Consider the following 69,299-nt stretch of genomic DNA (forward strand, 5'->3'; position numbering starts at 1 on the left):
TTAGCTTTTGATTAAGCCATTCCTTTTTGAATTTTCCTCGGAGCTCATTTTTTTATGATTTTTCTTTATAATCAGTCCAGAAGCAGCATCGTCCAGATGCCAGTACATAGCAATGGATAATAAGATTTTGAATATCAGACGCTTGTGTCTGGATTTACATTTAGCAGGAACTCTCACACCAAAACCACTGCATTTAACGATAAAGTACATTTGAACTATGAACTATGATATTTATTGTCTATTTTTATAAGTAGAAGTGATGAAAGGTATATATCAATAGAAATTAAAATAACAAAACTAACAAACTCCAAGGATAATTCAAACCGGAATCAAATGACAAAATCAAAAGCTCAAACATATCAAACGAATGGATAATGATTGCCATATACCTAACTTGGTACGGATATTTTCTTTTGTAGAAAATGATGGATGAGCTCATCTATTGTACTGTCCAATATTTTGACAATTCACTTAGAGTCTCAACTTATACAATCACGACAATTACCAAAGATTTAATCCTGGATAATAAAAGGTATGTTCCGTTGAAATTTCCACCAAAGATTAAGAACTGGATCTTTCTTCATGGTATTTGATGCATAAACTACATAAGGATCCTTACAAACAACAGTATATTGCTTGGTCTTCCATGTGCTCCACAAAGCCTCTTTCAAATTATTAACATCTATGTTATCAGCAATCAAAGCCGGGCTTCAAAGTTATCGTGAAACTGCATAATATAGAGGTGGCGTGAATCAAATGTGGATATTAAAAAAATCTAAAGAGTACATACGATCTCAGACTCTTTCATTTTGCAATAGTATTAAAATATTTGACTTTTCTACACTTTAGACAAGTATTTTCCATTCCTAACTAAAAGACAACTTGAAGCATCTTGTCTTAAGGAGTTGCAACCAATTGTTTCCCTCTTCTTGCAGACTTGTTTATTTATTATCATGAGGCTGGATTCTTCAAGAACTTTTTTTTAAGAAAGATAAGAAGTAAGCAATATCCTTTAACTTTACTTTCTCACTAAATAATTGAAAACTTGGTGAACGTATCTATCCCATCGAACTAGAGATCAAGGATACAACAGACGCGCATGTAGAAATTACAGATGAAGGTTGGTTGAAAACAGAACTTTTCCACAAAAGAGATGATTTCAGTACTCAATTGTGAACTTTCCATTTCAATGTAGCAACTTTCCAGTCTGTATACTGAGTAGATATCTTCAAATTGATACGATATACCGGGCTTGTATTTCCTGTCATGATTTCCTTGATAGAGGGTTGCTGCTCATAAGGAAGCTACTAAACCAAATGGTGCAGTTGAAATCATCCCTTCGTAAAATTTACGGACGCCATCACGAGTTGGTTGACCATTATGGAATAACCGTTTTCTTAGAAAATATCGGATATTTTCCTTACGTCGTAACAATAATCCCCTTCACTTTCATGAATGTGACCAACCGAATTAGACTATTTACCGGGTGTGTGAACACATGAGCAACTTGACGGGTGCCACATGTGGAACACATTCTGCTTTCGGAGCACATGAGATTACCCCCAGGTTTTGGTTGGGTTCGTGTCGCTCAGTCTTGTCTTGAGTTTTCTATGTTGTGTCTTGAGTATTTTTATTTGTCTGTTTGTCTTTTTCATTTTTTGGCATGGTGTTGTCAGTTTATTTTTGATCTATGACTTTGATTACAGAAAAGAAAATTTGAAATGCAACAAGCACAAACCTTTTCCTAAACTAAGCCATATTTGCAAGACTGCGAGGATTTTACAAATTCAAAAATAGTTCATACCTCTATTTGATTAAGAACTAACACAAAACCATACTCCAAGATGAATGTTTAATTATCATTGAATAAAACTTGACAAAGCAAAATGCTCGATAGCAACACACAGACAGAATGGAAATGGTATTTTTAAGTTCCTGACACGGTATGGTATTTTACAAAGAACGTGTTGAGTTAAACCTTGTTTAATAACTATTCTAATATGACGTGCTTCTTTCGCTTTGTAAACAACACCGTGATAAAATTCTCGATATATCTATACTTAGCGCAGACTCCAAGATGTACACAAATGGCTGTTTAAATATGCCTCCCACGTAAATCCACATGTATTGTAACCTATGTGTAAACGGTTGTGGATTTCGCTGTGTTAACAATTACAATTTAATAAAACCCTACAGAGCATTTATTCTGATTATGATGCATAACAAAAAGAATTTACGCATTAGAGAACGGAAAAATGGACAAAAACAAAACAAATTAAAATTCCGCGAAATTCCAGTAGTGATTTTTGCGCATTAACGTCATTTCATAACATGACGTCATACGAATGAAAACGTCAAAGCTGAAGGTTTTTCGATTGCGTTTACCTTCTAAACTCGGATACAATTGCATTAAAATAAAGTATTGAGGTAGGTGTTGCTTGTTTTCTGTTCTATTGCAATATTCGCACATTTACTGATTTCAGCAAGTCAACATGGCGGCTCCTTGGTTACAACATGTCAACAGTGAATTTGACGGTAGCTTACGATAAAAAATGCAAATCTAAAATTGCAAATGTTGGGTTTACTGAGAAGTAAAAAAAGTAATCACATTTTTTTCTAGCGCTTAGTTAAGAAATCATTCATGCAGGTTTATTAGATTTGTTTTACATTTACCGAACAGTGGGTAAAATAGAACAGCCACACACACGGTATACCCATCATCGCTTCAGTTTTTTAATGATCGTATTTGTCCTATTAGAATCGAAATAATTCATGGAAGCCATAGATTTGTTGTAAATTTACACATGGCCTGGGCCGTGATATTCGTTAATTTTATCCCTCGCTAACGCTCAGGATAAAATTCGAATATCACGGCCCAGGCCATGTGTAAATTTCCAACAAATATATGGCTTCCATGAATTATTTCTTAAACAAAGTCTGTAAACTTGTAGTATTACAGTTGTTTATAGTTTCATCATATTAACATAATTGGCCGTTTCAGAATCTAAAGCATCATGGGTAATTTCTTTGTTCGTACCCCAAAGTGAAAATAACGTTACGTCATTGGTTGAATTTCCATTGTTTAAAACGTTTTAAACCAATCAAAACGCTTTGGTGTACGCTTTTGAAAATATTACCCAGGATGCATTAGATTCTGAAACGGCGAAATTATTGGTTAACGTGAAAATAAAAAATCTATGTAAACATAGTTCATTGATATACAGTACGACTGATTTAAACAATCCAAATAAACACACATTCTAACAAAGTAGTATGAAAAAGACGTCATAAAAAAAATCCTTGAAGATGATAGTACAATATGATTAAAAAAATTAATTCCAACAAAGTACAAGTAAAGTATAATAAAAATACAAGGATATACATTAACAAAAAAAACAATATCAAACATTTTTTGACCAAATTGCACATGTAGATCAAACCTCCCTTGGAACGCCACAATCCAAAATGTTGATGAAAAATTACAAATAAAGTGAAACTGTCAAGAGTCATGATTGATACACAACTTCACCACCTAAAATATAAACCTCATGACAATATAATTACTCGTGAAGTTGATAACTAATCTTTTAGGTCTAAGTACTTTCTGATGAACTTATTTAGAAAAAGGACAATACGTTCTACGACAAGGCCATACATCAATCACGTCCGATGACATCTAACAAAATCTGATAAATAAGTATGAGTTGAGAATTGTATGTATCAAATGTGAGGAAAGTTGGTACATTGCTGTTACGTAAAGGGAAATTGATTATTTCAAAATCAAAATTGTCCCGTTTGTCATAAACTGTACAGAAACAACCGCTGGGGTCAAAGGCGATGTCAAGAGAGACTTAGGTTGCTGTGTCAGGGTTTCTCTCATAAATGATTAAGGAGAACATATTACTGGCACACAATCAGAAAAATTTGGATCCATAAGGGAGAAAACAAGTGTATGTGAAATTAAATGATCTAGATTTTGTTCGTTTTGTTTTACAAGTGTATAAAGAAATTCCAATTCACATGAAAATAAGAACAGGGCAGACAGAAGAGACACACAGGTGGTTAACATAGAAATGTCAACAACCTGCTGGATAGTCCGACCTCTAAATATGTTGTTCAATGGAACTGTAGATCATTTGTTATTTGGTGTAGCATGTTTTATTATGTGGTCCACCCTTTTTTAAAACAAAATATATCGATTAAAACACTATACATTTGTAACGTTAAGTACATGTTAAACGAAGAAAAGCATTGTGAATCATTTCTTTAGGACGTATATTAAACATTCCGTTTTTTTATGGTGGTGTAAATGATGGAAAAATCGAAAGTTTGGATATAATTCATTTTAGAAAGGCTGAGATCTTTATAATGTCATGTCATTAAAGCTTCACTAGTAAGGGAACGCGTGTTTTCTGTGATCCTTCTTTTACAGCGGATTTTTTGGATATATCTAACAATCAATTTCTTGGTGAACAAACTGTACCATTTATTGTACGGAGTGTCGTGGAAGTTGTGTATACAATGCAAACAGGGTAATTACTCAAATTTGTCGCTCAATGTAATGTTCAACGATGCCATAGAGGACTTATGAGTTGCCCAGATATCATCTTTGCTACAGTTAGGTAAATATGTTGACGCCGCTATACCAACGAACTTGAGACAAACGATACAACATCTACAAGTAAGTATGCTTCTTATATCAACATACGTAAAGATAGAAATTTGTTATGAGAGTCGGTTGAAAACACATCTTTACCACAATAGATTGCAGCATCATAACTGTGAACTTTCCATTTCTATGTAGAAACATTTCAGCAGCTCTCTCATATGGTGAATATATCTCCTATTTGGTATGATAATCTAGGGCTTTATAACTAAGTATGAGTTGAGAATTGTATGTATCAAACGTGAGGAAAGTTGGTATTTTTCCTATAAATTTCTTTTTGATCGAGGAATTCAGATCACATGGTAGCAATTAAACCAAGAATTCTTAGTGGTGAAGATGAAATCATACCGCCGTAAATTTAACGAACACCATAACGCGTAAGTTGATAGCAACGGAATGTTTTTTTTCAGATAATGATGGATATCTTCCCACTGTCGTCCCCTTATTCCCGAATATGAACGAGTTATAACCGATTATACTAACAATAGGTACACGACGCGAACCACATGTGGAGCAGGATCTATTTACTCTTTCTTTTTTTAATGGTATTTTAGTTTTCTATGTTGTATTATTTATACAGTTGTTTGTTCATTTTTTTTTAAATATTTTACCCTGGCGATATTGTTGAGTTTTTACCAACAAGTTTGAGTGTCACTTTTGGTATAACTAGCGTCTATTTCTTTAACAAAAGTAAAAGATATATAATTTTTTAATGATAAATAGCAACTTTTTTACTGTCGTTAAACCGGTAGTAAGACCTTTGTTGTTGTTATTTCTATGACTTTTAAGGTTTAAAAATTATAAATTTAGCGTTTCTCTTATTTGAATCATTTCAAAGTTTCTCAGATTGAAATTACGCATTGAAAGGACACATTTTACTTATTGGAAACTTCCGGGATAACATACAAAATGTAAAAATTCAAAACTTTAAAATCTAAATCAAATCAAATGAACAAATTGATAATTTGAACGAATATCCTCCAACTAGTGTATATATTTTCTTCATTTTGAAATCTCATGCTGGATTTTCTCACACTCCTCAACTTATATTAAATATTACATATACAGATCAAGCAATGTTCTGATAATATTATTTCATTGCGGAGATGAAGTCGTTCAATCATTTATCCCTCTTCTTTTTGCATGTTTAATTATTTATCACAACGGAATTAGTGGATTAAAATGGATTATACAAATATTACAATTTAATGAAAATTAGCGCGATAGGCTTTGTACCAGCTGAGAACTATATAAAAATATTATTTTTGCCCATTAAAATAATTCTAATAACATTTTTGATATCATTGCGGCATTAGTAGTGGGCTGATTCTTAAAGCTTAAATTTTCTTGTAAAAAGTGAGACATTCTCATCATTTTCACATTACTTCTTTGTATATATCTTTGGTAAACGTATATGTCATCATTTTAATGGGAAAATATTATTCGCTGCTTGTTCAATGGTTTAGTAGGAGGATCCAGAGATGTATAAAAGGTTATATGTAGCCAATACTCTTTACACCTGTACTTGCTCAAGATGAACAACTGGGGAACAGATGTTTTGTTTAAATCTGGTATTGTAATAGGTAAGAACTATATTTGCTTTAGTTTTCCTCATTAACCTGACCTTTTCATTATGCTGACTATGAATGTTAATCCTATAGAGGCGAAACTTGTTATTACTGAATGAGTTGGCATGTATTCATCCTTACAGTTTGAATATTTGATAGTGCGGAGGTCTTAAACTGTTTTTTATTTAATTTTTTGTGTTTGATGTGTAAATTGAAAGGATCAAAACTTTATGAAAAAAGGAAGTTTATTTGAACAATCTTTATCATATGGCATATACAGTGTTAAGTATTCATATCATAAAAATACGTTTAATCAGATATAAAGGAAAGCAGCTTTCTTTGTTTTGTTTAGTAAACCAATTTTTACTTGAGTTCAGGAAATCCTAAGTTTTTATTTTAAGCATAAGGTAACAATTCAATTTAATTTTAAGGGTTAAATTTTAGAAAACCTCAATCGATGTCATTTGGGTGAGGACAACACGAAGTCTTATATATTCGATAAGTAATGAATTTTGTGAGTTTGTTTAATATGCATTTTAGGTTCAATCCACTATATTCTACATTTGAAAATGCATGTACCAAGTCAGGAATATGACAGTTGTTGTCCATTCGTTTGATGTGTTTTATCATTTGATTTTGCCGTTTGATTAGGGACTTTCCGTTTTGAATGTTCATTGGAGTTCAGTATTTCTGTGATTTTACTTTTTTGCATCTCGAAAAAATACAAAAGAACATGGCATTTAGGATACTAACAAACTAATAATGTCTGCTTCACATATGAAAGTTTTCTTTGAAATGACATAGATGGATGAAGTTAAATTTAGATCTATGACAAACGTGAATAAAGCAGTTTTAAATCGTCCAAGTATTTGGTACATATCCTTTGTCTCATTTATGACATTTACATTTCGTTATTTTACATATGTGAATAATGTAGTACAGATTTCATTCAAAGATTTTTTTCAAAGGCAAAAACCTAAACTAAAATAAAGAGTAAAGAATACTCATTAGATTTTACGGACACCAATACGATATGTCTGTGTATCCACTATGTTTTCGCGTCGTTAAATCTCATGATATCATATTAGTTTTCTGACCTTGTGCTCATAAAACTTTCTAGCATTATTGCCGTACCCGGAATTAACCAATCAAATTGTTGGATTTGGTTTTATGACCCAGGACCCTGATGTGTAAAATAAATCAAATATGCGACTTTCGAACATTTTTACGACTTGTTCGTTTCTATATTTAAAAAAATATTTACGATAATTGAACATCGATATTACGATATTGCCTCTTATCTAATTTTATATTTTATTCCTGAAGAAACGTGTTTGTATGAGACTTTGTATACGGAAAGTTAAAATGTACAAATACTTAAATCATAAAAATATTGAACTCCGAGGAAAATTCAAAAAAGAAAGTCCGAACTACGTAGCAAATCCTTTTGAGATTATTCAAAGTTTGTTTTGTTTTCGTACACGTTTATCTCAACTTTATGATTTATTCTTTCTTCAAGCAACTTTAGGTTCTAAGTAAAATCAGATGAAAAAATATCGGGAAAACATTATTTAATACAAATTTTTGTCCACAACGATGAGCGCATGGATTGTAATACAAATTATGCACATGATTCAAATTTTACGCGAATACAGAAAAGACAATTAAATTCAAATTTCAGAAAAAATGAAATTGAAAATATTTAAAAGAAAACATTTTATCCTCCGACGTTCACGAAGGATTTGTTTGTACCAATTTTATTATAAATTTCTTGACAGTTATGTTTCGGATGAATTTAAATGTTTAATTTCAATTGTATTAGAATGTGCTTATCACTTCAAAATATTTAACAGACACTGACATACAATAGTTGAAGTACCTTAAAATTCAAAAATTTGCATCGGCATGTAACCTTACAATATTTTTCCAAACAGTATATTTTGAAATATATCGACAAATAAACCTTGTAATATTTAAACATCAGCATACACACTTACAACATTTCTATATCTTTATTTGATCTTAATATTGTATCCAATACTACCTTTCATTTTCATTGTAAACTTATTAATGTTTAAAATCATATGAATTCAGATCCAAACGTTAAATGATGTCACTTACTTTGACCGTTTTTACCTTTAATTTCATGATATAAAAAACAATCAAAAAATCAAACCATGCAGGAATCTTTTCCGGGGAGTTTTTGTTGAATTGTAAAATGTAAATTGAATAAGTTAAACAGATTTTAGGTTTCGAACTCCGACTTACTGTGGAATAATTATTATTCGTGGGATATTATAAGTTATCTACGTTCATATCCGTAGATATGGATATTTTAACACCCTGAAGTACCCCAGTACACCATGAGGCGTAGCCGAAGGGTGTACAGGATACTGAAGGGTGTTAAAATATCCATATCTACGGATATGAACGTAGATAACGAATTTATCCCCGGTCTTAATCCGAATCGGGCGAGTTTTATGGAAATTCGGGTACAAAGTGTAACACGAAAAGAACGTTTTTTTCATTATCTAAAAAAGTTTTATTGACATTTGTAAATTTTACATATTTTTTACGGGGTGTAGGTACTACCTTTTGTAGAACCCTACCGGTAGTCAAATATAAGACGTTTTTAATACGGAGACAGAGAAACTGGATTGAGTCAAATTTGGCGCTCAATGTTGTGAGCGTTACACCATAGATGGTGTGACGTCAACGTGGGTAATTTGCATAGCTAGGTCAGTAGTCCCATTCATTGAAAATGTGTCAGTCAAGTGATGCATTTAATGAAATGAGTGTAAATGATCGGCATAATAGGACAAAATCGTTAATGAATCAAATATTTAATTACAAACATCATGGATAATTTACAGAATTCAATATTTCACAAGGAGCAATCATGGAACTTAAGAAAACTTGCGTGAAGTTCCCCGGGATAATGGTTAGCAACGTCCGGGGATATGGGTAAGCAACACCCAGGGGCTATGGTTTTTGTAACGACGTGCGTTAACCAATCAAAATCCTAGATATATACTAAGCCGGGGATAATATTTTTTGTCGATTTCGTGGATTAAGGTGAACCACGAAATGCCAATGATCATCGAAACACAATTGTTCAATAGGCTTGTATGCAGACTTTTGCAAAACCACGATGTTAATGTCCAGGAAAAAGCAATGTTTACTGAATCCACGAAAAGGGATACCAAAGAAAATAAATAAATCCACAGTAATTATGATTTTTGTTTACAAATTATTGTACATGTGATTGAAATGAAACTTTGCCTAGACATAAAAAAATGTCAAAGATCGTATCAATTCGAATAGGATAATCGATAGCTGCATTTATGTCTACCTATGTCACCTTTATAAAATTGCGCTATGATTGGAAATGTGACAACTATCAACAAGAAATCAAATGACGAAGATAGAGCATTCGCATGACACTATACGGCCTTCAACAGTGACAATAAATTCATAGCGTAGAGTCAGCAAAAAGAGGCTCAGATATGAAAAAGTGTAATTCAAATTAAAAACGTTCGATCTAACATTTGACATTTCAATTCACGAAAAACAAAAATGAACCAACGACAACCATTGAAATACTTTGGACAGGCATATACAAAATATGGCAGGCTAAATAGATTTAGGAAAATGTGATATGAGGGCCAATGAGACAACTGTCTATCCACAAGTCACAATTATAAAAGTAAAACATTATAGTTCAAGGTACGGTCTTCAACACGGGGCCTAGGCTCACACCAAACAGCAAGCTATAAAGAGCCCCAAATAGTACTGGTGTAAAACCAACTTTCTAAAAACATGTGTGCGATCCTTCCACCTTCCCTTGTGGTAGAGTCTGGTGAAAGAGCAACCGAAAAAAACCAACTACAATGATCACTTGCAAATTGATTAACACAATAAAACGGTACAATGTACAACACCACAACTAACATTTAACAAACAGAAGCAATGAACCAATATAAGAGTACACACAACCACAGAAAGCCTGTCAATAGCTAGTTAAAGCTTATAAATTAATCATGTTCTCCAAGACTAGCCTGTCATGCAAATCAAGCCCTTTTGGACATGTAAGGAGTACGGATAGTTCAAAATTTGTTAATTTTTAGATTTCATGAGAAGCTAAGGCTGTTATCTTGAATAATTGACAGCGTAACGTCTCAAATGAATTGAAATACAGACACACCGATTTGTTAAACCAATTTTTAGCCTCTAAATGTCGATTACAGACGTAAACTATCATTTGTTTGGTTTGAAACGCTCATTTGTTTTAATTGACTGATTGGTAAATAATTATAGAAATAAGTGTCTGATCAAACCACCTGGGTTTTGTGGTAGTTTCATCTTACTCAGTCACTAGTTTTATTTAGTTTTGTTTTGTAGACTGTTGTTTGTCTTTTTTCCATGATTATTTTAGTTTCTCTTCAACCTGTAAACTTTGATTCTCGGAGTTCAGTATTTTGTTTGTGATTTGAATTTTACCAAATTTGGACTAAACAGTAAAGGTTAACAATTTACAAAGACGAATAATACATAAAAGAAAATTAAGAAACGTTTTGCGTTTCCGAGTACAAACCACGAATTTTCTTCTCTGACGGTTATTGACGTCTTAACACTAAATTTAATAAATATGGATGTGTAAGGATTGATATATAAGTATGAGCAAATTTGTGTCTTTTTTGTTTTTATTAGAGCTATTGTATGTTTTGTATCGATCTGATAAATTAAGCCCTTTTCAACTGATTTTTATTGTTTGTTCTCATGTTTAGTTGTTACACCACCTGACTTCGTTAGAGTAGGGTTGGTCGCCAGCAAACATGTTTAACTCTGAATGTATGTAAATGTCCTAAATTAGGAGCCTTTAATTAAGTGGTTGTCGTTTGTTGCAGTTAATCATATTTGATTTCGTTTATTATTTAGAATCAGGCCGTTAGCTTCCTCTTTCGATTCATTTTACGTTTGTCATTCTTGTGAGTTTTAAAGCTAAATATACGACAGGGGTTTGTATCGTTGTTGAAAGCCGTACGGTGACATATAGCTTGTTACTTCTATGTCATTGAGTCTCTAGTGGAATGGAGAGTTGTCTCATTGGTAATCATACTATATCTTGTTTTCTATATATATTTAGGATTGTTTTAAAACATATCGACAAACAACTTCATTTTTTCTAATCGCCATGCAACCTTTTACTTTTTTAACAGACATTTCGATACAGTCTTTCAATAAATTCAACCGATATTTGCCTGCACACTTGCACAATTTTGATAGTTATTTGCAAATCACCATGCCGTATCGGAGTAAAAACCGACACAGACCCTTTTTTTTTTTATCAGCAATCGTCTTACAACATTATTTTATTCTAACAAACATTTGCACACAGCCTTCCAGTATTTTATCAGCCACCATAAAATAGATTTTCAATGTAAAATAGAGCTTGAAACGACCTTCATAATTTGTCAACGATTTGTTTTATCCTATATAGCATCAGTGTAAATAAAGCATGTACTTATGGAGCTTTATAAGAATATTATTTCAGACAATTTATTAGGAATAATAAGAGAAAAATATATATCATTACACAGGTTGATACTAGCGTGTCAAATTGCACAATACAATTATTTATACTTATAAAAATAACAGAGTAAAGATCTTTCTAACATATACATACTAATTCTGATTACTTAGCGTCAACTATGTACGTCATAGTCAAATTACATCATATTAAGAAAGGTTGGTGGAATGTAAAGGTATAAACTTTTGAACTCAGTTATATGAGTGAAATATCGGTCATGTGAGTATTAAAATGGTGTAGCTCCAACCTTTCTTTATATTAGCAAATAGATTATAAGTTTTATCATGTTAAATTGACAAGATCATTTTTTTTTATATAAACCAAAGGATTGTTCCTCAAGTCCATACATTTGATTGCTTCATAACATTCTACATTTCTTCAGTAATTGTCGTTTGTTGCTGTATATTAAACTTATTTTCCGTTTTTCTTATAAAATAAGGCCTTTAGTTTTCCCGTTAAAATTGTTTTATTTTTTCATTTCGTTGCCTTTTATTGATTGTCAAGCGATATGTCTTTTGCGAATGGCTGAACACCTATACTTTGATAGCTTCTAGATCTTTTGGTCTCTGGTGGAGAGTTGTCTCACTGACAATAATAACACATCTTTGTAAGCACATTGGATAAACATAATATTTCATTTTCTGGAGTCCAAACACTACTGTTCAAACGATAAACGATATTCTAGTTATTTACTTGGTATCTAGATTAAACATACATTTGGCAATTCTGTAAAATCATTCAATGTTTTAATGTTTATTCGCTGATAATATCTAATAGATTGAGGTCGAATATGCAAAAATTGTAAGCAAAGTATTACTAGAAAACTTTGATATTTTTTTTTTTTTAGAGCAAAACACATTTGAAAATAGTAAAGATACACCATAGCACTATTTTTTTCTTGAAGCTTCCGGTTACAAACCAGACGGATGAGCTACATTATAATTTTAATGGAAGTTATAAAGATGAAACCCCTTGTAAAATGTAGAAACCTCGTTAAAGTTGTATAGGAGGAAGACAGCCAAATGCACATTTCAATATCAAGCTATCTCATTTTTCTATTCAAATTTGGACAAAGCACACTATAACACATACACGATGATGAGTTCAAAAGGAAATTTGAATGTGTTTCATTTTAGCTCACCTGGCCCAAAGGCGTTTCGGCCGTCGTCATCCGTCTTCTCCTCTGAAACAACTGGGCAAAATTTTACCAAACTTGAACACAATCATCATTGGGGTATCTAGTTTAAAAAATGTGTCGGGTGACCCGGCCAACCAACCAAAATGAATGCAATGGCTAAAAATAAAACATTGGGCCAAACTGTAGATTTTGGCTTACTAACTCTGAAATCAAAGCATTTAGAGCAAATCTGACAAGAGGTACAATTGTTTAAGAAGTGAAGATCTATCTGCTCTAAAAATTTCAGATGAATTGGACAACCGGTTGTTGGGTTGCTGTCCCTCAATTGGTAATTTTAAGGAAATTTTGCCGTTTTTGGTTTTTATCTTGAATACTGTTATAGATAGAGATAAACTGTAGACAGCAATAATGTTCAGCAAAGTAAGATCTACAAACAAATCACCATCATCAAAACACAATTTGGTCATGAATCCATCTGTGTCCTGTTTTAATACATGTATGCACATAGACCAAGGTGAGCGACAGAGGCTCTTAAGAGCCTTTAGTTTTCTTTTGGAAATTATCTATTTATTATATATAAAGAGACGATATTGTCTTAAATTACTGTTTGTGTCTTTGTTTGTACAATTTACACCCTAGTTTTTGGTGGGGTTCGTGTTGTTTATTCTTTAGTTTTCTATGTTGTGTCGTGTGTACTATTGTTTTTCTGTTTGTCTTTTTCATTTTAAGCCATGTCGTTGTCAGTTTGTTTTAGATTTATGAGTTTGACTGTCCCTTTGGTATTTTTCGTCCCTCTTCTTTTACATCAAGAGTTTTAAAATAACGAGAGCATGATTATGTTATAAAAACATAGTGAGCAACAAGTTTAAAAAGACAAAATAAAAAAAGTTATTCGTCTGAGAGAAATAAGACTTAAATTAGGTTAGTTAAACAAAGCATACGTTTCATCTCATCAGAGTAATTGCGAGGAAAGTCCTTTACAATATATCCAACTTTAAACTCAGAGGAATTCCAATTACATCTCATCAATATGATCAATTAGATAATTAAAAAAATCAGATTTTTATTTATTTTTAACTTCAATTCATCTCAGACAAATTATCCTGATGTTGGGAATATTTTGTGCTTTTATATTTGTCACGGTGGGCGTGAAATACAGACAGATGAGGGTTTCTTGAGTTGACGTCTTGACGTCAAAAGAAACGGAATCAAATACATATATTCTACAATAAACTGGTTATATTCCGTTTTTTTCTGAAGATGAATTGAAATTAGAAATATATTTTCTTAAAAGATAGATTTAACCGCTATAAGGAATAACGGATTATATGTAAATCATAATTATTCGAAGTTAATTACCTCTTAGTGAACTAATTGGGACTGTAAATATTTCAATGCATCATTTTAATAACTAGAAAAAATTGTCTTATAATACAAATATTTCAAAAGATTAAAACCTCAGCATTTGACACAAAATAGATTGTGGGTGCCGATTACAATTGGCATAACTTGTATTTATGAAGTCAACAGATAATTATAAAAGACATTTCAGTATAATGAACTCGAAAGGAGCAACCCTTGCTTATATTGTTCTGTTGTTTATGATAATTGTCATTTGATTTCTGTTTTGTTCTCATTTTGTTTGCTTTTCGAATATTGTTCGATTCTGTATGACAATGATTGCTGGATTTCTATTCAATCCTCATTAAGTTTGAATTTTGCATAGTGCTATGGTCTTCAAAAAAAGGATGAGTTACTTTCTGATTAAATCTCATATAGTTTGTATTGCCTCTATTATTGTTTAATGGTTAGTTGCCTACTGTTTAATTCTAGTTCAGATTGTGATGCTAATATTTTTTGGACATACCACACTATAAAACAAACACAACGATGAGTTTATAAGGAAATTTAAATTGTGTTTCTTTTTTTATGGAGTGAATTTATTAACTAATTGTATATAATCATAGGTCTGTTCTTTGTTCCTTTGGTATTTCAACCAAAGATGAAGAACTGGATCTTCCATCACTGTATTGGATACCTAAACTACATAAGTGTCCTTACAAACAACGGTATATTGCTAGGTCTTCCAAGTGCTCCACGAAACTTCTTTCTAAATTATTAACATCTATTTTATCAGCAATCAAAGACGGGCTTCAAAGTTATTGTGAAACTGCCTATTCTAGAGGTGGCGTGAATCAGATGTGGATACTTAAAAATTCCAAAGATCTTTTAGAGTACATACAATCTAACTCTCTTTCATCTTGTAACAGTATTAAAACATTTGACTTTTCTACTCTTTACACAAGTATTCCACATTCCAAACTAAAAGACAAATTGAAAGAGTTGGTATTACTTTGCTTCATAAAAAAGAATGGCCAACGTAGATACAAGTATCTTGTCTTAGGAAGGGATAAATCCTACTTTGTAAAGAATCACTCTGATTCAAACAAAAAATTCTCTGAAACCGATATTATCAAGATGCTTCACTTCTTGATTGACAACATATTTGTAACGTTCGGAGGACGTGTTTTTCAACAGACTGTCGGCATCCCAATCGAAACAAACTGTGCCCTCTACTTGCCGACTTATTTCTGTATTATTATGAGGCTGACGTCATGCAGGAACTTCTTAGGAAGAAAGATAAGAAGTTAGCAATATCCTTTAACTCTACTTTCCGCTATAAAGATGACGTTCTTTCACTAAACAATTCAAAATTTGGTGACTATGTGGAACCCATCTATCCCATCGAATTGGAGATAAAGGATACTACAGATACAGTTAAGTCGGCTTCATATCTTGACTTACATCTAGAAATTGACAATGAGGGTCGGTTGAAAACAAATCTTTACGACAAAAGAGATGATTTCAGCTTTCCAATTGTGAACTTTCCATTTCTAAGTAGCAACATTCCAGCAGCACCTGCATACGGGGTATATATCTCCCAATTGATACCATATTCCCGTGCTTGCATTTCCTATCATGATTTTCTTGATAGAGGGTTACTGCTCACAAGGAAGCTACTAAACCAAGAGTTCCAAATGGTGAAGTTGAAATCATCCCTTCGTAAATTTTACGGACGCCACCACGAGTAGGTTGACCGTTATGGAATAACCGTTTCACAAATGATATCGGATATGTTCCTTACGTCGTAACTACAATCCCCTTACCTTTCATGAGTGTGACCTACCGAATTAGACTATTTACCTGATTTGTAATCACATAAGCAACACGACGGGTGCCACATGTGGAGCAGGATCTGCTTACCCTTCCGGAGCACCTGAGATCACCCATAGTTTTTGATGGGGTTCGTGTTGTTTATTCTTTAGTTTTCTATGTTGTGTTATGAGTACTATTGTCTTTCTGTTTGTCTTTTTCATTTTTAGCCATGGCGTTGTCAGTTTGTTTTAGATTTATGAGTTTGACTGTCCCTTTGGTATCTTTCGTCCCTCTTCTTTTAGCAGAAGAATAATTAATCACTATTTATGACTTAGTTTAGGTAAAATTAAACAAAGCTTTCGATGTATCTCGTCAGTGGTATTGCGAGGGGAGTAAATAACAAAATATCCAACACAAAACTCAGAATAATTTCAATTACATCTTATCAATATGATGAATAAGATGCTTAAAAAAAATCCGATTTTTCTGTTCAATTCTTGTTTACTTTTAACCTGTGCATTTGACATGAAATAGCAACTTAGTGCTGATTCCTATTGTCTATGAAAACAACAGGTAATTATAAAAAAAAGGTTTTGCAAAATAGTGCTTAGGTAAATAATCATTCGAAAAAAAAACCTTGATATTTTCGATAATCAAAGTTTTGTAGACAGTTTATTATTAGTAAAGTCGGAATTAAATAATAAATTTCTAAGGTTATGATGGTAACATGGCAATAAAGATTACTTTTCTGATCAATATCAAATTAAAACAACCAATTGCTTTAAAAATTCCCATATTTATTTTAAGAAAAAACACGTTTAGGAAGAAAATCCATTTTAACAATAAAATCGTGTCTTTATACTACATTTGTTTTTGCGTATTTGCGTTACATATGACATTGAATAATACAATTATTTCATATAATGCGTAGACATTTTTTTTTTGGCCTGGTTTTGATCCGAGTGCCACAGTTATGACTTGTGTAGACGAAATACGCGTCTGATGTACAACATTGTTAGCCTGTTATCTAATAGGAATTTTGCATCGGTTGCATCGATGATATAATAAGAGCTATATTTAGCCTCTGAAATTACAGCAATCTGACAATTATGCAGGACTTTCAAATGTATGTCTATGTTTCTGATGACAAGTTGAAAGTCAAACTATTAAGTTGAAACAAATTAACAAATGCCATGGCATAAAAAGGGACAAAAACACGAGCAGCAGCATAAAAAACACAACATTAAAACTTTCCACTGTATAAGCAAAACGTACCGCAACAAAAACTTAAGTTGGTATTAGGTTCTCTTGAAGGTTAATCAGTTTCATTCACGAAGGTGGCACCCGGATGTTGTTCAAGTTTTAAACCGGATATTAAGTATAATTTGGTAGATCGCAGTCGATAAAAAGGGACGGGATTGTGGTTAAGACAACTGGAACATACCTGTCCTTATTTGTTATACAGATATTCAATAAGGGTAAACCAACGCGACATAGCGTAGGTAAAATTTACTTTAAATGAACCGTTTGGTATAACCTGGGAATTTGGTGAAGGAATGTCATTTTTGATGCCACTATGACGTCTTACAAAGTTGAAACTGATATTTTCGACAAAATTGTCTATCTTGCACATAGCTTTTAAACATAATAGATAAAAGCGAAAGTCTTTGTCATGCAAAAACACATTTAAATTGATATATTAATTGTAAGATGCGAAACGTCAAGTGTCAAATTGTTTATGCATCTTAACATCACGATTAACACATTAAATTACGTTAATGTAACAAAATATCTTTGTGAGTAAAGCCTCTCTTTGTTTTCTTAAATGAATGACAATTGTAATATCCAAAAATGAGGATATTTCAAAAGCTTTGAAGTTTAAAAAAATTGAAGACATGATGCAAATGCATTTTTTTTCTCAAAAATATAAATAACAAAATCTGTCTGACTAAACTCTGATTGAAGGTACCAGTTGTGTATAATTGTGCTATTTAAATTCAGATTATTCATGTGACAAAAACAGATCAATAAAATTAAAGATAACACAACAAAACATTTGAAATTATAATATTGAAATATATGTTCTTTTTGTGTTTTTCAGTTGTCCTAATGTTATGTCAAGCTAATAAGAGTCTCCAGTGTTCTTGTCCTGCAGAGTCCTGTATGGCTATAGCGGCATCAAAAGCACGATGCCAGTGTTGTGTTTTTGTAATGCTTGGTAAACGCTCAGGTCCGGAGTTGTCCGATAAATATTCTTCACATTCAACGAGTGCAGCTGGTGCGATTCCAGAAAAAAGAACGGAGTTCAGATCTAAAGATAATTACATCGTTAACAGTATAAGGACATTAAGACAACTCTCAAACTTTTTTCCGACAAAACGTACTGGTGATTTATTACAAATACTAGCCAATCAAGGTCAAACGCAACAAGACATTTCCTATTTGTATGATTTGATGGATTCAAATGAGGATGTATGGTTATAGCTCAACTGAGATATTATTAGCTCTGTAGCTAAATGAATAAAATACATACTTGCATTATGATCTATTTACTCAATATTGAGTAATACATGCCAAGAAGAAAACAAAACAATGGAAAAAAAGCTTGCTCAAATTAAATTCCCGTTGGTTCTAATAAATTGGATATCTGGATTTTGCATTAACATTTTACATCAAGATTGGGAACAAGCTGCAAAATATATGCTCAGTATACAAAAATGAATAAAAACGCATATGAAAAAAAAGACAGAAAAATTATGGATACAAAAGAAATTAAAGAATAAAAACTTCAGGAATATAAACAGAAATATGTGTTATAATTTACAACGAAACAAGTATCCATTAAAATAACAAAATGACTTTCAACAAAGCCTTCTTTGGACTAAATTAGCACAAAAACCTCAAATTGAAAAAGTTAAAATAAATATTTGGTAAACTAAAAAAAAAGACAAACACTCAACAAAACACCAACAAACAAACATTCATCTTTTTTCCTTTAAAAATGCCCTGTACCAAGTCAGGAATATGGTCATTGTTATATTATAGTTCGTTTCTGTGTGTATTACATTATAACGTTGTGTCGTTTGTTTTCTCTTATTTTTGAGTGTAAATTCACATTGCGATAAGACGTGTCACGGTACTTGTCTATCCCAAACTCATGTATTTGGTTTTGATGTTATATATATTATTCTCGTGGGATTTTGTCTATGTGTGTTACATTTTAGTGTTATGTCGTTGTTCTCCTCTTATATTTAATGCGTTTCCCTTGGTTTTAGTTTGTTATCCCGATTTTGTTTTTTGTCCATGGATTTATGAGTTTTGAACAGCGGTATACTACTGTTGCCTTTATTTATATCAACATGCAGGTGGTCCTAGACGACAAATAGGCCTCGATACAACTTATACATAATTTTCTTATCTCATAAAAAAAAAAAGATGCACCAAATGTGAAATCAACATAAAGAGGTATCGCAAAAGTTGGAATTTATTCTGAATTACAGTTATGATATAAACTACAAATCCGGACAATTTAGAACTTTAATATAACAAGAAGAAGATGTGATGGATTGACATAAAAAAACTGTCCGCTAGAAAAAGAAAATAGAAGTTAATAACTAAAATACACTGATCGGCCTACAATCATCAGCGAAACCCATAAAACATAGCAAAGTTTAAAAGGCACATAAATGACTAATGTTAAACAGTTCAAACAAAAACACTTACGGTCTGGTCTATGTACGAAATAATGCAACGAATAACAAAAATGATGTACAGCATATCATATAGATACCCATCTATTGTTATACTTTTATGTTGGTGCTAGATTTTCTCTTGTTTTTTGTTGTTGTTAGGATGCTCTCTCATTGAAGTATTCCCCACCTGTAATATTATTCATAAACATAGGTTTCTTTAAATTGGTTTACTATAACCAAATGACTTCGTTAGTTAAAAATTGTCTTGTATATTAGTCGTATGTTTATATAGCTGATAAGAAATATGTAGTTGAAATAGGTCGAAACTATAATCACTGTAATGCATCAAACCGTAAATAGTCGGTTCAAGTCCTCTGCAGATAAGATTAATGTGGCACCTGTCGTGATGCTTATGTTAGTACAACCTTGGTAATAGGTCTAATTCGGTAGGTCACATTTGTGAAAGGGGAGAGGATTTTAGTTACGACATTAGAAACATATTTGCACCCAATTGTGAAACAGATATTCCATTACGGTAAAAAAAACTCTTGATTGCGTCCGTTAAATTTACGAAGGGATGATTTCAACTTTATTAATTGGAACCCTTGGTTTGAGAGCGTCTTTATGAGCAGAAGCCCTACATCAAGGAAATCGTGTTAGAAAATACTAGCCCTGGAATATCGTATCAGTTGGGAGACATACTCTGTATGCAGGCGCTGGTTGAGTGTTTGTACATAGAACAAGAAAGTTCGCGATTAATAAGCTGAAATCATTCTTCTGTCTTAGAGTTTTGTTTCAACCGACCATCATAGTCAATTTCTAGATGTAAGCCAAGATATGAGGCCGACTTAACAGTATTTAGTAATATTTTGTAAGAGAAAATTATGTATGAAGGCAGCCTCATATAAAAAAGAACAGGTCGACAGGAAGAGAACGTACTTGATTCCCATGGGAATGCCAATGGTTTGTAAAAAACACGGCCTCCAAACGTAGCAATGTGGTGTTTATCAAGAAAACAAGCATCTTGATAAGTTTCAAAGATTGAATCAGAGTGAATTTTTACGATGTTGGATTTATCCCTCCGTACGCCAAGATACTTGAAACAAGCAAAATCAACTCTCTTTTCTTTCTTTATGAGTAAATAACTATTGTGTAAAGTATAGAAAAGTCAAATGTGTTCTTACTTTTATAAGATGAAAGGCTTTACGAATGTTTGTACTCTGAATATTTGATAGTATCTATCTAAATAATTTAGAAAGAGGTTTATGAGAGCACTTGGACACCCAACAATATAACATTATTTGTATGGACAATAATGTTCAAAAAGAAGATGACGTATGATGTAGTTAGGTATCCAAAGCAGTGACGGAAAAGCCAGTTCGCCAATTCCAAAGAAACATATAACAGAACTGTGATTATTTAGAATTTTCTCTTTAATACGTGGCTTGATGGTATATATTGAGGGGGTATATGTTGAGTGTCCAAGTGAATTGTCAAAATCTAATTCATTTATCACGCTGTTCATGTAATGTTATACACACACAACAATGATTTTGTTTTGGCTTCATCTGCGGGGCAGATATCATACTATTAATTTCAGTAAAGATTAGAAGACATTTATTACTCTGTGTTGGAAATAAATACCTCTTAAATTTGTCAGCTCAAATATCATGAATTTCGAATTCTTTCAACACTAGTGCAAAAATGTACCACAATAAATCACATTAAAACATTTTTAAAAAATGACAAAAAGAAAACATGGCTGTCTTATTTTGAAAATGTACTAATTTTACTGATACTGAGTGCACGTGCAACATATTTGTATTGATAAAATTTCTGTATATGACGTAACAATATATGTCCATGTCATTTTCAACCAGATTTTAAGATGTCCAACAGGACAATTTCTTTTCATCTTCAAAGATAGCTCCACTTGTATCATTTAGATCTTTATATTTGAAAATAAAATCCAATAATGAGTATGTTCTATCAGATGAATACAAAATCCTTTTTCTTTACATATATGTAATAAATAACTATATTTTAATATTGAAATCAAAATCTTTTATCGAACTGTTGTCTTTGACTGAGACTTTTTATCTTGGAACAATAGACTCGATGTTTGATGCCATTAACGGGTTGAAAAGAGACAATTAAAAATTGTGCCAAGTTAGAAATATGGCTGTATTTTTCAAATAGTTTTATGTATATGTTAGCGTTTGTTTTTTATTACACTTCAGTGTTCCTGTTGTTCCTTTTTACCCTCTTTTCCCTCGGATTTGTTTTTTTCAATCAATTTATAAATCTTGAACACCAGTATACTAGTGTTAGATTTTTTCAACGGAAGACACCAAAACCTTGGTGATAAATATTCCGGATCAATATCCCAATTAATAGTACTTAAACAACCCATTATTGTATTATTTGGCAATGGAGAATGTTTGTACTCTTGTCTTTTGTAATTGCTAATGGTCTTTATGTGAATGTTTTTTTTCTTTGTTGACATATTTGTTTGTTTTATAAAGATTTATTGTGTGAAGATTATAACGCATTGTTGACTACAGTACCCAAAGGTTTGACATTTTTACCTATTATGTCTGTAAGTTTTGTTCACACATCGTTGTCAATATAATTGAATTGTATACGACTGTCATACAACTGAGAGATTAAACACGCTATAAAACAATTCTCTCAAAAGAAAATACCTGTACCAAATCAGGAATATGACATTCGTTGTCCATTCGTTTGATAATTTTGACCTTTTAAATATAAATCCATGTGAAATTATAAAAGTTCGTTTTATTTACCATACAAACTATACTGCTTTAGCTTCAGAGTTGCAAAAACCATACTCACCGACAATCCATTTTACACAATATTTAGTAATTATACACTCTAAGCCGTTTTATTTTTTTGGGCGGCAATACACTTCATTTGAAAATCACTATTCTGAACAGTAATTCAATGCATTCCAAATGTCTATCTTTATCAAAACTAATTTAGAAATTGATAAAAACAACAAAAATGAGGTATAAACTCTCACAGTTTAGAATCTAAACTCAAATAATTATTTCAAAGAAAACATAGATTTTTATACTATATACAGACAAAAACAACCCTTTTCATTGTTTTGATGTTCTTTTTGGTATTTTTCCCATATCTTTTTCGGTAGTTGACATTCTTTGTAAAATGATGGAATAACAATTCAACAGTTTGAATGCAAATTAATCACACTAAAATGGACTTTTAAAATATCGCTAATTAAACTACCTGTAAATCTTGAGTTTTGTAAGACAATGTTGAGGTTTTACGTAATTTAATCGACATAAAAAACTAGTGGAGCAGTTATTTTTTTGGGGGGGAGGGGGAGGGGTTTGTGTGTGTTGTCGTTTCACATAGGTAGCAATATATAGAGTCTGTAAATTAAAAAAAAATGTTCCCTTCAAACTTTTTACTATCCCCTTTCCCGTGCTGTCTTACAAATTAGGCTTACTGTTTGTGTCATATATGTGCATATTTATGTAAACAGTATTTTCAATAAATTTGACTTCCAGTAGTTAAAATGATGAAATATGATTTTTCATTTATGTATTCATTGTAACAATCTACATTTATTTGATATACAATAGTGAAAAAGGGGCGTTAAATGTAGAATTTAAATCCCTTGGAGTGATATCTTTACTGAAATTGATTACACATGACCATCAAGAGATCAAATTAAAATAATTGCGCATTTCGTAAAATTGCATAAAAAGTTGGTGTAAAGGTGACAATAAGTTCTGGACCTATGGCCGGTCGATATATGGAAATACGGACATGCTTATAGAAAAAAGCACATAAACATCAGTCATAGATGTGTATTGCTACCATGTGACGTATTTTGTTAATTGATTGTATTTTCGTTGACGTAAGGATGAACTTATGTGTGGTCGAGACCATGTTTTATTTTACAATGAAACATCAATTCAATTAGTACTTGCTTTTATTTCTAATTATGTTTTCCATTTTTAGAGTTTTCATAAGAGAAACACTGTTTAAAATCCCACCTGGTAGACAGGCTTTGCTTTCAACAGTAAACAAAGTAATAAATGTATAGTATGTAAATCAGGTTAGGTTGATTATCCGCCTTTGCTGTTATACAAATGCAAATAATGGGTTTATAAATTCTCCTGATGATAATCTAAAAATATGATAATCTGAAATAAGACATCAAAATCATGATAGTTTACAAAAGCGTTCACATTATTCATTATTAAGTCATTAAAAACTTGATGAATACAACTTAAAATAAAAAAACAATATGTTTGACGCTGAAATTTATATATAAATATAGATAAATAAATTTGATACATTCTAGCACATTTTTTGATAATTTTCATAAAGTGAGATAAACAAGCGACCAATATCTCTTGTTCTGGAAATTAGAAAGAAGTTATTTTATTAACTCCCCGTTTCGTAATATACAAATGGAACTTTCAATTGGACAAATTTTACCTTAGTATACAAGTCAACATAAAGAAAAGGTAACCGATAATAAAGCATGTACAATAAGTTCTACTTTATATCTGTACTTAAAGCCATTCCTTGAAGAAGATAGATAAGGGATAGAATTTCACAACAACAAGTGTTATTATCTTTCTTCAAAATGTAGCAATATTTCAACAGAACTGCCATAACGAAACATATTTCAGGGTTGATACAATATCAAAGGGCTGGTATGTTTTCTAAGCTTTATCTTTAGAGGAATGCATATGAATTGTGCTTTCAAGAACCTTTTATATTAAGGGTTATTGCCATACAAGTGGGATGTTTGGCTAGCTATAAAACCAGGTTCAACCCACCATTTTGTTTTATTGAAATGACATGATCAAGTCAGGAATATGGCAGTTGTTATCGACTAGTTCGTTTCTATGTATGTTTGCGTTTGCGTTTGTTGCAATTCAGTGTATCAATATCTGTCGTTCCTTTGTTTTCCTCTTATGGTTGATGTGTTCCCTCGGTTTTGGTTTGTAACCTGGATTTGCAATCTCTCAATCGATCTATGACGACTGAACAGCGGTATTATACTGTTGCTTTGTTTGTAAATGGTTAAATGCGAAGTTATATCATAGGTTTTCGGATGACATTATGAATAGGTATTCCCTTATGGAAAACACACAGATAAATATTTTTTAATCAGCAAAACTCCTTTGATATGAAAACATGACCTTTAAAGGTGTAAATTGAGTTTAAAGAATAAAGAATAACGAATCAAAACGATACAGAAAAAAATAAGCCATAATTTCAGAACAAAGAATGGGGACACTAGAAAATAAAGAATAGAGACAATGGAACAAAACTGCTGAAATTTAACTACAAAAGAGGGACGAAAGATACCAAAGGGACAGTCAAACTCATAAATCTAAAACAAACTGACAACGCCATGGCTAAAAATGAAAAGGACAAACAAACAAGAGCACACACGACACAACATAGAAAACTAAAGAATAAACAACACGAACCCCACCAAAAAACTAGGGGTGATCTCAGGTGCTCCGGAAGGGTAAGCAGATCCTGCTCCACATGTGGCACCCGTCGTGTTGCTTATGTGATAACAAATCCGGTAAATAGTCTAATTCGGTAGGTCACATTCATGAAAGGGAAGGGGATTGTAGTTACGACGTAATGAACATATCCGATATCATTTGTGAACTGCATCAGAATCAAACAAGTGAAATCATACCATCAATTAGCAATGGGTTAAACCAATAACTTACTATTTCCGTACCAAAGTACTCCATCAGAAATTTTCAGGCATCATAGAAAACAATGAAACCAACAATTTAACAAAAAAAGAACCAAATAAAAAACAGTAATAAGACAGTTTTTATTTAGCTTATAAAGAAAATATTAAAGATGCGGTATATACCAAAGAGGCATATAAAACTAACAAGTTCAATAAAAACCGACAACGTCATGGCAATAATAAAAAAAAATAAAATCTACAATAACTGAGCAACAGAAAAACTCATCACAATCCAATAGTTAACACAGGCAAAAGAGAAATTAAAAAATCATATGAAATTCCAGTAATTAGTCCTATTCAGTGATATGGCAATCACGAAAAAGCGAAGGGTATTATGGTTATAACCATTGGAATATATTTCTGTTCATCTATGACACATATACCCATAACGGTCAACAATTTTGTAATGACATTTTCATATGTATTTCTAAACAAAATGCAAATTTTAGTGGTTCTATATAACAAATGAATGTTGGACAAAATTTTGTTAACTTATTTGCAAACTTCGCTATGACTTTTTTCTGAAGCATAGGAGGAGTTTTAATCTGTTTCATGTATACTGTGGATTCGTTTATTTTCGTGGTTACCAATTTTCGTGGATTAAGGAAAATCTACATGCTCGTGGATATTTGATTTTGTGGTTTTGCAGAATTCTGCATACAAACTCTATGGGAAATTTGTCATTCGTTGAACATTGAATTTCTTGGTTTACGTGTACCCACGAAGTCAACGAAAATTGATATCCAACGAATAATAATGAATCCACAATATAACGCTTTGGTTAAACAGAGGCTATTCTCTTATCGTGTTTAGTGAGAAACTTGGCATTAAAAAAAAAAACATAACATAATAACATCATTTTCAATTGAACCATTACCTTTAAAAAACTTGAAATAAATGGGAAAAGAATAATAATTGAAGGGCTATGGGCAAATGGAAGTGTTAGTTAAACTTTGACTCAATTTGATAGATATAAAGTATACAGGGTTTTTTGCCAACTAGAAAGATAAGTAAACCCTTTGTCTTTGTCATTTGGTAAAGGTATTTATGTCACATAGATTCAATGACATTAGACAAAACAGGTGCATGTGAAGTTTAATTACACATGATTCGTATTGGGAATAACAACTTTATATCTTTCACAACAAAAGTTATAAACAAAGGAAGGAAATAGATACTAAAGGGTCATTTAAATCATAAGTCAAAAATAAATGATAACGCTATATCTAAACAAAAAGAAAAACAGACAAAAAAAATCCAACAGTATACAAAACACCACATGGAAAACTAAAAACTGCACAACACGAATTCCACAGAAAATTGGGGTTGATAACAGGTGCTCTGGAAGGGTAAAAAGATCTTGCTTCACATGTGGAACCCATGATATTTTCTGATCGGAGACTTTAATTAACACTAAGTCGGTAATCTTGTTACTTTAATGCGCCTGTCCCAGGTCTAGGATCATCTCTTCATTCCTAGTCTTGTATGGTTTTTTTTTAAATTTTGTTGGTTTGTACGCTTAGGATTTATTTTTAAAATGTCATGAATGAGGCAGGCGTCTTTCGAATAAATTATATAGTCAGCAAGAGGAGAAGCAAATTTGGTTCTCATAGGAGTGATAATAGTGTGTTGAAAAAAATGTCCTTCAAACGTAACACATATGTTATTAATCCAAAAATCAAAAATCTTCAAAGAAGTTTTTGTTTGAATCAGACGATAGGTACGATTTATCTTTTCATAAAAAAATAAGTTATTTTTGGTATTGTATTCCGGATTGGTGGATTCTTTGAGTTAAGTGTAGAAAAGTCTTATGCTTAAATACTATTGCGAGAGGAAAGTTAATGATATTGGAAGTACTCCTAAAAGTTTTTATAATTTTTAGAATCAGCTTCACGCCATCCCTAAAAATCCTATTTTTTCAAAGATAAAATTGAAACTAATTATTAGGTAAAATATTTCATAGTGCACTTTAAAGACCTAAAAATATCACGTTGTTTGTTAGCACACTTATGCTCTTTATGTATCAAATACCATACTCAGCTATTTATCTTCGATTTAGATTTGACGTGTACATAGAATAGACCTATGCTTATTCAGAATTCCTGTTTTTGTAAGTGTTGTGTGGTATATGTTGTGTTTTAAGTGAATACACAATTTCTTTATCAAGCAGTTTATTAAATGGAATTAACTCACAAAAAATGAAATGTTTTAGAGCTTTATCTGCGGGTACTAACAAAGGCAACAGTAGTATACCGCTGTTCAAAACTCATAAATCCATGGACAAAAAACAAAATCGGGGTAACAAACTAAAACTGAGGGAAACGCATTAAATATAAGAGGAGAACAACGACACAACATTAAAATGTAATACACACAGAAACGGACAAAGCATTAGACAAAATCCTATGAGAATAACAAATATATTATCAAAACCAAATACATGAATTTGGGATAGATAAGTAACGTGACACGTCTTATAGTAATGTGAATTCACACTAAAAAATAAGAGAAGACAAACGACACAACGGAAACACAACGTTAAAATGTAACACACACAGAAACGAACTATAATATAACGATGGCCATATTCCTGACTTGGTACAGGACATTTTAAAGGAAAACACGGTGGGTTGCCAAACCTCCCTCTTTTATGGCCATGTGAAACATAACATTAAAATGACAACACAACATTACAAGACTACAATATATTGATAAATAGAAGAACATAATTGACAAAGAAACACACGAATAATAGCTAACAAAGGCAACAAGTTTAAAATTTTAATACGCCAGAAGTGCATTTTGTCCACACAAGACTTACTAGTGACGCTCAGATACAAAAGTTTGAAAGCCGAAACAAGTACAAAGTTGAACAGCATCGAGGACCAAAAGTTCAAAAAAGTTGTGCCAAAAACGGCCAGGGTTTTCTGTTAGGTACCAGAACATCCCTATTATTTAGAATAATTTATTTTTGCAAACTGTAAATTTTATAAAATGACTATACAAAAGATATATGATAAAACTGAAGTATTAGCTAATTACTGGAAACAACCGAAAAACACTACATAACCCAACGAAATGCAGCACATCCGAATAAGTTTAAACCTCAATGCCAAGTGACGTCATATTTGAAATAATAAAAAATGACAAAAAAAACCAACAAATTATTTGTCATGGTTCATGGACAGCTGCTTAGCAATTCAAACATTTGACTTAGGAACTGATAATTTAATATAAGGGAGAGAATGAGGTGATAACCAAATGATTATAGAGTCCTATTATGCTCACTATATCTTATTGAATGTTTGTTAAATCTAAATTAATGTTTAAAAGAGTTTAAGTCTCACAAATATTTGTTACGTTTGTAATATATATACTTAAAGTATTTTACAATGTTTTGTCTTAGTTGGATAGCAGCTTATAAATATTGATTTGGGGTCCCAATATTACTTTTGTGAAATCGGTCAAAAAAACAGAATTGCTTGTGTCAGTTGGACAGCGGCTTTCTTGTATTGCTCGTTGGATTCACAATATTGCGTTTGCTAATTTTTTTAAATTGCAAGCCATTTGCTTCTCAAGTTACAAAAGATCCAATAGATTAATTAAAATCTATATTTTTTCGACTGATATATGAATAAACACATATAAAAGCGCAAAATATCTGTAACTTAAAAAAAAAAATATGTGACATTATACCATATACATGCCATTTTTTTAAGTTCATTCTAAACCATTTAAGACATTAAAATATTAAAGTTGTGAAAGATTAAAGTTTGTTATTCCCATGGCAAATCATATGAAAGTGGAAGTTTTGCCTAACATATTTGTCTCACAGATTGAATGGAAAATATCAAGATTATACATTTAAATGACAGAAAACACCAACCCTATGGATCGTATAAGCAGTTTGCTGACTAACATTATTTCAATAAAGCTGTAATATTTTGTTGTTGAGCTGAATACGTTTGTCATTGGTAATTATTTTGTTTTACTACAACATGGCTTAAACGCCTTTATGTCACTTTCAAACTATGCCAGTCATTTGTTTTTCAAATCATAAAATACATCATAATTATATATTATTCCAAAAGGATGAACATTTGACAGTTATCTACGTTTAATTTTGGTCTTTCAAGTTTTATTTGTGTGAAAAAACAAATCCTTCATAAGCATGTTTTTTAGTTTGTTAGTTATCACGGCTAGATTGCATGGAAACCAGTTTGACATTGTCTACAAGACACAACTTTCAGATTTTGATCAAAATAAAACATTCATGTATAATACGAATCGAGTCGTATAGATACTTTCTTTTTACTTATGCATGTAATTTTGTAAAACTCTTGACAAAGAGATTGAAATTTTATAACGTATCCCCAAAGCATTATCCACTGACCAGGCAAAAGAAATAACAAAAAAAGATGAAATTAATCAGATGCGAATTATGGCTAATTATAATTATTTCTCCTATTCTAAACATAGTTGCATAAGACTAGGATAAGAGGGTGCGTGCAATTGTTTCATTTGCATTATCAGCCCTATTAAAGACATAACTCAAAACCATTTTAATTTGCTCTGCAATGTATCCAAATGAATTAAAGGGTAAACAATACAGTTGAGAAAAACAATAGGTCAAACCATGTAAAACCAACGAAACGACCCGATTTGAGTGCAATTATATACATTTTATGATAGGAAATGCAAAATCTTGAATATCGTATCAAGAAAGTAAAATAACGTTGACAGAAGGCATCAAGCCTTTCGATAGTAAAAACATCGTTTGAATAAATCTATATCATTTTTGGTCGTGTTATTACAGCAAGAACTCATAAGAAGTACATTTTTTTCACTTATAAATTTTATAGAGTGATTGGAAGGATAATATTGTACCAAAAAATAGAAAAAAACTCAGATGTGAAATGCTTCTAATTATAAGTGTTTCTTTTGTTTTAAACATCTTAACCTTAGACCAGGAGAAAAGGGGTGGGCAATGGCCAAATTGCGTTTTTAGTTCTATGTATTCTGCTAATCAATTGTATGTAACCAAAGTACTATATCATAGAGAATGACCATGTCAAGTCAGGTAAAAACTAATGAAACGACAAAAGTTTTAGCTTTCTTAAAAGCTGTGGACTGCTTCGCTCTTTCCTAATTTAATTTAATATGTGTGCATGTGGTATTTGTAGATAGATGATTGATATAAAATGGATTTACTTTAAGAGTGTGCGTTATGAGTGTGCCTCTCTGGAGGTGTGCCTATATTAGAAGAATTTATAAAATACAGATAATGCTTTTTTGAAAGCGTTGTATAGGAACATTGTTTAGCAAAACAAATCGTGCATATTGCAGATTGACAAAGCAAATAAACGTGTATTGATAATTGATATTTCAATATTGAGTTACAGTGTGCAATATGTGTATAATAAAACGAGCATGAATTAATGATAGCTGATCGGAACTGATATACACATAGTTAATTTCCCGGCTTTTAATGACTTATCCCGAACGAGAAAATTCTTTAATTCTTTATCTCATTTAAACCAATTGCTGTTGCTGATTTTTTTAGCCGCATCATAAAGAATTCAATCAGTAATCAGTAAATATTTCAAGATGGCGTGTATGTCTACTGAAACGAATAGCTCCGCACCGTGATGCGAAGCAATAAGTTGAGCGCATATACAGAGATTTTGTATATGTGTTTGGCCTGTTGTGACTTTGGCTAGTTTTGTCGCTAAACATTAAAGAGATTTTCTTCCTTGTTTAACCAAACATTGTTATAAGAATATTACACGATAAACGAATTCCGGAAAGTATTAGTTGTATCTTTATATTTTAAGCTAAATCGAAAATAAAACCAACAAAAGTTTAATTATGTTATTGTTGTACTTTATTAAGTGTGTTGTGTACTCCGTAGAAACTGTCAATATATATAATCTGTATCAAGAATTAAAGTTAATGCAGAGACATTCATATACATGTACATTCCCAAGAATAGAAAATCTTGGTCTAAAATCGTAAAAGCATCAAGGATTATTAGTACTTTAAAAGAGAGAAGGTCATACATAAGTCGTATATAAGATATCTAGGCACGTATTAGTACTTTAAATCCAAGTATTATCTAGTCAAAATACATTAAATATAAATCGTTTGAGAGAAGGTCATACATAAGTCGTACAATGTATATAAGACTTCTAGGCACGTAAGCGATATGTGACGTTTTAAAAATCGTGTACAATGTTTATATTGCTGAAACAAAGTTAGCAGACATCTGTAATCTATGTACTGTACTATTTTCTCTGCATTGTATAAAAGCCTATAGAAATTTGTAATTCGTGGTGCATCTGTACCCACAAAACCCACGAAACTTTGTATCAACAAATGATAATGAATACACAGTATACAGATTATAATAATGAAATGCTTTTGTACTGAAATGTACGGAAGCCGATAAGGGCCATTCAAAAAAAATATATGAAGCATGTCGTAATAACGACATCGCTATGTCGTAATTTTGACATAACATGTCGTTATTACAACATCGCTATGTCGTAATTTTGACATAACATGTCGTTATAATGACATTCCTATGTCGTAATTTCGACATAACTGTTGAAATAACGACATCGCTATATCATTTTAGCAACCTTAATTTAGCCTTGTTACTTTGTGAGCATTGAAACAATATGGGAAACAAAATTTTCATTTTTATTTTAAGAACTACTCATCAGAATTGAATCTAACTTGATATACGTGTGCACTATAAGGTTCTTTTCAAGTTGATTAAAACACATGACCGCCAAGAGACTTCAAAAATGTTCAAAATATTCTTCTCAAGAACACAAAAAGGACTGAGTTTAAACTTAGTATAAATATACATTGTGTACCTAGTATCCGATGTCTTTAAAAAGAGCTGATGCGTTTAACAAGATCCGAAGTTAAATAAGTGTATAAAAAAGTTTGTATCAAAACCCTATTGTAAACATATTGTTATGCGTTTACTTTTCTACATTGGCTATGTATAGGGGGAGGGTTGAAATCTTATAAACATGTTTAACCCCGCCGCAGTTTTGCACCTGTCCCAAGTCAGGAGCCTCAAGCCTTTGTTGGTCTTGTATGATTTTTAATTTTAGTTTCTTGTGTATAATTCGGAGTTTAGTATGACGTCAATTATCACTGTACTAGTATACATATTTTTAGGGGCCAGCTGAAGGACACCTACGGGTGCGGGAATTCTCGCTACATTGAAGACCCATTTGTGGACTTCGGCTGTTGTCTGCTCTATGGTCGGGTTGTTGTCGCTTTAACACATTCCCCATTTCCTTTCTCAATTTTATTGTGCACCAAAGCAGATAATAGCTTCAATATCAAAGAATAGACGAATAGACGTATAAATATATTAAACCGCATAGCAAATTGGTGGTATACATAGTAGCTTTGACTATCTTATACAACTGCCAGAGCTTTGTGTCTGATTGTCTACTTTTTTATTTCTGCTCCTACTCAATCGTTTTTTTTCTAGGTTATGTTTTGTTAACTTTTCTTCGCCAGTGTTTTTTTAGCTATGGCGTTGTCAGTTTATTTTCGACTTATAAGTTTGAAAGGCCCTTTTCGTATATATCGGTTATCTTTAACTAATTACATAAAGGAGTTTGTGATATAACATACTTTCGTTTATAGTTTCAATATTTTGACTCGTAAGATGCTCTTCGCCGAAAAGAAGGTATTAAAAGTTGATTAGAAATTATTGATCGAAGGACTTATAACATGGGGTTAAAAAGAAAAAGAAAGAAAGATGAAAAAACCAACCAAAAAAGGTACAACAAAACATCAACAATCATTCTAAATGATTTTCCATAAAGTAAAATCACAAACATATTGAACTCCGACGAAAATTTAGAACGGAAAGTCCCTAACTTAACGGAAAATTCAAAAGCTCAACACATCAAATGAATGGATAACAACTGTCTGTCTCCTAGTGATTTTTGCTGACATTTTCTATTGTGTTGGCAGTATACACTATAAAATTGAAAATGTAAATTGGGAATATGCCAAAGAGACAACAATCCGACTAAAGTGAAGATAACAGCAGAAGGGCATACCAATTGGTTTTCAGCGCAGCGGGAAAATTCCGTACTAGGTGCTGAAAACGTTTACCTATATCTTCAAATTGATATGTATGTACATTTATACGTGTACTACTATAGTTATCAAATGTACCAGGCTTATATTTTCATTCGCCATTCGTCAACATAAGAATTTTCAGTGACGCTCAGATCAAATAAGATTTTTTTTTTTAATATAAACTGATATTCACATCAACACCGAAGTGATTTCTACTGGGCTGGAGATACACTCGGGGACGAAATGATCACCAGTAGTGGCATCAACCCAGTGGTGTTAAAAGTTATCAAAGGTACATGTACTAGACTTATAATATGATACAACAAACGCGCGTTTCCTCTACATAAGACTCATCAGTGACGCTCGGATCTAAATAGGAAGAAAGCCAAACAAGTACAAAGTTGAAGAGCATTGAGGACCCACAATTCAAAAAAGTTGTGCCAAATATGGCTAAGGTAATCAATTCCTTGAATAAGAAAATCCTAAGTATCTCAAATAATTCATACTTTTGCTAACAGTAAATTCAAAAAAAGGATATATATAAATTGATATTTATGTCAACACCAAAGTATAAATTTCAATTGCAATCGTTACAAAGGCCAGAGGCTCCTGACTTGGGACAGGCTCAAAATTGCGGCGGGGTAAAACATGTTTATGAGATCTCAACCCTCCCCCTATACCTCTAGCAAATGTAGAAAAGTAAACGCATAACAGTTCGCACATTAAAATTCAGTACAATAGAAAACTTAAACATTCAATTAATTTATAATGGCTCTACAAACAAATAAAGATTTTTTTGGGGAAATATTTGAAAACGTAATTAAAAGATAATGAACAAAGTAATAAAGAGGTCTTCGAATGAGAAATATATGTTTTCACACAACGAATAAACAAGTTTCATTCCCATTGATTTCAAAAAAATATATTCCTTTGACCACATTTTAACATTTTTGAGAAAGTTCGATTTTACAGTTTCCGTGACTCACAATTTATTTAAAAATATAAAACAACACGTTTAATAACTTATTGCGTCCGAAGCGCTTTTCTGGATTTACCTTCATCAGGAACGCTCAAAGCCAAACATTTGAAATCCGAAGATGTATAAGTACCAAAAATCGTTGAAGAGCTATATGTTAAAAATACCTAAAATAAATAGCCAATTCATCTAAAGCCAACTTTGCCTGAGGGAGTTGAAACCTTAGTTTCATAATAATTTCAAAATTTATAAACGGACAATTTTAGTAAAATTTGTTTAATCATGTCAGTACCGAAGCACTGACTACTGAGCTGATGATACCCTCGGGGACTGATAGTCCACCAGCAGAGGTATCGACCCAGTGATGTAAAAATATAAAACAACACGTTTAATAATTTATTGCGTCCGAAGCGTTTTTCTTGATTTACCTTCATCAGGAACGCTCAAAGCCAAACATTTGAAATCCGAAGAAGTATAAGTACCGAAAATCGTTGAAGAGCTATATGTTAAACTATCATATATTTTTAAATTTCTACTTCATTTGGTCTCTGATGGAAAGTTTGAATCTCTGAATGTATTTGATATTCAAATCCAAAGCCTTTAATAATCAAATGAATGGCTTTAAGGGAAGTTTAAAGTTTCAAATCGTGCTGTTTTATTTATTTAGTTAAATTATTGAACGTCTATGTGGTATTTCTAATATGAAGTAAAATAAGTTATCATGAACACAATAGTTTATTTTAAATTTCATGTCATATACATTGTTTTGTTGTCATTTAAGATTCAACAGATGACCTGTAATAATAGAGATGGTTTTTAACTCTGTCTGCTACTTTATATTACTACATCTACTAACGAAAATATTCTACTCAAACTATTGTTATATTTGTTATATTAAGGAAATGTTTGAATGATAAGATGCTTCCTTTTCGGTCTCTACACACGAGAGAGATTTTAAACTCGAGGATTAGTGTGAAAAAAAGTAATAAACAAGATTATTTAGGTTGTGATAATAAATTTTCTAACTTTCCGAAGGTTAAACTATGTTATAAAAAACAATTGTGTTATCAAGGTGTGTATCTAATGTATTTGATAGGAAAAGATAAAGCCTTTAGTAACGCAATACGTGACACTATTTCCTTTATGTATATTTCTCAAGTCGCACGTATCACTTGTTCAACGTAAACAAACGCCTATGGAGACAATTCTTATATGGAAGTCTGATATCAATTATGTAAACATTGACAGAGTATTTTTCATATTACATAACATTCCTTTGTTTTATATATATTGCTCTTTATTATTTATAAAACGGATACTGTTGTTTGTCTTTTGGGTTTTCTATTTTTTGCCGCAGCGATGTCTGTTTGTTTTAGACTTATTTATAATTGCCTTTTGGTATCATTAGCCTCTGTTAATATATCCTTTAAGTCTGCAAATTGTAATCCCTGTTTTTAAAAATAAAGGATTTTTTTTTGGAAAATTACGTATTAAATGAGGAAAATTTTCGAATCGATTAGTTAATAAAAAGAACACTGGCGATGAAACAAAGTAAAATGAATACATAATATTTATTACTTATAATGCAAAAACCTAAATATATATATATATATATATCTATAATACTAAAATAACGAGGTCCAATTTATCAGCCGTCATTGGGTAACAACGACAAATCAAACAATTCAACTTTATAAAAACTAATATAGGACAATGGTGTTGATTTAAAATTACAACACTACAGACTCTTTTGTTTTCCACATAATTAATATTGCCAATAATCAACAAGTTTCAGGTCGAATCCGATACCAATACCAATAGTATATTCCCCTGTTACCTATTACCTTATCTGTACGCGCACCACCAAACAGTGTATTTAGGATTTTGCTGTATACACGGGTCATAATCACAGGGTTGACACTACTAAATTCAATCATTGTCACATTGTTCCCTATTGTAGTATTTTAATCAATATGACTTTCTAAGATGACAATACAGATACTAAAAATCTGGACTTGATATAAGGCGTATAGGTACAGTTTTCAATTTGTAAGCCGGCATGACGTAAAACAGCGAATCAAAGAATTCACCTTTATTTTTAACTAATCTAAAACAATGCTGTTGATTTAAAAATACTCCATTTCAGACCCTTTTTTCCCAAATAATTAATATTACCAATAATTGAGAGGTTCTAGGTCGACGGGTTCAAACAGAAAGATTTTGAAAGCAGAAAAAACTGTGCATCTTATAATCGGCATGACTTTATCAGATGACAATACCAATACTAAAATAAGGCATACGCATAGTTATATACTTTAATTCAGTCACATACCCGCGATATCACTGGTGTGTTCTGGTATATATACAATATCATGTGTTTGTGGACTTTTTATAAAAATGTGTTATGCCATTTCCAGGGAGGCAAACAACCCGATAGCTAATACATCGCAAAGAGCTAGTAAGGGACCCTATGATAGCATAGGTGTTAAAAAATATATTTCCTACGCGCAAAAACGGACTGGACGGAGAGACTCGCTGTTTACACAAACCTCTGCAAAAACAACATAATTACATGTACGTCAGAGATACCATCTTCCTATTGTAGGGTTTATAAATCAGTTGACAGATACAGTGTACATGTAAGTGTGTCTCAACACAAAATATGTACATATTTTCGAGGTTCTTGATTTTCAGATTTCAGAATAGGCGTCTGATCTGTAAATGTACCGATTGTTATGAAAGAATACGTGAACCTTTTAATCCAGTCTTTTACTCTTTAAAAAATTAAATAAAGGGAAAACGACTTATTAGATAAGTTTTTGGATCTTTGACGTTTGCCTATATACATAAGAAGATGGAGTATGAGTGCTCATGAGACAAACCGATTAAAATTGCTATTAAGTTTCTGAGTTAAGTATGGCGTCCATGTTCACTGATGTATAATGTACACAGTTTGGTTTAAGTGAAGCACCCTATTACTTACTGAGTTACCTTTTCATTATAAATATTTCAAAATTTGCAAGATCTTCATTAAAGGAAAGAATACTTGAATTTCTTTAAAAAAAATATTTTTTGTCTGCTACCAAAGCTGAACAAACCTATTAAACTAGGATTTATGTGATATAAATGGATACGATATTAGGACAAATGACCTTTCATTGATTACATGTAAGATATCGTTCTTAACAAACGTTACAACATAAAAAAGAATACGAATTTTCATTTTTCATTGGAAGTTCAATCCTCGCTCAATGCAAATTGCTTATCTAAATATATTTGAAATTTCTTTTATAAAACTCATATAAATGGCGTTACATAATGTTCAGGATTTTAACAAGAATCAAATTTCCCCAACAACTTTAACATAACAAAGAATACCGCATGTGAAGAAAGGTTACAGCATAAAAAATGAAGAATTCTCAGTGTTCCTTTAAAGTTTAATCCCCGCTCAATGCACATTCCTTATCAAAGCATATTCTAAGGTTCTCTTAAAAAACGCATATAGATGGCGTAACATAAAACGAGGATTTTAACCTGCATATGATTATCATAAAATGTCTAACATTACAAAGATTAATGCTAGTAAGGGAAGGTGAAAGTTATTCCGATGATTTCAATAGTGAAAATTTGAAACAAATCCATGATATAATTTCCAGTAAAAATGCAAATTATATTGATAAGTTAAGGTGATTTGACTGAATAATGCAACGGATCGCTCTCCACACCAAGGCAACAAAAGTATTAAGACAAAAAGTAAGATTATAGGAACATCAACATTATGTCAAAATCCCGGCAAATAAATGTTTTGCCTCTCCACATCTTCATTTATCTAATAAATTTAATGCAATGCTTGGATCATAAAAACAATATAACATCGGTATTCTTCTTGTTTTGAATATGTTGAATTACTTATAAAGCAAATGCTATTCTAATTGTCTATGCGCTTTCTATCTTAGACTGAAAAGTATTTTATTTACTTTTCCTTTCTATGATTAAATGTTTGTTAATCGTTTGACGATGATCTTGTTTCGGTAAACGGGATTGATAGGGGAGTTATTGAATATACTAATCTAGCCCGTCTTCGCGTGATTGTACTTTTATTTTTTCAGAAATCGTTTTGGTTGTTTTTTGTTTATCATATCACAAACGGAATTTGATGTTAATTTCATATACTTCGTAGTCATTGTTAAGTCACTGGTGTCAAAAGTTTTTGGTGGGGTGCTCGTTGCTCAGATTTATGTTTTCTATGTTGTGTCGTGTGTAATATAATTTGTCTGTTTGTTTGGTTATTTCTAGCTATGGCGTTGTCAGTTTATTCTTGATCTATGGGTTTGACTGTTCCTTTGGTATTGTTTGTCCCTCTTTTAGGAATATCCACGACTCGTGTAGACTCGGATGGATCGAAAGCCAGCCATATCGCATATCACCGGTACCGTGTCTACTGTTAAACACCTTTGGTTGTTTTAGGTTGTTTCCCCTCGGACGTATGCTTTACCTCTTTTATCATATCTGTTATATAATAATGAATTACATTAAGAAAGAAGCATATATTATTACTTTTGTTTGATTGGAACTTGCATTTCTAAGTACTGAATACAGTTGTGAACGAGGGACAAAAGACACCAGAGGGACAGTCAAACTAATAGATCGAAAATAAACTGACAATGCCATGTCTAAAAAGAAAAAGTCAAACAGACAAATAATAGTACACAAGACAAAACTTAGAATGGTCTTAAGGGAACGATGATAGTCCTTGGGAAGGGGACGATAAATGTCTGACCCTAGTTAAGAGAGAACCATATGTCTTGCACGTTAAAGACACCCTTTTAGATTTCGAAAAAGAGCAGGCTAATGCCACTAAAAGGCAGCTCTCGCACCCGCAAAATGGAAAGGGATTAATATAAGTTGCAAAACTTGTGTCCCGATCCACTATAAATAAATATGTTTAAATTAAAACAACACGGAAAACTAAAGACGATACCTACCACAAACTGGATGTAAATGGTCTTCGTCAGTACACGAATTATCCTGTTCATCTCTATATACGAGTCGCTGTTGTTTTATCTTCGAGTAAGTGAAATTTAGATAAATAAAATAAACAAATAATCTTTATTTAAAGATGATGATCCCATCAGTTTAAATTAATATTCCTGAGAAACCTCAAAATAATAATAACATATGTATAAAGTACAATTTTATAATGATTATAAAAAAGAAGATGTGGTATGATTGCCAATGAGACAAGTGTCCATAAAAGACCAAAATGACACAGACATTAACAACTATAGGTCACCGTATGGCCTTCAACAATGAGCAAAGCCCATACCGCATAGTAACTATAAAAGGCCCGATATGACAATGTAAAACAATTCAAACGAGAAAACTAACGGCCTTATTTATATAAAAATGAACGATAAACAAATATGTAACACATACACAAACGGCAACCACTGAATTTCAGATATATATAATATACAATTTAAAATAGATATTAATGAACAAGCATATTGATTTACTCAGTTTATGAAAAATGTGAAACATTTTGTTTTAAAAGAAACAAGAGTATTACTCGTCTCTATTTCTTGTGCTAAACCGTTTTACATTTTTAACCTGAATATGTAAATGTTTTCTTCAAAAATGTAATTCCTCCTATCAAATTAATGGTAAGTTCTTTTATCCATTTGTTCGTCTAACGGGTGGTTACACTCATACAGAATCCTTTAGTGTTTGACAAAAATGGCACTTTTCCTATTTGAATAATTAAAACCAATATATTAATGAATCATACATCAGCTTGGAAACGCCATCGTATTTTACAAGTTTTCCTTTTATACAATCATATAAGTTATATAGTTTAAAAAAAACGGAATTGTTGAATTAAATTCATGCAACTCATTTGATAAAAATTGACAAATTAATAAGTGTATGATAACATTCTTTTGAAAATTCCTTTGATGACACTGATAGGTGATTAGAAATCAGTAATAAACAGCAATCATCATTATCACACACATCTTCAAATAGACTGTCCTTTTGCAAATTAAAACGTAAGCTCCATCCGATCAGTTGAAATGACATTGGTTATACCTAATCAAGCAATTGCGTGTTATTTCAAACAAGCTTATCTGGCTAATACACAGTCTTTTCAAATTTGTCTAGATTTGATATTGACTTTATGGAATACGGCTAATATGCGTGGTCTACCACATTTGTTTATCTTTGAAATCTAACAAATTAGCAGTATGAGGTACAAGTACCAACAGATCAGTCAGGGACAGCCATTTGTTTGTTGTTTGTCGCACTGTCTATCAAAATTTTTCTTTCGTTTATAATTTTGTTCAATATTGTTTGAACTGTTACGTTTTATGTTATTTCCGTGCCTTTTAAAACTTTCTTGGTACGAGACCACAGTGTTTCTCCTTTTATTTTCGCTGTCAGTGGATATAGTCCGAAGTGTGGACAGTGTGTTACTTGCCAATTTCTTTTATACACCTTCCAAATTTATTCTCCATGTGTTATGCCTCAAATAGCAAGTAGGAGGTGAAATTACACTGCAAAAATATTTGGGTCATAAATTCTGAAAAAGGATAAAAATTAGCACTTCGGAAGCTGTCAAAGGATTTCAAGACCCCCTTAACATAAATGTGTCCATATTTTGAGTAAGAGCTGATGAAGATTTCTATAATTTCGCCATAATTTGTCCCAAAAGTAGTACAACACACTATTAAAATATTATTGAGAAAGCGCAGATATGATCTTTTGTAATTTTCATTTATTATCTAAAAGAATTGCACTACGAAAAAAACTGCGGTCTCGGACACCTATACGGTTTATTATTCATTTTGAAGGGCTAGGCAGTGGCTTATAGTTGCATGATAAACATCATTTGATAAGAAGTTGTCTTTAGCGCAATCATGCCACATCTTTTAAAGAAGGACACATGATTTACCTTAACACTAATTACGACAAACTTTTTACCGTAATATCTGGCGTAAATACAAAATTTTATCCTGGTATCTATGATGAATTTACTTACAACCACTAGGTTGATGCCACTGCTGGTGGGATTTAATTCCCCGAGGGTATCACCAGCCCAGTAGTCAGCACTTCTGTGCTAAAATGAATTAACTGTTTACAAAACTTTAGAATTTTTGAAATACTAAGGTTTTTCTACCTCAGGAATAGATTACCTCAGTTGTATTTGGCAAAGCTTTTTGGAATTTTGGTCTTCAATACTTTTCAACTTCGTACTGTATTTAACTTTTATGTTTTTCTTTGAATTTGAGCGTCACAGATGAGTCTTTTGTAGACAAAACGCGCGTCTGGAGTAAATACAAAATTTAATCCTTGTATCTATAATAAGAAAATTGATGATGGCAAACGAACACTTACAATGAAATGTCTTTAATGATGAAAACAGCATTTTATGTTCCTTTTATATTGCAACTGTCGTATTAACTGTTCTATCATATATTACATTCGTGTTGCTTTCATTTAGTTTCAAGACTATTTTCAATCTTCAGCGAACAATATGCAGACTCATTGAGCAGCAGTTAAATTTAACGATCGTCTATAACACTAAATGGAGACAACAATACAACTTTGATATTTGACTACATAATAGTATAACAATCGTACAAAGAAAGTAGAAAAACCGAATCGATGCATAAAACAGAAAACATTAGTGGTCTCTCTTTAAAATTACTTTAAAACAGCACATAATTGCAGATCCTTTTAGATTTGACTAACCAGCTAGCCTTATGCATATAATCCATTTTTGTGATCTAAAAAATGTGTTTTGATCACAAACAGGGAGAATCAAGGATTTGACTATAACATTTCAATCCCAAAAAGAACAAATCAAACAACATCTTCTATTTTATAAATACATACATTAAATAAAGCTAATAATAATGAATAACTGACAAGAATTCTTATTTCTTTTCGCGGAAACATAGACAAAATAAAGGCATTTCCCCCCCCCCCCCCCCCCAAAAAAAAACAAGCGAGGGCAGTTAACATTTCCTGAGCTACCTGTCCAGGAAAGCTACTTGGCAAATTCTCCTCCGCAACATGAAATATCTTTTTAATTACACGGAATATAAAAAGGAATGGTTCAGTTAAATATTCAATAATACACCATTAATATTTTGATAACAAAAAGTTAGCAAAAGAGCTGTATTTGATAAAGCGTACAAAATGTTCACGCGTTACCTTAAATATTAAAAAAGTAATATATACATTTTTGAAAATACCACGACAGAGCGGGAAAATGTCATAGTATTGTGTGCATTACCCAGCGATGATTAAATACAAGTGATATTCGTTAGATTAAGGTAAACAAATTAAAAAAAAATACACCTGCTTTCAACCAATCAAAATCAACCATATTTTTATAAGGTATATTTATGTAAAATATTGAAAAAATCCATCGTCACATTTGAAATTCGTTACTGAAATAACAAATGGGAAATGTTAAACCGCTAACGCAAATTATTTTAGAGAAAAGCATCACCAATTTCAAGATATTTCCTTGTTCAATCGCCTGAAGTAAATGTGTAAAGATTTCATATAGTATTTCAACTAGAACAATTTTCGAAAAGGATGAGAAGGATAGTAAGGGGACATCCAAAACACATAAGTCGAAAGCAAATGGACAACGCTATGATAAAAGACCAACAATTTTAGAGGATGACGAAAAGACAAACTAGTCAACTAAACACAATTTCATCATAAATGGAGATAGGAGGAAATAAACAATGAGATAGAAATGTAGGAAAACAAACGCTTACTAAACAGCAAGCAAAGCTAAACTCGCTGACCTCTTATGTTTCGTGGCGAGTATAAAATGTTTTATGCTTGTCCTACAATATACATGTGACCTTTCTTTGCACTTTCCACTCTTGCGTTTATCTTTCTGATCATCGATTATTGCTTTAGCAGAAAAAAAGAGACATATTTATTCAGGCATATTTCATTGAGCATTTGTAATTCTGATAATGATTAATATGATGTGTTGTATTTGATATATATAAGATAATGAATTAAAGGTTATGTCGAGCAGCACATCTTCATTGGACCTTTGTCCTTTTAAAGCCCATAGATTATTATTTTTATATTCGAACGAACATAGTGAGGGAATAAATCAATGCATAATATACGTTTAAAGCTTCGGTTTATCGGTACAGTTGAGGTCCAGTATTGGTAAAGTAAAATGGTAGATTGTAGGAAAATGGAAAAACCACATGTACACAACCATGTAAAGTCTATATTATTATCAAATAAACTCTTACTCAAAGGTTGGAAAATGATAAAAAAAATAATAAAAAAAAACATCCTGTGCATAATGAATAAAAAAAAACATTTGTCTAAAAGAGTAACAAGTACTTTTTATTCATTTCCTTTCTGTCGATGAAAATTAAAGAAGGACTGAAAATATACTCATTGCAGTGATTCTTTTCAAATAAAATGGCATGGATTAATAACACTTACGCGATGTATGTTAAAAATTGTGTGTTTGCATCAAAGCATGGCAATTGAAATCAGTACTGTCATTACACAAACTAAATCAACTATAATTCGGTTAGAACTACCAGTTGGATCACCACTTAATCGTTCATAATAGTAAATTGGTTGATTAAGTCCTTCACTTAAAGTGTAAAACCCTGCACCGTCTGGTTTCCAACAAACTGCCTCACCCTGAGGTTCGTCTTTGTATTTTAATTTAATTGGGTCTAAGGCAAGTGCAGAAAGATAATCTCCTTTCGTGACGTTCCAGTAGTAAAGATTGTCTACGGATATTATAACCACTTCCGTTCCATTCGGTGATATGTCCCCTCCAGTTGGGTCAGGGTATTCTGTATGGAAAGACATGGTAACAAGATCTGTTAAATTGGTTATCTCTGGATTGTTCCAGGCGGAGCTTTGAACATGTACTGCTTTAGCTGGAACACCAGTGTTTTTAGACACAAGATAAATTTCCCCTTGGGGGTCTATCATTATAGTCTCGCAGTAATGTTCTGTCCATCTACAAAACATAAAAAATGAAATAAAAATTAAATGAATTGCTAGTGCTGTGAGTCATTTAATCTCACTTTCTAAAATTCAAACATTCGGATTATTAGATATGTATTATTTTTAACACATGTTTTATGCAAAGCAGTTGTTGGAAAACAAAAGAAAAGCTATATTTCTATCAAATAGCGATACAAAATAATCACACACAGACATGAATAAAAACCCAAAGAATCAGCGCTTGCATTGCTTATTTTGATATCACAGTCACATTGACACTTTCAATATAGATCATTTACTGTTCTTAATCTGAAGGTGACAATGATCATTTCGATAAAGAAGTATATTTTGATTGATTGCAGTTACCTCAAATAACTTCAAATTACTCAAGTGTATTATTGGTACAAGATAGATAAAATTCAAGCTAACATCATCTATAACTAATTATAGACTAACAACTCAAGGTGTTTCTACTTTATAATAAAATTAAAATAAATAATAGTACTGTAAGTCTGGTGTCAAAACACAGCTTAGCCCGCAATTATTCCAACAATACTTTTTTTTTCTTTTTAACGTTTTCCATAATTTAATGCAGAGAATAAAAGCCATTACCGGTTGATAAAAGTAAATTCCAATATTAAATAAAGGTTAACTGTACGCTGATTTCAATATTATACAGTTCCTATATACGTTTTTTTTTTAAATAAGGGAGACAAGTTACTACTTTGCCGGTGAATAAAAATTCTCAATTTAGAAATACTTACGAGAAATGTATAGTTGCATCAACGTCTACTGTTAATGTTTGGTTGATTACAGCTGGCTCCCTTACTCTGTAGATAATGTCCCTAGAACCATTCCAGGTATTTCCTCCAAAATCACCTCAAAAACATAAATCAGTAAACAGTTAAGTATACAACTTACGACCAAAAAAAGATATGATAGACATAAATCTCTGACAGCCAATGAAATGCAGGCTTCCCGACAATAATAATAATATTCTACAAAATTGAATTAAGGGAACATATAATACGATCCAGAAAGTGTTTGTTCCTATTGATTCAAAATCGTGACTGGTTACAAAACATTGTTGGTCCTAGGCTGCGGCCAAAGGGATCCATTTGACGTACAAAAAATATATCAATTCATAATTTTTTGACAAATTATCCAAAATGTGCTGATTCTCTTTTGAAAAGACTTATTTTAACAAAGAAGTAAAGCATTTGAAATAGATCGACCAAAGAACCAAAAAATAGCAGTTTTAAAATGTTATGATGAAATAGAGTTGAAGGCCATATTTTGCCTATTTAAAAGTGATCTTTGTCCTTTTGAAATTAGTTTATTCAATCGTATTTACTTTTAGTCGGTTAAATTTATTTTCAGAAAAAATCTGCAATTGAATCAAATGTCATAATGTTGCTTTACATTTCGGTCAACTGACATCCGTGTTTTGTTGAATATGTAAACAATTAAACAGGATGTTAGTCCATAAAACTCTACTCAAATATTGTTTCGATAGCAGATCGTTAATTGATTGTGTCCATCAACATCCGTGTACTTTAAATTGTACTTTGATATTTAAAATCAAAACGTAAAACTGAAACTGATTTGATCTAGACTTGGTATTGTTTTTTTCAAAATAGTATATTGCAATAAACAGAACTATATTAAATGTGATCTATATTAAAACTTCAGTTACTGAGCAGAATTGAATATTAAAAACTCAGAGATTTAGAAATTATGCATCATTAGGTTTTTTTGGGGCTTCTGCTATCCGGGATCATTGACTCTCTATGGTTACAGTCATATTCAGAATTGTTCTATCATTATCTTTGTCTACCTTCTTTGCAGGATCTATTGATTTACAAAAAAAAAATATATATTTCCAGAGTCAACATGACATAATTGTAATTGCACGTTTAGCATGAGGAAAAACAATATACAACAAATTAAAAAAGACACTGTTTTAACAGATTTTTTTCGAATTCTAAAAATTCAGAAGGTGATGCAATTTATGATATTTTCTTCAAAAGATATTGTTTATTGACATTGTACTACAGTGTAATTATGGGCAATTTATGTAGAAACATTATATAATTATGTTCTGTAGTACGAATATTTTCATCATTACCAATAAACAAACAGTATTCCTGACCATGACAGACACCATATGCAATATCTTCCCAGTCATTGTGAATGGCCATATTTATTGTGATTTTGGATTTAACTTCACCAGTCAAAGCGTGGATAGCGTAGATATAAGGTCCGTCTCCACTATCATTGTGAACATATAAAATATCTGTATGAGCCCGACTTGCTGCAATTCCTGATACTTCCGTGATAAATGGGTCTGTCACTACAGACAGCTGTTTAACCTTGAAGTATGGACGCGTGGTATCTAAATATTAAGAAAATAAAACTATTACTAAAACTTGATTTGACTTTTATCAATTTCAAGAGGAAACACATCAAAATTTATTGTTCAAATTCATTATACACGTTTTAACTATATATGTATAGAATTTCGGATCCTTCTTTTCATTGTTTTAATGTTTATAAATTTCATTATGTTTAGGTTTCTAAAATTGTTTAAATTTTTTTCGAAACATTGATCTCTTTCTTTACGAAATCTTTACAATTTTAACAATTTGGTTACACCTTCTCTTCAAAGTTGATATATGAGGTTTTGAATTTTCAAATATTTGGGCTCGATTATCCTATACGACATTCGGATTCCCTAAAATTTCCTCTGTGACAATGCTTATATAATACGTCACAATAATGATTCTATAACTGATTTTTTATTGGCGAGAATTACTCCGATTGATCTCGGGTCAAACATAACTCATTAAATAAAAAAACAAATTAAAAATGGAGGTATAGGAAAATATTAATCAGCATCTGATAGAGGAAAATTGATAGCGTATAATGTTATTTTAATTTTATATATTTTTACAGAAACTGGTATCATAGCCGGTAGGAATCAGATATTTTTTTATCATTAAGTCCAAATAGAGTTATAACTTCTAGATTGTTCGTGTGGTGTTCTGTTACACCACTATTCGAGGTTAGGGAAATGATTGAGCGATCGCAATCAATTTTTATAATTACGCTATACAGTTATTAGACCGTTGGTTTTCCCGTTTGAATGGTTTTACACTTGTAATTTTGGGGCTCTTTATAGCTTTTTGTTCGGTGTGAGCCAAGGCTCCGGATTGAAGGCCGTACATTAACCGATAATGGTTTACTTTTATAAATTGTTATTTGGATGGAGAGTTGTCTCATTGGCACTCACACCACATCTTCCTATATCTATATTCTGTATGTGCCAGTCCAACGCCAAAAGACTTAAATTCAGTGATTGCTGTTGATTGATGTCTATCATTTTGTTATAGCTTAATATGTGGTATTGGTATTTGCTCATTGTCGCAGGCCGTACGAGAACAAATATTTGCTTAAATCTGCATGAGTTGGTCATTGTTTGATAGATGTCTCAATAGCAATAATTCCACAACTTGTTGTATTCAAACAAGTCTAGATCTAGTATTTATCATTACTTGGCATTTCTGTGTTTCTTTTTGAAAACTAATTGTAAACTAATGATAATCTAACTGCTCAAACATTCGCGGCACTATGTACAATTTCTTTAGGGTAATTTTAGGAGGGATATGGGTAGCTCTTTCTTTAGTAAACGGTATACAAATAAGGATGTGCAAGATACATTTGTACGCGATCGAAACAGCTACCTAAGAACACTACACATTGAAACGATACATGCATGTCAACAAACCGAACTCAACGATAAACAGTATACTGGTTCCTTTTAGTCTAGGTGGTCGCGTTGTCTAGAGCGATGGACATAGTTCAGGCGGTGTTGTCTCGATATCCAAACACTAAGAGGTCGACTCCCGGTTTGCGGAGAACACAAATTTGCTGCCGCAGATTTGCAGATTTAACATTGCTTTGCTTAGAGTAGTCATGAATATCAAATTTGTTTTCAGCCGTGTATCACCTTCACTGATCATCCAATGGATAGATCTGTCGTAGAATTATCATTTGTTTTGATGTTCATATCACATTTATTCAAATTAGCACACTAAAGTTTGCTAATATCTTTTAAATGCATGTTTCAACTCTTTGTAGTCTTGATATCAATCTCAATAAACATATATCCAAATTATATCTCCAGATCGTTATTTGTTTGGATTCAAAACTTTTTTCTTTTATTTGAAGCGATATAATTGTGATAATTATAATAGTTAAGCTTTTCATCTCTTTATTCCTTTAATTCGTTGACGTCAATGAATTTTTTAGTTTATCACTAAAACCTTTAACTGTCATATTTCCACTCATTAATATAAAAAAAGATCAACTACAAAACACCCAATTGTTTATATACAATGATAAATATTAAGTTATCAACGAGCTCAGGCTTATTGCTTTATTTGAATATAATAGAATGTATGTCGTATGATTGCCAATGACAAAGCTTTCCACCAATGTCCAAAATGACGTAGATTTGAGCAATTATATATAATAATCTATGTACAGATTTCAACCATGAGCAAAACCTATACCGTAGAGTAAACCACATCTGAAAATGTGAAAAGGTTTAAACGATAAAAACAACGGTTTTATCAATGATAAAAATAAAGTTATCGAAATAATATAACAGAAAACTAACGACATCTCTGAATTATAAGTTCCTGAATACCGACAGGCACCCATTGACATGTTTTGATAAAAATAAATTATACAATTATATAGTATTTCCACCTATAACGATCAATTTTGATATAGATTTATGAAAATTCAGTTTGAAATATCATATCCAGCGTCAAATGAAAGCCTATTGTACACTGATTTAGAAAATATATGGTTTCAATACAATTTTTTTTTCTAAATAAGGGAGATACAGTGTTACTTCCGATTTTGTTTTATAGAATATATGGTTCTATATTCTTTTACATCAATTAAGTACAAAACAAAGCTACTTCCGGTTTACAAAAAATCATTTCCGGTTGGATTTCCAAGGTCATGTTAATTGCAACCTAATGAAAAAAGTCCCACGGCTTTATTGTGTTTAGATATGAATTTAAAGCAAAGGTCAAAATCTAGAACATCAAATTTAATTTTGACCTTGCGTTCAATTTCAAGGTCATACACCAATGATATTTGAATCAACTTATCCTAGGTCTTTATTATATTTAATAAATGAGTTATGCCACCATACAAGTAATTTTAAATATAAAAAGGGAGAATACTGCCTTTTATGGTCAACGTACCCTTTCAACCAAAATTTATGTGTTACGACATGTCGCAACTTACAATTTAGGAAAAATATGTTGTCGATATCTTATACGGGTTTTGGAAGTAATTGAAAATAAGCCAATATCTTAAGTTAGAATATGACTTTGACCTCTGACCTTGACCTATTTTTAATTTTTTGGACTAAGGACCTCAAATCAAAAGACCCTAGGTCTCTATCACTTATGATTTACTAGTTAGAAATGCATACTACTTATATAACATGCATAAGGAAATAACTCTCATATGGAGTGTTCAAATCGCTTTGGTCAAAATAGGACGAAACATGCGAAGGATATAACAAGCAATTTTACAATATAAATCTGTCGCTTTCTTCTGCAGTTCTGGAGGAGATGTAGTCACAAGGAAAACAGTGTTCGGGTAGACAACTCTTACAAAGAAAATTGTTCGTCAGGGTGAAATTTAAAAGCGCATGAACTATACGATACCATATGAGAGCTATCTAAGCGACATATTTCGAAACAAATATTTATCACAACAACAAAATTAGGCAGAAGAAAAAAATATAAAAATATATAAATAATCAGAACAAATAAAATAGGTCTTCCCACAGAAAAGTTTTTTAGAAATTGGTTCCAAAAATAACCTTCCATCATAACTTTTTTTTTCAAAATAAACGAAATAAAGGATAATAAATAGAAGTATGAAATATCAATCTTACAAACAACACTTTCATTTTTAACATTTTCAGCATTAATACTTTCAACATTAACACTTTTAACATAAACACTTTCAAATTTAACATTTTCAACGTTAACACTCCAACATTTACAATTTCAACATTAATCCTTTCAACATTAACTCTTTTGCTATTACATATCAAAAGATAAATTTGCATCATCTAGATGTAATTGTATATAGTTTAACCAGTACCTTGTCGAAAATAAACTTATCATCATAGATTGCAGGACTAATTTTTTTATTTACGCCAGACGCGCGTCTCGTCTACAAAAAACTCACTAGTGACGCTCGAATCCAAAAACGTTTAAAAGGCCAAATAAAGTACGAAGTTGAAGAGCATTGAGGACCAAAATTCCTAAACATTTTCCCAATTACAGCTAAGGTAATCTATTTCTGATGTAGAAAAGCACTTAGTATTTCAAAAATTCAGAGGTTTGTAAACAGTTAATTTATAAATACGACCGTACCAATGATAATTCATGTCAGCACAGAAGTGCTGACTACTGGGCTGATGATACCCTCGGTAAAATGTATGTTCATGCTGTTCTATACATGTTATATATAACTGCGCAGAAACACTAGTAGAAAATATCTGTTCATGCTGTTTTATACATGCTATATATAACTGCGCAGAAACACTAGTAGAAAATGTCTGTTCATGCTGTTCTATACATGTTATATATATCTGCGCAGAAACACTAGTAGAAAATGTCTGTTCATGCTGTTCTATACATGTTATATATAACTGCGCAGAAACACTAGTAGAAAATGTCTGTTCATGCTGTTCTATACATGTTATATATAACTGCGCAGAAACACTAGTAGAAAATGTCTGTTCATGCTGTTCTATACATGTTATATATAACTGCGCAGAAACAATTTCAGTTATTTTGATACACAATTGCCTTCTTTAATTTTTCTATTCTTTTTGTTCCAAGATATCACTATAATATCTAATTTGTAAACTACTTACCTGCAATCACAACAATTACACACATATAAATAATATACAGCAACATAGTTTCTGGAGAGAATAAAAACACTGTGTGTGTAAATGTACACATAAAACGCACCTGTGGTATTTTAGTAATGATGAACAGCGTAACGGACATACTGTAAAACATGGTATTATATATGAATATGATTTGGTGGTACAAGTAAAAAGCTTTGTTTTCTCATAGCTTTTTCAGTATCTAAATCAATTGTTCACCATACATTAACATATAACTTCATACCTCTTTGTTTAGAAAAGTGTTGTCACTTTTTTAAGTTTCTTTTTCATTTGTTTTAACATGTTTAAGTATGTAAGAAATGACACCAAAGAGAATTGTTCGTCTTGAATTTCATGTCAAGTTACTTACCTTGGTATGGCAAAGTAAATATATCAGTCATTCGTAAGTTTGAATGTGACATTATGTTTTGTTTTTTCCTGAACTTAAATATTGATATGAATAGATCTATCCAAAGCTCTGATAGAAGCAATGCAGAATATTTAACCACGTGGCTACCACCAGAAAAGTAAAAAAAAAATACATTCAGTGGTACAATAAATTCCACAACGGCTTGCCATACGAAATAGTTATGTTTGCTAGATATCGGTCATTGTCAATTTGTGTTGTCCCTTATACGCTTCTGTAGGATTAAGTCCATTCACAGGGATTTTTTTGTTGTAAAAGTTAATAACGACGGACGACGTTAACAGACCAACATGATTTTTTTTGTATTCAAAAAGTAACAGTGTGTGTTTCCTTGGAGTATTAATAGTAACTGAAGATGAAGCGTATTACCCACACATCATTACATGCATCTGTTTACATACACAATTTGTAAAATCAAACAATCTATTGAAGGGAGACTACAAGTATTAGCAATCCAAATTATATATTTAGAAAGAAGATATATCGAGACAGGTCACAACAACGTTGTTTATGTGAATAATTTGCTATCTTGCTGGTATTTCCCACTCCTTTGTATAGCGAATACATAAAAAAAAACATCCATGGTAAAAATCGATCAAAGGTATCTAATACAAATAAACAAAAGTCGTTTGAAACATTGGCCTATTTATATTCTTGAACATTCATGTGAACTGAAAGTAAGAGAAAATAAAGAAGGGCTATTTGTATTTGTATCCTTGAAGAATCAAGTCAGTATGAAGAGAGTTTAAATGAAAGAATTGTAGCAAAATTCAACATTTCTATTGTAAAAGTTTAAGTAAGATGCAGCTAACCAAGAAGTTGGTATTCTGTTGCAGTCTTCCATATTTGTTATAATCCTTTTTAGGTTCTTCAATAATTGTTTTTGATTTATTGTTTTTGGACTTCACTAAACTTGTTGTCTTCAAAGCAATCGAACCTCAGCCCCTTAATAGGATTTTTCTTTTGAGAACATTTCGATACATCAGCCATATTTTTTTAAGCACCTTTTCCCTTTATAAATCAGGATATTTGTATCTGCATGAACTTTGTGTTGATTAAAGGAGGGGTATAATATAGGTATACGAAATTTTGGTCTGTCATAATGGTAAAGCAACTGCTTGAAATATTAGGTTTAAAAAAAAAAGTGAAATACTCTCTTATTATGTGTTATATGATAAATATATTTAGGTTCCTAACAAAGTCTCAGTCAGGAAGAGTTCACCTCTGAACTCGACCTTATTTCATGGATCAGTCTACAAGGTTGAAGTTACGTGGTCAAGTCCAGATCTCTGATACTATAAGCAGTAAGTCAGCTCTATTTGGTGTATGGAATTATTGTAAAGTGTATTTAGTTGTTGTTGTTTGGTTTATTTCTCAAATACATTTGAACTTTAATTAAAAAAAAAAGAAATGGAAAATGTGTCTAAAAGGCAACAACCAAACCAAAGGGCAGAAAACAGCCAAAAGCCATAAATGGGACATTAACTCAGCGAAAACGAAACAATCCCGCGACCAGAGTCGGGCGTAACTGCCCCTACACACAATGTGCAAAATTTCAGTAAAAATGAATGTCCCAACAAACTCCAAAACTTATGAATAAACTCATCATAGATGAACTAAAAAAAACAAAAACACAAACACAAACAACTAACAAGGCTAGAGGTTCCTGGCATAGGACAGGCGCAAACATCCGTTTACTTTTAGAAAAAACCTTTATAAACAGACGTTCACCATGAATGCATACCTTATCGCTAATCCCGGCTGACCCGGCCGCTTGAACTTTTGACGTCAGCAACAATCACTTTTCCATTGTGGCGTCAGACATTTTGTTTTATGACGTCAAAATTTTACGGGAACCTGTGTGATATCCAGTAATGGCGGACAAATAGCGATAAGGTGTATTGATAAGTAAATGAGGGGTATCATTTCAGTCTGTATATACTCTTGTTTGTTTAAGGATTATACAGGTAGAATGCGACCCTTAATAGATCATTTCTATCCTGCTCATAACAGAGTTAAAAAAGATAATATTTCGCGACAATGAATCGTTGCTCTCTTTGTAATGCAACTGTTACAATTGTCCCAAATGAAATATATGGTTGAAAACAATATGAAGACGACAGTAGTTTACCGATGTTCAAATCTCGACAATCGATAAGGACAAGACAAACCAAAGCAACACACATATGTTATGGTCTCACATAAACTCCAAGAGAAGCGATCGCGAGCGTCGACAGGGGTTTTGTCTCTAGCTATTCATGCATCGCTGGCCATAAATTTCGATATTGAAAGCATACGAAGACAAAATACAGGGACCCTGTATTGTTTGTTGACGTCAGAAATAAAACTCAACGGAAACACAGTAACACAAGTCGGTTTGAAAAACCTTACGACAAAGATTGATCGTAAGTATACTGAGTTCTCCATGACTTACGATCAATCTTAGTTGTAAGTCATTTTGTGAAACCGAATCCAGGTCACAAACAAGGCAATAAACAGCCAGTGACTGTGTATCACAAATAAATATAAGGTCAGTTTAATATGAATAGCCTGGTACCTTTGATAACTATTAAAGGTATAGTCGCAGTGTTAAAATATTTACTTTTAGAAATTGAAATTAATTAAAAAAAATGTAAAAGTAAGTTTAGTAAAATATATTCTGTACTGTTGGATTTATATCATGAGGTTAAATTTTCGCCTATTTTAGCTTAATATAAATTAGCGTTTTTAAATACTTATATTGATTAGATTGTTAAGGAGCAAATGCATCAAGGTCGAGTTATATGAAAAATAAAAATAACCACCAAATAGTAATCAAATAGTTAAAGAGTCATTTTGTTATAAAAGTTATATCTTGGCTTGACTGTTCTAACAAAACCTTGGTTGGAGCCTGTATCAATAAAATAACTCTTGAATAAATATGTCTATGTAAAATTATAACACATAGATACAAAAGTTTGAGAAATACACGAACAAATAAAATTATGTAATTTGTTTTATCAACTGACATCAATGACCAAAGATGAAGATCCTTACGGTTTTATAAAGACAGCTTTCGTGTGACTCAACTTAAAGAATTGTATGTTATTTTTCAAGAATGGGTTTTCATTTATTGTTTGCCATACTTTGATCAGTTTCTTTTCGACTTGTGCGTATTGATCCTTCCTTAGGTATCTTTCGCATTTTTTTTTTAATTTGTACTCACATTCTGTGATGTCAAAATAGCGAAAAGAAGAATGTCAAAAGACATTACACGATAAGATTAATGTCAAAACAGTAAAAGTTTTGAATATGGGTTTAAACTTTATGTTCATCTAACAACACAATGTGAGTGGTACTGTAGATACGTGTGTTGATATTTCGAATTGTCTTCTATAATTAAGAAATAATCATAATAACAGAACATCAAGAATAAACTCAAAGTTAATTCAATCTCTTTTATTTTCTAATGCAATAACCTCAATAGTGTGGACACTTTGCATAGCCGCAGTGAACAGGTTCAGGACGATAACATTGGTCTATGTTGAAATACCTGTAGTTACTTGGTTTTGATGTATACCCTGAAATATAAATAATATTAAAGACATTTGAATATAATCATGGAGTTAAGGATACTTTAAACACAAAATGATATGGTTAACTCGTATGTTTGAGGGGAACAAATATTGCCATGCATTATTTGCTTGTAACATCTTAGTTAGTTTAATTAACGTTCACTGTTAGATAATTAATGTTCATTACATCAATGCATGCTGCTATCAATGTGTAGATCAGGTTTAAATTCAACTTAAACATTGAACAATCGCGGTCCACGATTAGTCGATCCATATATGTTGCGCTACGAACATGTTTCGCACTGTTTTTTTTTATATTTTGAGTCATTTGTTGTATAATATTTTAAAATCATATAGAATAGCACTTTAAAAATTGACATTTGAAGCCTTTAACTGGATTTACATTATTTATAACTCTGATGCCGAACTATTTTAAAGACAATGAAGAGAAGTCGACATTATAAGGGTCGGAATTGTCGGGTTTCTTTGAAACATAAGTTTCTTATTTAATTCAAGGATTGGCGCTAACAATCTGAAATAATCTTACTATATTTATGATGTAAAGATCTGATGAAAAACAAATGTTAAAATGTCTAACTGTTTCAGAAAAAATATGTTTTACTAGTTGCGTGATCAGTCATGTAATTGTTACCTCACAAATAAAGTTGAATTTTGTTAAAACCTAAGTTTATTGACAATTTGGCTAAATTCATGACATTTACAAATCAAATAAGTTAGAAGGGTATGTTATCAATTATGTCACGTGTATCAAAGCACTGATAACTAAGATAATGCTGATCTCTGTGACAAGCAGGGAAATATTAATAACACTGTTAATATGTTTGGGCGCCCAAAAGATTTCATCTGGATTTAAGTGCAGCAGGAACTATGTTATGTACCGACCAAGAACATGACATAACATCTAAGACTTAATCATACATGTATATTACAGATAATAAGAATCTGATTGTATCTTAATATACATAAACCGACGCAGTTGTTGGACTTCTAGTGATAAAAAAAATTAAATCAGACTTCATATGAGAAGCAACAATTTCGATCCGATTGGTCATTTCTGTTTATTAGTGCTTAATGATGCATGCGAAGTGGGAAAGTAACACATGTCAAATTGATACACTCACTTCATCCTAAATCGGGAACACAAATAGTAAGTGTTGCGAAAAGTTCACATTAATTAGAATCTAGAATGTGCAAACATGTTTAGTATATCAAAAACATAGCTGCATTATCTGATTGGCCGAACATTCCCCTATTTGATGATAAAATCATTGTAAAACTGATATTTACCTCTGACGATATAACATCTTCCTTCTTGCATGCCATCAAAAGGTCCACAACCAGCATCAGCATTTTTAAGTGTTTCAAGTCTAGCCATTGGTTGTCTTTTACCTCTACCACTGTTCGGCTTCTTTTTCTTGTCATTCTAAACACATACAATAGAAGAAATAAACACATTTTGTAATAACTGATTCATTTAAATCCTTTTGTTTATACCGCCGAATGATACTTTTGGTTTTATGTTCAGCAAAAAAACCCTTCTCGCTTGATTTAGAGATGTTACTTCATAAAAAGTCCTTATGAAACTGTATATGCACATCATGTAAAGGAAATTGCACAAAAAAGTATTGCCTGAAACAGAAGTTTACTATTGCATAATATGTTATTTTAAAGAAGGTCATATCATTATTTTTAAACTGGCTATAACATTTTGCTTCATATATTTCATGAATAACTATTGATTTCATTTTGAAAGTTAAAACTTCAAAAAGGGGCGATAATACCATGGGCAGAAACAAACTATTAATGCGAAGAAAAACAAACACTGCATTGATTGACTGAAATTCAACTACCTGCGGCATGAATAATATATAAAAATTCAGGAAAATAATATATTATTTGAAAAGTTAAATCACAAAAAAAATTAACTCCGAGAAAAATTCAAAACGAAAAAACCCTAAACAAATGGCAAAATTAAAAGATCATACACATCAAACAATTGGATAGCAACTGTCATATTCCTGACTTAGAACAGGCATTTTATTCTGTTGATTCTTTATACTTTAATATCTACATTAAAAATGGGCTTATTCGGATATCAATAAATGGCTCGTAAAATATCAATTCAAAGGTTGAATTGTCATCGTTCTCGGAAAGGGTTATACAAATCAGCAGTTATGATAACAGCGATGATGTCCAAACTCAAAAATACATTTTTGAAATTAAAGGCAAATTGATAAACTATAATTCAGATGAAACAAGACAGCATATGGCAATAGGTTAAGCGTTTGCCGTTATCCTTGCAACGTCCATCATATGTACTATGAAGGAACGTGTGCCATACAACTCAGTTTAAAGTTGCCATGAGTGAAGACATGTGTTTGTATACAAATACGTTCTTTGTCTTTAATGAAACGGTTACGTTTACTTTTATTAGTCTTGTACGATTTTTAATATTAGTTCATTTATATATATATATATACAACTCGTCTAAACATCAACCCAACAATGTTAGATCTGTAAATTTGCTTTCTTTCGAATCCCGGCGAGGGAAGAACCAAAAATTTGCGAAAGCAAATTTACAGATCTAACATTGTTGGGTTGATGTTTAGACGAGTTGTATATACATTATGTACACAGCCATGTATCACCATCATTGATGGCGATCCGATGGATACATCTGTTGTAGAGTTGTCACTGACTCAGACGTACTTATAAATATAATTATTTTCTGTGACTGTATATTACATTAATTTGTAGGATACTTTACTATAGATAATTTAGCTGATCTGTAACAATAACATCTACATGCCTTATATATCATGTACCGTAGTACGCCGCTAGATTAAAACTGACGAATAAAGGTAACACACGGCCAGCGAAAGCTCTTTTTTTGAGAGCCCAGGTGGTCGTGTGGTCTAGCGGGACGGCTGCAGTGCAGGCGATTTGGTGTCACGATATCACAGTAGCATGGGTTCGAATCCCGGCGAGGGAAGAACCAAAAATTTGCGAAAGCAAATTTACAGATCTAACATTGTTGGGTTGATGTTTAGACGAGTTGTATATACATTATGTACACAGCCATGTATCACCATCATTGATGGCGATCCGATGGATACATCTGTTGTAGAGTTGTCACTGACTCAGACGTATTATACATACAACTCGTCTAAAGATCAACCCAACAATGTTAGATCTGTAAATTTGCTTTCGCAAATTTTTGGTTCTTCCCTCGCCGGGATTCGAACCCATGCTACTGTGATATCGTGACACCAAATCGCCTGCACTGCAGCCGTCCCGCTAGACCACACGACAACCTGGGCTCTCAAAAAAGAGCTTTCGCTGGCCATGTGTTACCTTTCCACGTCAGTTTTAATCTAGCGGCGTACTACAGTACATGATATATGAGGCATGAAGATGTTATTGTTACAGATCAGCTAAATTATCTTTAGTAAAGGATCCTACAAAAATGTAAGATACAGTCACAGAAAATAATTATATTCATATATATATATATATCGGTTACAGTGTAGGCGATTTGGTGTCACGATATCTCAGTTGCATGGGTTCGAATCCCGGCAAGGGAAGAGCCAAAGATTTGCGAAAGCAATTTACAGATCTAACATTTTTGGGTTGATGTTTAAACGAGTTGTATATATATATATATACTGAGTTTAGTATGACGTCCATTATCACTGAACTAGTACACATTTTTGTTCAGGGGCCAAGTTTAGTACGCCTACGTGTGCGGGGGTTCACGCTGCATTCCCATTGATGGAATTCGGCATTGTCTTCTCTTTGGTCGGGTTGTTGTCCCTTTGTCACATTCCCCGTTTTCATTCTCAATTTTATAACTAATCACTTACCTGACAAACCTGTAAAACGTCGGTATGTATAGATCTATAATTACGACGTCTGTGACCTGGTGGTTTGTAATTTTTCTTCACCAATTTGATAACGAACACTACAAATTGAAGTTTGAATATATCAATAAATCACATCCATAATGTTATCAAATTGGGGTCAAACATATCATAATATAAATTGTTTGCTATAAGGTTTCATTTCCCCCCCCCACAAAATATCAAGCATGAATTAGAAATGTTTTAGTATCATAATATAGCTAAAAATAACTTGTTTTTGTGAAAGTAAGATTTTGTTTTCAATTACCAATATACACAGAAATTTTAGGAAGTTAGGGCAGATAAATTCAAATTATTTCTAGCTCTTTCATGTATAATTTGAAGGATTATCCAAGAACTCCGAACTTGCGAGCTTAAAGTGTCATCATATGTTTTACATACCAATAAGATTACTTCCAACAATTACAGAATGTACTGAAATGGTGTTTAACACCGTGATATTATATCATAAATGTGAATAGTTTAAAAGACGTCTGGAATCAAAATAAAAGCTTTGTACGAAATCTCTGATTAAGTTCAAAGTAAAGAAATATGTTTCTCAACCTATGTAGAATGTGTACAATTTTTAAAACCATCTCAAATGAAATTGAATAGTAATTTAGGAGAATTACTGTAGATCTAATAACTTACCAAAGTCTACTTTCTTATGAGGTTTTTTACAAGGGCAATGTTTTGGATAATAATGACTTCCTCCTGTTCTTCCGCCTGCTGCTCCTCCGCCTGCTCCTCCTCCTCCTACATAATAATATGGCTTTCCTAAATAATCTTTCAAACCATAGCCATAATCTGGTTTTCCTCCCCCAGGTTGTTGCCGTGCGTTATAGTCAGTTACATCAGGACTGTCATCACATTCATCAGGTGCCTGGTAATCACTCGGCAATTTGTATGCAGTCACCGCAGCAGAAATCACAAGGAAAATGAAGATAATACTTCTCGACATAACTATTCTGACTACAAAATATTCAACTCATATTTAATCTTAGATGGTACACAGTTATTTGAGAAACAATGTATTGAAACAGAGTTCATTAAGGTTATAAAAAAGTACAGCGAAGCATATGAAGCACAGATAATCTCGTTTAAATGAACACCCAGTGTATGCACACCAGTGTATAAATCTAGCTTTATCCTATTTGGATGAATCATTTATCTCAACCGAACATTTGTTTGTCTTTCAATTGCAAAAAAATAATAATACGAATGCCATGCATTTCTTTATTTAACCTGTTTCGCTTCACCATTTTCCCATAGGACTATTCAGCCACTTTGATTTATTTTGACATATAAAAATCTAGTGCTTCCTCTCTTGTATTGATTTACAAACATATTTCTTCTGTTCACATATATTTGTATGGGATATGCTTTTATATAGAAAAACAAAGTATTAAGAATAAATAATCAAACAAATGCTTGTTTTCTATGATTTTATATCCAAATAAGGTATTGTAATTACATTACAAAGTATATTTTACTTCTTTGTTTTTAGGTATAATTGACTCATTGTCAAACTAATTACAAGAATGAACAATAAAAAAGACGTTTAAATTGTTTTTCTCCTATCTAAAAAAAGAAGAAAAAACCCAGACCATTGCTTTCTACTAAAAATCGATTGCGATTAAAGTGTTTTTGTTGTTATAATATATGTTATAGTTTCCATTTGAAGATTAGAAATAATAAGCTCTTAAAATGAGTTTATATTTAGTGTTCCTACAATTTCCAAAGCTCTTTGTCTTCTGATCATTCCTATTAATGAATCCATTTCATTGCATAATTATGAATAACGCGTCATTTGATTTGACAAAAATGAAGTTTGAATATCACGATTTTTTAATATATTTTTTTCCCAGTGAAAATCCCTGTGATGAATCTAAAAAAGTATACAGATTGGACAAGTCAAGTTTGCTGTTAGTATGAAGACTAATGTTGAACAAAATTTTATTTATTTCTAACTAGTTATTAAGTAAGAATGACATATAACAATAATGATAGTAGCGAATAAATGACAAATACATTACAAAACAAACACAGGTGAATATCAATTACTCAAAATGAGGGAAAAAATTTAAGCAGTTTGATGTCAAAATAGTTATCAAAATGAGGTGGAAATTAGGTTGGTTGTTGTTAAAAGGTTATCAAAATGTTTTCTCAATTATATATTAAAAACACTTGATAAACAATACATTATTGGAAAGTTTCCTAAAAAATTTATAAAACCGTTAAAGGAAAATGCAATCATACTTTACCTTTAAGACGTACAGAATATTACAATTGTCACGTCTGTATCAATATGAACAACCAGCTACTTTAATATGCCAGTACCTATTTTTTGTTTATTGTGTACATAATAACAGATGGGAATAGAAAGGTATTCGCGAGGTTCGTGAACCGGTGAATATCTAAAAACAATGTATATATCAATTTTTTCCATGATGATTTGTTCTTTTGACCTTTCCATACAAGTTGTACAAGTAGTTTTTATTCTTTTTTATATTTGAAACTTTCCGAATTTACACGCAGTCATCTTTACAACTTACCGATGATTCAAACGACTATAATTGAAGACATAGTCAAACTCTAAACAGTGTTTGTCGATTCATGACTCTTCTTTCTCCATATGTATGTCGAATTGTTGGGGGTTAATTAAAAGTTATGTCAATCATAAAAAAATATAAGTGAGTTAGAATGTATACTTTAAAAAAACGAATGTATTGATGTTTAATGAACACTAGAACACACCCGCAAAATTGCGGGCATATACAGCTTGTGAACTGTTGTAGGATGATTTTTTGTAAAAGATATTATGTATGGAGAATTTCATAAAAGGTTTCAAAAGCCCTCTCCCTTTTTCCAAAGTCCGATATTTGTTCCTTTCTGTTACATTCAATTATTTTCGTGTTTCTGGCCTCAGACCACAATTATTCTTCTTCTTTGCTGCAATGCTTCTTTTGGTAAAAGTCAAATCAAATTAAAAATTTGCACCGTTTCAAACATGAAATAAATATAACTGCTTATATATAGACCATTATTAGTCTAATAAAATATGCTTCTAGGACAATCCATCAGTGCCTTTTCTTTTGAGAGCCTTATTAACATACCAATGGTAGGATATGAATCATGTATAAATGACCAAGACCGACTTATGCTAATTTGAGGGGTGGTCAGAGGGGTCCTGATCCCGAAATCCCGGGCTTAAATTCATGAAATCCCGAGATGCAGAATTACAGAAATTCATATCCCAAAATCCCGAAATCGAAAAATATATTCTCGGATTGCGTAAGGATCAATCCCCAAATCCCGAGCTTAAAAATACCCGATTCCGACGCCCCGAAAAAGGTCCTGCCTCCCTCTAATCTCTACCGTACTTTCATTTTTGCCAAATAACTATTTTCCCTTTCAACCATAAATTGTTATGCCCCATTTATGGGCATTATGTTTTCTAGTCTGTGCATCCGTTCTATCGTTCGTTCGTCCGTCTGTCCGTCTGTTCCGCTTCAGGTTAAAGTTTTTGGTTGAGGTAGTTTAAGATGAAGTTGAGCATGTTATACTTATTAATATATATGCAATATATGCAAGTGGTATGACCCCTTAAATAGTAAACATTTCAAAGAAAACAGTAGACAGAATCAGGGACTTTCACAGAGAAAACAGTCTCTATATATTAAAGTAGTATAATCGTAGTTTACATGTAGATAAACGCCGAAAATAATTCTCCTTTCTTAGGAGGTATAATAAATGTGGTTCTTGCGATATAAACACCATGATATGAAACGCGAAAAATAATTGTCCTCTCTAAGGAGGTATAATAGTTGTTATTCTTGCAATCTAAACACCATGATATGGAGAACGCTCTGAATGGCTTATTCATTTTTCATTTTTGTTATCTATCATACGATTTGTTGTACTTGTGTCACATGTTTTACTTATTTTAATATATATGCAACTGGCATGACCCCTTAGATAGTAAACATTTCAAAGAAAACATTAGACAGAATACAGAGAGTATCTATATATTGTAGTAGTATAATCGTAGTTTACATGTAGATAAACGCGAAAAATAATTGTCCTCTATAAGGAGGTAAAATATTTGTGGTTCTGGCGATCTAAACACCATCATATTGAGAACGCTCTGATTGGCTAATTTATTTTTCATTTTTGTTATCTATCATACGATTGGTTGTATTTGTGCATGTTTCAAACCGGAAGTCTTATCTATGAATAAAATTCAGTCTAATGAAAGAATCATATCCGGACTCCTTTTTTGTCGATTTTCTCCCGAAATAACTCAATCTGAATAATCATAATAATGGATAACAAATGCGACTATGCATGTTACCTATAGGACACAGAGGCATGATGATTGATTTATTATGGAAGGAATAGAAGCGACACACAAAATGAGGTCTTCTCGTTTAATAGTATAGATGTCGGTAGTATTTAATGAGAAAATTTGAAAACCAAAAGTAATTTATCAATATATGACTTTTTAAAACCATAAGACATAAAAAAAAAAAAAAAAAAAAAACCAAAAAAAAACCCCATTGACCGATAAGAGAAATGACAGAAAAAGAACAGCCTACAAATTCGTCATAGGATAAATAAGAGACAAAAAACTAACTTAACTTCGAAGGTATATTGAGATGACCAGAAGGACTTAACCCGCTAAAACATAAAGTCATATCTGTCGAAATAGCACAGAAACGGGAGATTTAGAAAATCACTAAATACCACAAAGATAAGAAAAAAAACCGACCAAAAGTTCCAAGAAAGATATGCAAACCCAACAAAATAAGCAAGCTTTCAAAAGATTTTTGTTTTTGTTTTTTTGTTTTTTTGTAATGTGTTTATTGCCAAAAACATACATATATAATAACAATAGTAAGTAATTAGTCCATATAGTACATCAGAAAAGTCGAGACAAGTAGATAAAGTTGATATTTTGAATGCTTCTATAAACGTATATTATAAATAATAATAATTTAAAAAAAGAACAGAAAATCTTAATCTGAGGTTGCATGGATTGGGTAGATATTTTTATTACGCGAATTATAAAATCATTCTATTAGTTGGAGCCAGGGGTTCCAGGAGGCAATGGTTTATTTTTATGAAATATTATTTTTTCAATTAACCAATTTTCTTTAGGATAATTTTTTAAAGCTACAATATTTACTTGTCCACATTGCATTTTTGTTTTGTATATATAACATTTAGTTAATAGTATAATGAGATTTCTTATGCAGTTTTTTTTTCTGTTTTGTCTAATATCCCAAATAAAACAATATCTAAATTAAGTGGTAGTTCAATTTGGACTTGTGAACATATCCATTTATTAAGTTCTTCCCAAACGTCAAAAACTGTTAGACATGTCCAGAATATGTGTTCTATAGTTTCTATTGAGTCTGTACAGAAAGTGCATTCATTGTTTTGTGAGACTTTAATTTTGTAGAGCATTTTATTAGTTCCCAAAATTTTGTGATTAATCCTGTATTGGAGCCACAGTAATTTTGAATTTTTAGTAATGTAAAATGGCAGTCTGTATATTTTATTCAAAAAAAATATAATGTCTATATTTAGGATTAAGGACCACTTTTCCTGTGATGTGATATTTGTCATTTTTTTCATTTAAAACATTGTACATGTCTTTTGATACTTTTGTAGATTTCATAAATATTGAAATAGTGTTTGGTATGATTGGCCCATAAGGCTTAATATATAAGCTGATTACATTTAATATTAAGACTTTTCATATAGTAATAAACAGCTGACATTACTCCTTGAACCATAAGAAATTTTGTATCAATATCATATTATTTTTTTTTTAATTTCCTTCCAATTCATTAAATGTCCATCATTATTAATTAAATCATTTATTAGCCAGACTCCCTTTTCAGTCCATTTTTATACAGAGGAGTTCGATTACCATTTTTTTTTTTTATTATTCCAAAGATTAGATGTGATAACATCATATTCATTCTCAATAGCTACTTTGGTTTGGAGTTCAGTCAAAGCATTAAAAACCTCCTTCCAAAAAGGATTTCTTACTTGTGTTCTTGGACCTACCAAGAATAATTCATTTAATTTAATGTTTTCAGACTTAATTAGTAACTTACAGTAGTTATTACTCTTCTTATCAAGTTAGTTTTAATCCTTTGATGTATTGTTTTAGATTTAACATGTTAAGTCCACCCAGTTCATATATTTGAGCAACTGTTTCCCTTTTAATTTTGTCTGGTTTACTATCCCAAATAAAATCAAATAATTGTTTTATGAATTGATTTAGTAATCCATTATAAAGATTTGGTAAAGTTAGAAATAGGTGATTGAGCTTTGAAATTATAAGACTTTTAATTATAGTAATTTTTAAATTTCCATTTCTTGTAAGTCTACTTAATATTTAATACCCAAGAGCGTAAATCTGTTGGAACCCCACTCCAATCCCCACTTTACACACATTGTATCTTGGCTATATTTTATTTTCCCAATCCAGACTACCTTTGTTTTCTCTAAATTCATCTTGAGACCAGACCATTCAGCATATAGTTCTAAAACACAAAAAGATGCATCTAAGGATTCTGGTGAACCTTCTAAAATACATGTAAGTGTGGTGTCATCAGCATATTGTGATATCAAATATTCTTCAATAGTAATACCTTTTATATTTTCGTAATAATATTCCTATTTCTGCACATAACAAGAAAATGTAAGGGGATAAAGGATCCCCTTGTCTGCAACCTCTATCAATAGTAAAAAAATCTGATAGAAAATTATTCTGCGTTACTGCTGATTTGGTATTTGTAAAAAAAGTTTTAACCCAGTGTTTTATGGAATTTCCAAAGTTGAAAAAATCAAGAACTTGTTCTAAGAAAATCCAGGATATAGTATCAAAAGCTTTTTCAAAGTCAATGAGGAGGAGAATGCCAGGGATATCATTTTCTTCAGTGTAGTGTAGTAAATCGTATATCAGTCTGGTGTTTTCAACAATAAATCCTGTCTGATCATTATTAATTAAGATTGTTAAAACTGACTTAATCCTTTCTGCCATGCAACTTGATGCTAACTTATAAATATTATTTAAAAGACAGATTGGCCGCTAATTCTTCATGTATTGCTTTGGTTTGTCACCATTTGGTATGCAAGTTATAATACTTTGTTTTTGGGTAAAAGACATTTCCCCTTGATTATAACCATATTTAATTGATCAATGTAGCTTTCAAAAGATGACATAACAACAATTAACAACACATGTAATGGTAAAAGTAATCAAACATGCTTTTACTCTCGAGAAAGGGGAAACTTTTTATCTGTTTTACCTTTTGTCTGTTTGATTCGTTCAAAAATCGTTGACAATAAACAGGAATTTGATGCGACTGTCATACAAGTGATAGATTAGCTAGCTTTAAAAAATTTAAACCACCATTTTCTACATTAGAAAATGCCTGAAACAAGTTTGAAATATGACAGTTGTTATCCATTCGTTTGATGCGTTTGAGTTTTTGATTTTGCCATTTGATTAGGGACTTGCTGTTTTGAATTTCATTGGAGTTCGGTATTTTTGTAATTTTACATTTTTTAACAGGTGAATGTAAGAAATACATCCAGACAAATATATTTAACGTAAAAACAAGGCAAAGAGCTTTGAATATTAATGTTATTTTATTAACTGTTGATGTAAGTAATAGAAACCAAAATTTATTAAATGATACAAATTACATTATCCAATTAAAGCAGATAACAGAGGACATCTCTGAGAAAAAGATATCTCAAACATTTCAGGTTGTAACATTAAATTATTATACAAAGTATTTCTATATAAGAAATACTTTTTTAATCCACTGTTTAAGTATCAATAATGATACAACATTTTTACAGAAATGAACAATAAAATTGATAAGCCTTATAAGTATATATTTACGGAGAGAGATTTAGTTTAATTTACATCACTTATAAATGTTCTATCTTTGGATAGATCTTGAACATAACCTGAAATCAGTTTTGGATAGTTATATTCCTAAACATTTTTGTCATAATTACCGTAAACAGGTTTTTGCAAGTTACTCTCTAGATAAGATTCTTGTAGTTATAATCTTGAACAGTTATATAAATGATTTGTCTTACATTTCTAAGAGAAGGCTTAAACTGATATCATGTTCAAACCAAAAATGTACATAATAAAACAAAACCATATGCATTTCCTATTTTGAACAATTAGCTTTGTTTAATGAGACTTTTTTCTTTTAATGTGTACTCAAATGAAGCGGAGTTTAAAAAGAAGGCATTTTTCCAAATTATTTATTTCACTTTCAAACATATTGATGATATCTTGTCGCTAAATAGCTCACATGTCAGTATTGGCATTCATTTATTAGTCAAAGAGAACTTTAGAATGACGATATTTCAGAAACTAACAGGTTTTCTTCACATCTCTGCTATTTAACTCGTTTTAGTCTTTTTCTGATTATTATCATTTACTTTTTAAAATTCAGATACCGAGTGTTAAAATGCAGATACCTAGTAATGAATGCATTGCGAGAGGTGGCACCTGGTTTTGAATAAACATATTTACATTTTTGGTATTAAGCTGAACTTTTTCTCCTAATGACCTTAAATCTGCTCCGATAAACCGTCTGCAAACAAATGATTATTCAAATGTAAACACGTCTATTTCTGAAGTTTATGCGAATACTTAAAGTTTTTTTTATTCTCAAAGACGAATGTTGATTAGAAGCTGTCATAACAAAAATGATTTTGTCCACACAAACAAATCCTTAAACAATATCTTTTTCATGACAAATCAAATTATAAATTTGGGGAAATGGGTAAAGAAATTCATATAAATCGAACGAAATCAGAAACGATGAGTAACAATTAAAAAAAAAACCCAACAACTCCAAAACTATCTTCAACATTTTAGGGAAGCTCATACAAACTGATAAAATCAAACGCTATTTACAAACAGATAAGTGGAAACAACTGTCATATTCCTTGCTTGGAACATGCATTTTCGTTAGAAAACAATGAGTTGACCCTGGTCATCTCAGTACCAGAATCAATGACAAACGAGACGATTTAAATTTTGAAATTATCAATTTCCCTCATCTTAGTAGTAATATACCAACTTCACCTGCATATAGAATATACATTCCCCAACTTATTCGGTATTCAAGAGCTTGCAGCTCCTATTCAAACTTTGTAAAACGTCACCAGTGTCTGAGCAGAAAGTTGATGAACCAGGGGTATGTCAAAGAACGTCTCGTCCTTTTTCTAAAAAGAGTTCATCGGAAGGTACCAAGAACTTGTTGATAAATATTCCGTATCAACTTCACAAATAATACAAGATGGTCTTGAAGTATAGATTTTGTGTACTGACGTTGGTTTTCATCTTAATAACGTGTTATAGTATTCTTTTATTTGTCTTTATTAAATATTACTTTTACTGTTAAGTCAGTTTTTTGAGATATTCATTTGACGTGACTCTGTGCTTATGTATACCATCATACTTTGAACGACAAAATTATTTTATTTATTAATATTACCGTTACTTATGTATCTTGTCATACATTGTAAATTGTATTATGTTTAGGGAAGGTTAACTTTCTGGTAATAAGACCCGTCACGGCCTGGCTGTGAAATTGGGTAGGCAAATGCTCACATTAATCTGTACCGATACAGGCTCCAAATGC

At 31.7% G+C, this 69,299-nt stretch overlaps 2 protein-coding genes across 2 annotated transcripts; both read right to left on the bottom strand.

Annotated features, from left to right (window-relative positions):
* Positions 1 to 42,549: 42,549 nt before the first annotated feature.
* LOC139511322 (uncharacterized) lies at positions 42,550 to 51,934 on the bottom strand. Its single transcript, XM_071297964.1, has 4 exons — positions 51,683 to 51,934; positions 46,832 to 47,098; positions 45,468 to 45,582; positions 42,550 to 44,716 (listed from the first exon to the last, which is right to left on the bottom strand). The coding sequence occupies exons 1-4, from the start codon at positions 51,831 to 51,833 to the stop codon at positions 44,212 to 44,214; spliced, it is 1,038 nt and encodes a 345-aa protein (XP_071154065.1). The 5' UTR covers positions 51,834 to 51,934; the 3' UTR covers positions 42,550 to 44,211.
* A 3,616-nt stretch (positions 51,935 to 55,550) lies between these two features.
* On the bottom strand, positions 55,551 to 60,562 carry LOC139510295 (uncharacterized). The gene is made up of 4 exons (XM_071296800.1): positions 60,253 to 60,562; positions 59,566 to 59,663; positions 56,990 to 57,125; positions 55,551 to 55,687 (listed from the first exon to the last, which is right to left on the bottom strand). The coding sequence occupies exons 1-4, from the start codon at positions 60,560 to 60,562 to the stop codon at positions 55,587 to 55,589; spliced, it is 645 nt and encodes a 214-aa protein (XP_071152901.1). The 3' UTR covers positions 55,551 to 55,586.
* Positions 60,563 to 69,299: the final 8,737 nt, after the last annotated feature.

This window comes from Mytilus edulis, chromosome 2 (genome assembly GCF_963676685.1).
Source record: "Mytilus edulis chromosome 2, xbMytEdul2.2, whole genome shotgun sequence".
Taxonomy (NCBI): Eukaryota; Metazoa; Mollusca; class Bivalvia; order Mytilida; family Mytilidae; genus Mytilus; species Mytilus edulis.

Coding starts and splice junctions, on each gene's coding strand:
- LOC139511322 (XM_071297964.1), bottom strand. CDS start 51,833: ATGTTTTACAGTATGTCCGTTACGCTGTTCATCATTACTAAAATACCA. Junction 47,099..51,682: donor TGTAATTGTTGTGATTGCAG/GTAAGTAGTTTA, acceptor CTTAATATTTAG/ATACCACGCGTCCATACTTC. Junction 44,717..45,467: donor GATGCAACTATACATTTCTC/GTAAGTATTTCT, acceptor TATGTTTTGTAG/ATGGACAGAACATTACTGCG.
- LOC139510295 (XM_071296800.1), bottom strand. CDS start 60,562: ATGTCGAGAAGTATTATCTTCATTTTCCTTGTGATTTCTGCTGCGGTG. Junction 59,664..60,252: donor TCATAAGAAAGTAGACTTTG/GTAAGTTATTAG, acceptor TTCAATTTGTAG/TGTTCGTTATCAAATTGGTG. Junction 57,126..59,565: donor ACGTTTTACAGGTTTGTCAG/GTAAGTGATTAG, acceptor GTATGTGTTTAG/AATGACAAGAAAAAGAAGCC.